We start from the raw sequence: 52,600 nt of genomic DNA on the forward strand, positions 1-52,600 counted from the left end.
CACATTATAACTTATAAGACCATAGTTATGCACTGTAGAATATTATACTTACATACTTCAATAATCATTTAATGTCGATACACTTCACTTGAACTCGAAAATTCACGTCAGTTTAATATATATTTATTATAACTAGGATATTAACTTAGGATACCGTAGTGTAGCAGTACCTGGTGGCTGGTTTGTAACCTACATTAGGTAAAGTTAAACTTTTTTTTATAGTGTAGTTAAGACGCCATGGCTGGTTAATAATTTCACCTTCCCCTCAACACTCCTGAATACATGAACATGGGATCATCATCGTTTATTTACAAAACCATTACAACTTGATTGAATCCGTGGACATGCCTCTCGCGCCAACTCTTGTATATAATGTTCTTTACAAAATATATGTGATAAATATTGTAATAATAATAATTATCATATAACGATAATATTAATATTATCTTCTATTACCTCTTTCTTTCTTATTTCTCTTGATTCTTTAGCTTTTTATTGCTTAATTTACATATTTTTAACCAATTTCCACTCCACCTTGTTGTTCAAAATATCCTAACCAAGTTCTCCGAGTATATACCAGTATCACGGAACACCTTATTCTTCTTTCCGATCAAGCATCACATTTACCTAGGGCTTCGTCATGAGAAATTTGTTCAAGAAAGCACAAATACCGGAATTGAAACACCGATGAGGATGGAAAACAACGAAGATTTTCTATAACACCCTCAAAATTCTCGAACCATATTCAATAACTAAAAAATATAATGCAGAGATTACTAAAAAAGAACATCTTAAATTTATAATTTCACTCCCGCACAATATACCATATGGGTATCACGGAGTTATAGATACTTTTTTTCAATTAATTAAGGTAGTAAGTAGAACTGCTTCTTATTAAATTAGTTTAAAATTAATATATTATTATACTATAAATGTATCGATTTTATATAAATATAAACTATTATGTTTAAGGAGTAACTTCATAGATATCACAGAACTAAAATAAGTTTTGTAAGTTCAATGAATTTATTAAATCGATTTTAATTTTCAAAATTTTATAATAATCGGTCGTCTTATGCTTTTAATGGAAAAATTTAATTTCTATTCAATTTTATTAATGGGTAGTTAATAATTTGTAAAATATTTTAATTTTAATAAGAATTGATCAATAATTAATATACTCTTAGTGATCATAATTTAAATGACTACAGTCTTTCGAGAATATTTTTAATGTTAAGTTTATAATACTATATTCATTGGCCAATATCATAACCTCAAACTTCAGAGGAATTAGAAAACCGGTGGAATCAATTGCAATAATAGATAAGCCGGTGCAAGTACAATATGATGAATTTGACTATCGATTAAATGTAATTCATGTAACCAAGTCAAATCATATTATCGAATATTTATAAATACAAAGTGTTTTAAATTTTAAATATTATTCTTTAATTAAATGTGTTGAATATCAAACGTCTGCACCTAAAAACCGAATGAATCATTTTAAATAATCCTGTGTAATAATATTTTAATTAGGTACCTATAAAAATATGATGAATCATTATATGTATGAATATGTTATAGCAATAACCTACTCATTATTAATAATTAATGTCTTTATTCTACCTATATATATACTAGTATAGATTTACAATATATTTTAGTATTTATACTCCAATAAAAAGCCTAATATAGTAGTATGGCTAGTATCTACGAGTATAATGTAATTTGTACATAAATGCTGTATTTAAATTAAAACCATCGAGTTGACTAGCCATCGAAGCTCGTAGAATTATAGAAATACATAAAATATGTCAAGGATATACATATAAGTATTTAATAAAACATGTAATACATAAGACAGCTACATAGGTAGATATTATAGGTACATCAATAGTCGTAATTTATGCTAACGGGTATATGTCGGTATTAATTGTGACTTCAAGACTTTCTTTTTGATATGCCATGGCCCATGGCCTTTGGAATATAATATACTATAATTTAATGATGATAAATTATTTGCAACAGATTTAAGTTATATTATAAAATATAAGTTTATATTTTCATAATAAAGAAATAATTATTAATAGATAATAACAATATTATATAACTAATGGTCCTAGATATTTAAATTATAGTAATTCATAATAAGAATTGCATATTAAAATTATATATAATTTAATAAGATTTAAATTTCATAGAACTTAAATATTCTTAGTTGGTAGAATGGTAGATATATTTAATAAAAAAAATCTTTAAAAATATAAATTGTGTTTATAGAGAGTATTTATATTTTATATTATATATTATCGATCTAATTATGTATAATTCTGTAAATATAGTTTGTTTTTTTTTTAAATTAAGTATTTAAATAATTGATAACAATTTTCAATCATTGTGTTAAGAAGTACTCAATGCAGCTATAAACTAATATAAGTAATTATAATATTAATCATTTACATTTTTAACATTCATGGATTTTGTTTACACTTTTAAAAACGAAACCTATTTCATGTTTTTCCGCGTATGTATAATGTATATACGAATTATATATACTATACAGATAAATTTCATCTTTATCAAACTGTTAATAAATTCCATTAGCGATTAATGTACATTAGCATAAACGATTAATTTATACTATCATTATTTTATATAACGACACAATTTATTTCTAGTTTTCTAGGAAATATTATGGGGTGATCACATCTCCATTAGTTGTAGACATTTTTTTTATTTTTATGATCAGACAGTGAGTGTAGTTGAGTTTATTTATCTACCCTCGATTGTCATAATTTCTATATTTCAAGTCTGGTTCTTCTGTCATCCAGCACGGACCACTACACGTTATTATATAACTATGACTAATGATGTACTATAGAATCTAAGGTTTGGCGCCACTGAATAAAAAAACTAAGCCACGGAATTTAATAAAGAAAAAACAATTTATGATCAGAAATAAATATATATACAAGCGAAAATACTTGTAACTAAATTTATTTTAGTTTTATTCCCAATAAAAACGATACTTGCCCTCCAAGTAAAACCGGATAAGGACAACTCTGGACTACCTATAATATGCACCTAGCACCTTTACATTATTATTACAAATGTATTATAGTAGGTATAAACACATCACAACTCAATCTTATATATAGTATGTATATTAGAAGACGAACAATTCGAATTTATACTGCATCTTTATCAATTATACGTATAGACTGTATAGTATACCTAGTCATCAAAATTCAAAACAAAATGTGGCTACAAGCTTCATAATTTTTTTTTTTTAAATGTATTCTTTCTATAATACTTTGTTTTCTGGTAAACAACAATAAGTTATACTTTTACGTTTTACCTAATTAGTCAAACGATTTAATCGACTATGGTCTACAAATAATATTAAGTATACTTAAAATGTATAATTTAGGATATAGGCAAATAATTTATTATGTTTATTTAAATTATTATTTATTTATTTTCGAAAGAATTTTCAAATTTTGATAAGAATAAAGCATAAAATATATTAAATTGTTTTAAAAAAAGTTGAAACAAGGAACATACGCAAAAACACTCCGTATAGGAATAAAGTTTTTTCCGTGGCTTTTTTATCCTATTACATAGGAGGTTATAGCCGCGCGTTAAAGTGATTATACACGAAAACATCTTACTGTATTTCTTGTTGATGTCACTTAAATATTTGACGAGAGCTCCATATTTTAAAATGCTTATTCCGTAAAATTAATTTTTGACTTTCTCAAAAATGCAATGGTGATCATTAATTATTATCAGCAAATAACGAATTAATATAAAAAGCATATTTTTAAATAATTTCTTGATCATTGAGAAAAAAAACAGTTAAAAAAAAAGTAAAAAGCTGTTTTGAAATGTATGCAATTCCTACTACAAGGAAATATAGTGACTAAAACAGAATATAAACAAATTAGAATAATAGAATGTATAGCCGTATACATGTAATGTATTTTTTGAGTTCTTCAACAGTTATCACTTATTAGCCTAATTAAAAATATAAACATATTATTCTGGTATAATTATTAATTTGTTACGGACGATCTTATTAACATTTTTACAATTTAATTTAAGGCAAAATATTATAATATTACAGTATATTCATATAGATATAAGCATATTATATAGTGTATAAATTATATAAACGTTTTGTGGAAAATTAGTAATTTGGTTATTCTTTTTTTTTTGAAATCGAACGTCCCTATGTTAATAATTTATAACATTATTACTATATCTAAAATAAATTTATCAAAATTCACAAAACGAAACAATAATAATATCTTATTGTTTTTTTTATCCAATTAAACACCAATTGAGCATATACTCGTATTTTGAATGTACAATATACTTAATACCTATACCTACATTATATAAAACAATATTAAAAATTTGCCGTGGTCGGCAGAAAACGGCTATTTCGCCTACGACGGGGTGGTTTTATGTACACACATACCTATATATATATAATAGTATAAACATAAAATACAAAGATTTTCTGGGTATACGGTGAATTTGGTGTTTAACGCCTACATTCCCAAAAAACAGGGTGCTTTCACAAATAAAATAATAAATGCATGGTTAAATAATAAAATTGGGGTAAGCATGTTTGGTAAAACACCCTGTACATGTGGATATTATACGCGTGTAGAAAATGAAAAAACTGTCTATCGGCATGAGCACAGGGCTCCGTACGACTCGTATTATTAATATTATATATTATATTATGTATACCTTTTTCATACCGTTCTGACCCGCCACCGACCCGTTCCAAACGAGTGGTGAGTATTATATATATTATTTTATTATTATTATTATTATTATTATTATTGTTATATATGTGTACGGTCCGCGTTGTGTGTGTGAGTGTGTGTGTAGTGTGATGCGTATGTATGTGTGTGTATTGTGCGCGAGGTGGGTGTGTGTATATGCGCGCAGTTCGGCTCTTCTAGCTACGCACACCGTACGTGTCGTAAGAGTATAGTCCGACAGTCCGCCGAGTAAACCACGACGCCGACACGAGGACGTATTTTCAATAAAAACTACGTTATTTAATATTATATTTTATGTTTACTGTATGATCGTAGTATAACCACACCAATATCCGTGTAGTGATCGGCTCAGATATAATATTATCGTTGTCGTTTTTGATCTATTTAAATAATTATTATTGAATTTTATTTTTTTCATTATTTACTGTGTATTTATTGTTTATTTTTTTTTAACACTTGATGCTTTTCGCTTAAAGTTTTTCTCGAATAGAGCGTTTTGGAATTTTTTTTTATACATTCGTTCTTTTTTTCTCCCGCGTGCGTTATGCCTCGTTCGCAACGATGATAATATTATGTCATTGTGATACGAATGATACAACATTGTAGGTGCATCAAGACTATCGAAGATTACATGAAGGTACATTATAAATTATAATAGCTATTAAATGAGATTTACAACTTTTTTTCACGTTTATGAAATTCGAACAAAACCCATCTACACGATTTCAGTTTATATCTATCAAATAATAATAAAGAATATCAGTAATTTTCATTTGCAAACACTTGGCTAAAATTTAAACAATATTAAAAAAAAACGGTTATCAGCAGTTTTTAGTATTATTAAACTCACATTATACTAACTACTAGGTACATGTGCTTATAATATTGCCAATGTGATTTTAATTTAAACAAAACGAATTATTAGAATATTAATGAATATAATATATTTATATTATATAGGCTTAGATTGAATTTGTTTCAAAAATAATTTAAACTAAACGATATATCGATGATGTATCAAGTACCACGCGTGTGACGTAAACGATATATGTTACCTATAATCACGTATTCACGAATGTACTGTGATGTCGCTTAGCGACTTCATCGAAGGTTTTACTTATAACTTTCAAACATGAGTAACGTTAAGATTCAACGACTTTATGTTTATGGGTTATTTATAGGCCAAGATAGAAACGAAGATGGTGTTGGTTTTGTTCGATATATTTGGATTGATCGTATCGCAAAGAGGTGAAAGTTTCGATGCTATTATTTCTTAATTACGACGACAATAATAGTTATTAATTAATAATAGGTATAGAAAAAACTAGGATATATCCTCCGGATATTATGATAAAGTAGGTTTAAGTCTACAAGGTGCAGTATATACATAAATATGTATAATAGTAATCTGGATTTTTTTTGTTATGTCTATTGACTATTGAAAACATACCGCGACGATACCATTTTAAACGAGACTACAAATTTGATTCTTTTTTGCAATTATAATATAATAATTAAATGCATTACCTATATAATAATATTATTACACATTTTTTTCTGGTTACAGGCATGCGCTCGAGGCGATTGATGCACACGTGCTACGGCTGCCTGCAGTAATCGGTAGTTAGAACACCCTGGAGAAGAATGACACGTCAATTACCGTCATGAACTTTCATTCAGTCGCTGATCTATTGCCATGGATGTTGTTGCTATTTTCCTCGACCGGCTTCACGTCTCCCGTTCCAAACAAGGTGAGCTACTCGATTTTGTCCTTTCTATGGTACTTTATAATTCAATACTTATTATATTAAAACAAATCCGTTTAATGTTAAACCAAAAACAATGCAGTAAATGGCAAGTCTTTAGAAATCGTTAAGTAAAATATTCTTTGCTATCAAACTATTAGATTCATAATTAAATTATTCAATGTATTAGTACAATGATAACTATTATCATGATTAAAGACCACGATAAAAAAAACTTACCCGAATTTCCATTTCGGATGAAGTTAATTATAATTCCCAGTTGAGTAAATATATAATATCTTACTTCGAAGATTTCATTCCGGTTTTATACAATGAAACAACATCCCCAGTTAAATGGTGGTATATACATAGTTTATAACTAGGTTAATTATTATCCACGTTTCGTCTTTATATTTATACTCTACTGTATAGTACTATGTATTGAATGATTTTTCGAGAGAAAAAAAGATATACCCTCAAGGATCTCGGTTCACAGGCGGCACATTGTCTGGCACGTCTCGGAATAGTTTTTATGAGGTCGATTATTAGCTGGGCGTGTCTCAAACACCTTTTCATTTATAAGCCCCCGGGTGAAAAAAAACCATATACATGCTATATCGGGTATGAGAAAAAAACATTGGTGCCGGCGAGTCTAGGGTTGACTTCACAATACTATCGGCACACCTGGCTCAGAGCGAGTTGTTTATGGAAAACCATTATTTATTTGTATCGAGTGTTATATACCTATAGAGCCTACGTACAACTTATCGACAATCTTTCAAAATAATTTATATCAATTAAATTTGCGTTTTCTAATAAGTATTATAATCTCTTACTAATGGAATTAGATAAATAAAAATAATACCTACATAAGTGCATTTAAAATTAATAATATTTTATGAAAATATTAAAATAAAATACAGTTTACAAACTACTATAGTTTATTAACTATGGAATTTAAAGCTATATAAATCTCTGATGGCTGTGAACTATTTCTAAAAATATAATACCTAGGTATGTTATACTTTAAAAATTACAATATAATGAATTACAATAAATTTTATGTTTCTCTATGAGGAATGCAAGTCAATAACTGCTATAATGCAGTAATAATAGGCACTATAATTAAGAACTCTCAATATTTATATTGTATTTATTATTAATAATTTAAACAATCACATTTTTACACATAATATGCAGTAGTTATAAATCGATATCAATATTATAATAATCGTAATAGTAGGTATAAACACTCTCGAGATCATTATCAAAACCATACGAGTATGAGTTCGAAATAGTTCTCCATTTTATCGTATTCTAATATTTATTTATTTTTTCAACACAACGAATACTAATTTTAATTTAAAAAATAAAAAGATTAAGTGATGTATTATAGTTTATAATATATAGGCTAAAAATACTGGCTGTATAATTATATTTTGTAACATGCAATGTATTTAATTATCCGTGTAAGCAGGTATATAATATATTATCTACTATAATATATAAATATGATGTAAATATTTGCTCGAAGTACATGATGTTTATATTAATATGGTACAAGGGCAATGACATATACGAGGGATCGATTATGGGGGTTAAATGTTAATCCCCTTTTCCCGGGTAGTTTATGTGCAGGTACCTAATATACCTATCAATATTTATTAAAATAATTAAAATATTTTTTTTCGTGTTTATTTTTTATATTATTGATAAATTAAATCATGAATCAAAAACTTCAATAGCCCTCAGAACACGTATTTCATTCAACTGACGATTGATTACTACAATTTTATTATACATGCACAACCAACTATATGTTGAACTCACCGTTCAAAATAAAAAAATATTTGCTTTCATAATATTTTGTCTTCGATAAAAATATTTTATATTTCTAAACAATGTATAGATAATATACTCGAAAACCAGTTTTCGTCCAAATTCCTATACAATCGAATCCGATGCAGGACGTTATCGTTTTAAATGTTCAACGATTTTGCGGTGCCACATAAGTATTTGGTATTTCGATCCCTCCCGTCCTGCAATATAACGCACATATTATTATCATTATATTGTGATGAGTGTTTGAATATACTTATATTATATACGTTTATTGGACGTCGCCGCCGTTCTTCCGTTAACCTTTTTGGTTTAACTGGTAGGTACATATATTATAATATCATCTCCACTTTATGGACGTTGGCCACCGCATTATATTATATATGTGTGTAAAACGAAGACGAAATGCGGTGGCGAGTAAAATTACAATGGAAACCTTTGAAAACCTGTGTGTTGTCGTATGTATCACAAACCATAACCTTGAAAAAAAAATTACAACCATACGCGCGTGCGCGCACACACACATTTATATATATTATATACGTTTATAATATTATTGCGCTCGAAGAGATTATCCAAATCGGACGAAGATGAAAAAAGAACACGTAATAAATCTCTAATATATATAGGTATACGGTGTATCCAATTCGAATAGTGCATTTATATTGTATAAGTGGACCCAAATAAATCACCACCACGGGAGAAATAAACATCCGTTACGACAGTGAAGTTGTGTTGTATTATAGGTATCTAGTATTCTTGCGACTTGGTAAAAAAAAAAAAGAATCGTTTGTTGTATTTTTACTTACATTGTTAAAGTTAAAAAAATCAAATTATTGACTCTTTAAATCGACTTGAATAAATACAGTAGGTATTAAGATACTAATTTAAATATTATAATATAATATAGTTATATTTTATTCTTTTAATAAATATATTTTGAATTTTTAAAGTAATTTATTAGCCCCGGATATCATATATACTCAAAATGCTATTTATTGACTAGTTATAAAAATATTTTATTATGATAATGAATACTAATAAAAACAAATGTTGCTGACACTACTATTACATGTACTTGATTTAAATAAATATAACAACTTTTCGTTAAAAATATGTTTCTTATAGTTTTATAATAAACTATTAAATATATACATTTTGTTATATACAGTTGTACTTGTAAAATAATTACGATAAATATTACTCACTAAAACTAAAACTAGGGTGTCAGACCGTACATATAGGTACCTACTTTGTCCCAACCTGACACATTTAGAATGTATATACGCATATATATAAATAGCCTACAGTAAGCTTGTAGGTATATTGCAAACTTTGTAATTTTATAAGTAAAATCGTGTATGCAATTGCAGATATACCAAGTCAGACAAGTCTTACACTTTTCAGCTCTGATAGAAACACACAATAATACGCGCGCTCATGTCCGTATGTCTATATATTTTTGCATTATATGTGTAAAGTTGTAATACATATTTATTACTACACGTACCTTATATAAATATATAATATATAACATCTGTATATTATAAACTTACTGCTTCAGACAAGTATAGTCGTGGCGGCTATCCAATTAATATCATTTAGAGGAGACCGGTTGTCGTAAAATTATCATCTTATATAGAGTTATTAATAAAACACCTATACATTATTTATGAAAGAAAAAAAATACTGTGTTAAAACTGGTTTATTTTTCACAGTTCGCTGATCAGAGACGCACTGCAGCGTATAATATGTCGTGTAAGTAGCCGCTATAATATATTGTAATACTGCAGCATTATACGCAGATACTGCAATAATTTAAGTATTCGTTTTATTCTTGTGATAAATCGAAATTTGTTGACTTGACATCTGAAACAAAAGCTTTAGATTATTTTCGGAACAAATTAAAATCAGGAAAATTAAAATAAAATTTCTTAAAGGTCTTCATTGAGTATTATTATTTCATATGAAAAAAAAAATATTTGTAAATTAAATTAATAGTATAGGAATTCTTTAAACTTAATCATATCATTTTAACTTAAACTATCAACTTTCAAAATACAGGTGCAAAATATAATATAGTATCAATGTTGTATTATTTAAAAAAGATTTTATTGCGTGTAAGGAGTAATAATTAATATTAATACTAAATAATATTTTCGGTAAATTATTATATTATTATTATATTTTTCAATTTTTTACGGCCAATATTAATAGGTATGAAATAATCATAATATTATTTAAAAAACAAAATAATAGATTACAAGTATGAAAATAAATATTCTAAAATTATGAAATTGTAGTTGCAACAACCAACAACCAGAGAAATTTATAATGATGTTGTGTCAATACTCAATACTCAATGTCTTAGGCTCTACATTATGGGAGAAGAAAGACTAGGTGATTTTGATGATTCTAAGAAATATCCTTCGAATAATTGTATATATTTATATACGTCATGTATCTCATCAGTTTTTTTATAAAAGAGATGATTAAAGCAATCCTTAGTTCCCTTATCTTTCTGTCATTTACACCTATTACTTTGTTTAATGGTAATTATTACCTCTTAAATACCTAATATTAATACACCAATATAATAGATATAACGCATATTATTATAGATTATAGTTTACTATAGTTATTTTTTTTGTATATTAAATAATATAAATTCTATTTCAAAAAGAGTGAATTACACAATAAGTATAAGCATATATATGTTTATGTGATAAGGCTGATAAGTGAATAAAAAGTATGAATAGATTATAGTTTAAGGACGAAAAATTACATGCGAACAACATAATACTGCACACATACACGTGCCTATATACATTTTAATACTGGTTAGTGAATAGTGGTATTATCAATCAATAGATATATACTTATGTTCTTTTATGATATTCTTATGAGAAATAAGTATTTTTATATTACGGATATTGTCCGCGTAGCTGGTGGATTTGTGTATACAAAAAACAATTACCTCGGAAAATTAGTGAAAAAACTAGTTAAATGTTTTCCCCGAAAACACAATTTGCTAACAAAAAAGGTCTTTTGCATTAACAGCGAAACCAGTTTTTTCTTACATATACATAACTATAACGAGTAAATATGTCCCACCTATAGTTTATGCGTTTCACCACGTTCTTTTTTCCGATTCCCGCTACAACGTCTGTGGCGATCCTATTGATGGCGCCAACTAACTATATTAAAAAGCCGAAATGCATTTCAGATAATTTTTTTTTTTTACCCCGTCGTCGTATTGTCGTCCCCACCCGTTGATAAAACTAGTTTCTTAAATCGTTTCTGAGTATATTCGTCGTTATATTCGTAGTCACAAATCGCCGTCGTAAAATAACATTTTTTTTCCATTCATCCATCGTCTATAGTATAGTAAAAATATAAGCACGCAAATAATATTATAATATATTTATTGTTAATTATTAATACATTATAATATATATTATAAAATTGAATAAAGTGCGTACTGTCTATTACTTCATTGCTGTGGAAAACGTACAACAAGCTGAGGAAATAAATAATGTCGATTTTATGTATACATATAGATATAATATAATATTATGTATTAAGTAGGAAGTTAAAATAAAAAAGATTATTTCACGCAACTGTATTATTTTGAAAAAATCATATCAAACAAATTATATATATATATTACAATTTACAAATACTCCCGAGACACCTAGTATCATATATAACATATTATATTCATATGCACGATTATGTCTACAGGAATTCGATTGCAAAGGTCGAGTGGAACGGTGCGAGAGGAAGAAGGCGGCCACCAGGAGACCAGTGTGCGGCACTGACAATATTAGCTATCCGAGTAGATGCGCCTTGCTGCGAGTCCGATGCTTTAATGATTCGTTGTTGCGTGTCAAACACCGGGGACGATGCAAAGGTAATTTATATAAACATAATGTAATAATAATATACTGTATTGTGTGATGTAACAGATCTGCATTTTTTGCTATTTAGTATTTACCCATCATGGAAATGTACTTCGTTGAAATATTATATAATACAATAATAATCGTGTGACGGTTTCTCTTGTGAAATCAAAAAAGGTTAATTTGTTTACCACATCCATTTTGTGTTATTTCTCTTGGTATCTTGAGGAGAAGTAAAAATAACAAAAACGCAATAAATATTTATAAATTACAAGCATTATAATCACTTTGCTCACCCTTTACAAACATTTTATAATCCTCTGAGGTGTATCCATGTATCCATATATGTTTATCATAATATTATATAACTATATAAGCATTTATTTTGTTATACATACATCTAAATCATATAGATATGATACACTTTTAAACACATCATGATGACATGATTATCTAACTGTTTACTAAATGTATTTAATATGCATATGATAAAATAGCTAGATACGTGTACAATGCTGCAGGTGTGTATGTTCCTTTCAAACAATCATAAAACATGGTTTTTATTTTGCAACTGGGCAAAAAAACAAGGGTCTTACCTGACTGTAGATTTGTTTCACTCGTGAAGGGTATAAAATAATTATACATGAAAAATATTGGGTTTAAAATGTAAAACTTATGGGAACTTAAAAATAAATACTAGCAATTATACTACTATTCGTGTGTAATTATACTATCTAAATATTAAAATTGCCATATTTAATGAATTATCATATGAATTTGACAGTATATTTTTACTCCTTTAAAGAGTATATGATTCGTGTCTTTAGTCCAAAACATATTTGTTTTTATAAAAAAAAAAAGTACAAAATTGTTATTTATTATCCTTAATAAATAATCGATTCATTTACAGTGATCCAATATTAATAGTATACTCACAAATATTCAATGCTAATAAATCTCAATGACCATTGTGTAATATTAAATTGATTAAACCCGTAATTTTAAAATTAGTACAATATATCTTATTAATATTTCCATATAAAATATTTTCTTACATTGATCATCTAATCTTAATTTTACAAACGCGTCAAAAAATATGCTATACATATACATAGCAGACGTATATACGCGAATATAAATACGCTTGCCAAGAAAATGTAATAAATTAAGCAATTTTTTTTTTTTATTCTTGTTTTAAGTTAAAACTTGTATTTTTAATTAAAAATTGATGTTTATTTTCTTTTTTTGATTTGAAATACCTTATTTCCTTATAAGTTACAATTTAATTTAATGATTTTGCTTTTCACGTCACTGTTACTCATCGCTCTCTTATTAGTGTGTTATTTATTTATTGATTTCTTAACAAATATATTATTATTATTATTATTATTATTATATTTTTATAATGTACTTATCCGTATCCGTTATACCTACTTATTTGTTCTCTTAGGTAAAAATTGTATAATTATTTAAAAAATGAAAAATTATATTATGATACGTAATATAGGTATACTACACATAACGGCCATAATAACTGATATCATTACTCATTTATAATACATCTGAAGAAAATATCTCCAGCTATATTATGTAAATCTTGAACGTGATATTGAAATGACACGTATACCTACCAATGCTTACAAACTATATTAAAAAAGATTTACAAAAATACTATTATAATATTACACCAGTTATCAGTCTACTTGATTTTTCATAGTTTACTAAATTTTAATCAACATTTTCAATTCATAGATAAAAATAATTTTATACTTAACATTGAAAATAAGTAATAACTAATAATTGTATAAAAACTTAAAACTTTCACTAAATATTTTGATAATTGTTTTGCTAATTATAGATTCACAAACATTTAACATTTTTATTTTGTTAAAATTTTGATTTATGTGTAAGATAATTTGAAAATGTAATACAAGATTCTTTATACGTTTATTTTTACAATAATTAAAAATTATCGATAATACGAGGTGCCTACACTTTATGACAACTACACTTTTTTTACATGAATAAACTATTTTAAAGTAAAGTAAAACGTTATCAATTCTTATAATTAAATATTAATAACTTTACGTAGCTCTTAAGTTTGCATTAAGTATTGCATTGTATACTATACTATTCTACTATTAAGTTTAGATGTACAATACACAAATATAGTGTTTATTAAATGGAGCAGTAAATCTTCAATAAACAATATTATTACCTATTTTCCTCGCTTGATTATATCACAATTAAAATATTTGTAGTTAATTTTAAAGTTAAATGAAGTATGAAGTTTTAAAACTATTGATTTTATATAGAAAAACAGCCCTGTTGGGTAGATCATACTACGAAATCAGTTGATCCAACTCGAACGCCGGACTCATATATGCCCAGATGCAAAGCAGACGGCACATACTTCCGGATTCAATGCCATAAAAAGGAAGGATATTGTTGGTGTGTAACACCTGCGGGAAAAGTAGTGTCCAACACCATTGTTCGAGGACAAAAGCCCAAATGTGATAATAACAGAGGTTCGTTTGAAATTATACTTCAGTAATACCTCCATGTTTACCTACTCTGGTTTTGTCAAACTCTATTATGTAGTATTGTTTTTTAATAGGCAAATGGCGTAGAGGTTCTTTGCAGAAAGGAGGTAATCCTAGAAGAGGTAAACAAATTTACAATACATAATTAGCGTAGGTATAATTCTAAAGACTAAAGAGTAAAATATATAAATTATTTTATTTATTAGATAATATAATGTCACATATTTTATAAAATAATATACAGAAAAAGATATAATAGGTTCGAATGTACGATTGAACCTAACATTATGCCAATAATCAATAGGTATAAAACTAATTAAAATTAATCATTTTTATATTATTAACATAAATCATAGTATTGTATTATATATACAACTATAATAAATAGAAGTTAGAATTTAAACTAAATGCTTTAAATAAAAATCTCAGAATCATAATTTTAATGTTAAAATGAAAATAAATATATTTTAAAAATTTAAACTGAATACTCAATATAGTATGATCATTTAAATTTTAAATTTCATATGTTTTAACATTCTACATTTTCGCATATTTATTAAAGTAGAACGTACACAATTAATAATTGTATATAATTATATATAGCCATATAGATACTAACAAATATGGTATTGTTTAATATAGTACCTACTAGTCTACTACAAATACTATTTATTAAAAATGTATAGTGTGCTATTATTGATATTTTTCTGAATTGTATCCAATCCAAAAACATATATAGATTAAAAATTTAAATAACCTAGGTATGAATAAAAATTTCATTTTTTTGATCCTTAAACTCCTTAAAAAGTGTTAAGATTCAAACGATTTCATGCATTGTATAATATTATTAATAATGAAATTAGGGTTATCAATAAAATAAATTCAGTTAGTTTAAAAAAAAAGTAATTGTTCAAACGTATTTAATACTGACATACCTACTCGTGCATTTTATACATTTTCTATAAAAATTGTAATTTAGATATTATTTATAATTGTATAATTTCAATATTATATAATAAAGTAATGTACATACCTTTCTTCCCTTAAAAAAAATTCGTTTTGGAACCTTTACTTCTACATGAAAATATTTTAATGTAATTTGCGACAATATTATATAATTTATATGTATTTATGTAATACATGGATAGACAATGAATGTTAATTTAGCGTTCAATAACCTCCGAAAGTATCTAATCTATAAGAACTCTAGACATTATATTTAGTATAAATGGGTTTTAAGTATACATATAAAATTAACGAATAACAATTAATATAAACAAATTGTTAACGTGTTTTTAGAATGCAGTAAAAACGATAAAGTAATATTTGTCAATAATTTAATCAGAATATTCAAAACGGAGTACAATCGAGAACAATATGCAGCATTAATAAATGGTAAAGTAATTAAAGTTATACATATTATAATATATATTTATCTGTAGATGTATGCAAAATATGTTGGTTTTGTTAGAGATCTTATTATCAAAATTTAGCGATATTGAAGATAACAATACATATCATTTTTTAACTACTAATCTAACTGAACGAAAAGTATATAAATATATGTAATCCGGTATTTGTTAACAATTAGAGAGAGAACACAATAAATAACTACTGTACTCATTGACCATCGTGTCTATAAAAGTTTTTATTTACTAAAAAGTTAACTTGTTAATATTCATTAATGTATTAAAATATTAAAATTAAATAGATATCCATATTTTGTTTATTATTAAAAACTATAATAAAATGTCCTAAAATATTTGTATTAATAAGACGGAAAAATAATTTTAAAAATGTAACATTCGTAGTAAATTATGCATTTTGGAGAGAGGCTATATATATATATATATATATATATATATATATACTCTATAAGTATAGGTATAATTCCTATAGATATATACTTTTATTATTATTGTTTCAATGTTTATAACATAAAGTTTTATAAATAGTAAGTATTGATTATTTTATTTAAAAAAATACTTTTAAACCTACTGCAAATGTCTGATAATAATTAATAAGGGATTTTAATTTTTAAATATTGAATACTTATTTATATTTATGTACATAATAGGTGACCGTTCGCTGTTGGACCCAATTACGTTGGATAAACGAGTCACTGAATGGAAATTCAATAATTTGGACACAGATAAAAACGAAAGCCTTACTAGAATAGAATACAGAGACTTAAAGAGACTAGTCCGTAAAGTGGTAAGGCCCAAGAGATGTTCCAGGACGTTTATCCGCAACTGCGATACGGACCATAACAGTGTAGTGTCGAAAGTCGAATGGACAAATTGTTTATCGATTGACGGTAAGTAACCATTGACAGAGAATACGTTAATATGTAATAATATAAATAATATATATTATATATTACATGTTTGTTCCAATCGTTAACTTTATTCTAATTTATATTTTTAACTATGATTTTGGATAAGTAATCTTCTTTATTAAAATGACAAAATTTTAGCATGTTATCTATATGTACTTAGATAGGTTAATTTTAAATAATTATTTTTAAATATTTATTTTCGTGCTGATTAAAAACTTAATATTCTCAAGTATTCGAATAGTCTTAAGTCTTACAAATTTGGCAGGTGAGTGACAGATTATAATCTTCACATTTTATTAAGTACAATTTAGTTTCTTTAATATGACATTACTTAAAGAACATTACTACAATTGTACCTACTTACATTTGAATACATATGTAATATTATATTTTTTTAAAGGTTGAGAGATTAAATAGTCTTATAGGTTTTTAATTTGAAAGTGTTTATTCCAAATGTGAGCTGCATTTACAAAGTACAAACAGTACAAAAATATTTAGTTATAATGTATTATAAAATCGTTGCATTGAAAACTTCACAATCATCATGCATGACTTAAATAATAATTAAAAACTTATCTAATTAACTTGTTTTTAACTGAGCGTTAAGTTAATATTTAATCTTCATACCTATTAACTTTACATTTTCAAGTTAAGTATATTGTTTATTTTAACGATATCCTTATAATTCAACGTTTTTAACTTTGACCTAAGTTAACTAATTCAAGTTTTTCATTAACTTACCTATCTTTGCCCTAATTATGTTAATCCAGCTAAATATACATCTATAGTATTAATAGTATTATCTATTGGAATGTTGGATTGTATAAATATAATAATATATTGTATACTAATATTATTTATTTGTATAATAATTATCAGAAACATTGGGCAAAAAGTCATCAACAACCTCGACTACGACGACGACGACCACCACCACCACCACCACTACAACTACCACTACAACGACCGAAATTCCCTCGTCGGAAGACTACGAAGACAAAGAGGACGGTGGAATCGGACTTGAGGAAGCCGATCCCGAAGACAGTAAGTACAAACCTAACTATTGCCCATACATGTTAGGTATACATATTATACATCATGTTTGATCTTTTCGTCGATAACGCAACACGATAATAATGAAATACTTTTTGTATTCGCAGTACTACAAGAAAGCGTAGCTACGCTTAGTGGTACTCTTCCGGGTTTAATGGCCGAAGGTGACCAAGAGGAAGAGGCTGAAGGTATTTTTGTTCATTGATATAAAATTACTAAAACAATACAATGTATAATAGTACCTATATATTATACAAAGTATGTTCTTACCTTCTATTTAGATACGTCTTACATACTGCAATAAGATACTTAGTTAAATATCAATTAACAACAGTTGAACACAATTTAACACGACACATAATATATTAACTGCTCTAACTAGTAGGTACATAGGTTCTTACACTTAATGATCACTAGGAGGGACCACTGATGCGCTAAACTGAATACAAATATACAATTGCTGACAATAATGAATGATAATACTGAAATTGTAAAACAATGCGTTTCTAGACACTCCCATAAAATGTTTTTACGACTTTCCAAAATATTGGGAAACTTGATTGTTCCAATAAATTAAGCATAAAAACATCGAAGGTACGTTTAAAAAAATGACATGGCGCGGTAAACTTGATTGTTGTACGTACGTGTATAAAAAAAAGTAAAATATCATCGAACTTCAAAATGCTATAACTTTGAATCCATAAGTTCCACCGACAAATTCAAATTGTACGATCATTTTTAGCTCATTGATTTATTTTGGTTTCAAAAAAAGAAAAAAAATCACTTGGATTCTAAATTGAAATTGCTCCCTTAAATTTATTTAATAAACTATATCTACTCAAAAGTCCAATAACACTAAAGAAAATACGAAGACGACAAGTAATGAATATCACATGATGACAGTCCGGTGTCCACCACACGCTGGAAGCATACTATTCACGGCAGGGCCCCCAAACCCCACAAGGGGGGAGGGGGCAGCTGATGGACTTTGAGTACAGGGGCCCGTGGATCCGTTGAAATTCATTTGTAATTTTTGAAATGGGCCCGCACAAACATGTTACCGCGGTTTCGCCTACAAGTTTAACTATAATATTCAATTCTACAGTTCACGCGACATGAATCAATGGTTACCCGGTTTAAATATTCGTTTACCGTAAACCACGTTAGGTGCACGCGAGACGGTTAATTTTTACATAGTCTCTGCGCAGGTTATGTAGCGACCACATCTAAATGATCGACTTTTGGTGTCGGGATTGTATTCATTTACCTAAGCGCTCAAATTTTCCGCTTTATCTATAATATATGCGTATATAATATAGATGCATATAGTGCCGTTTCTTCTTAAACCTCTATATCATTATCGGTAATAACTTGCAATACAATACCGCTGATGCATATGTTTCACTACATTAAAAATATAAATATCATAAACATATAATATACGAAAATAATCGGCATATTAAACATCATATTTGTTTGTTATACTTTCTTAAAATAGTTAGATTAAGACTTAAGAGATTCACTACAGTTTCTCACGCCGTGAGACATCATAAGCGCGAAATCCACAACTATTGAATCCTGAGTTTTGGTAACTTGCTTCAAAAATATTAGCTCAAAAATAATTGTGAGATCCGGTAAGAATATAATTACGAATCTTAACAAACATTCACTAGAAAATTGACAGATTTCTATATAGTAGTGTAATGTCGAAGTCTGTGATATAGCCACAGTGTATTTACTCCATAATAATAATGTAATATATGTATGAAAATATAGATACATACATATATTACATAGTATATAATCTCCATAGTAAATATGCTTGACTACGACAATTATTTAAAATGTACATACTTATTGCATATTATTAATTAATAATTATACTACTATTAGCCGCGTTAGGTACCTATCTACTTAACTTCTAAGAAATTTTTACATTATTCTATGAAACATAATATTCTAGATATACTAAATACTTAAAAAAATATGTAAATAATATAATTTTTAGAACAAATTTTCCTACATTTCTTACGAACGCGAATACTATAGTCTAGTCCTTGCTCAGTTTCTCCCCTAAATACGGTCTTGTAAGAGAAAGGGGTAAAGTACCGAGCGTTTTTATCAAAATGGTGTAGACATGAATTATGTATGATGTGGAAGAAGGGTCATATAATTGTCACTAATCTTTTTTAATAAAAGCTTAAAAAAAATCATGGTAGATGTTTGTATATTTTATACATTTAAAAAATATATTGTTTAAATTTAACAAATTCTCATTCACAAAACTAAACAGATTAAAAATACGATTAATACAACGTGTAACTTAATTAGGTGGATTTCTTTCTACTTTCATTAAAATGTATTTTGCTTTAAACATATTATACACAATATATACATATTTGTGCAACTAGGGGTATTGAAGGGAGCACCCCTAGCTGGCTCGTTAAAAAAATACTCGTATTAAAAACGAAAAACAATTTCTCTTTTTATCTATTTATTATTATTATCACGATTTTATCGATTAGAATAAAATAATATATATATTTATATAAAAATAAAATAAAGTAAATAATTTATTATACATTTATAAATTATAAATAAAAATATCAATTTTGTAAGAGTAAAAAATTTCAAAATGTTATTATTATTAACTCTATCAATATTTTCTTAGAGTAAATACAAATTTAAAATGTAGGTTGCCGTTTATGCATCAAATTCGATACTAGCCGATACTTTTTCAAAAATGATTAATAAAAATGTAGGTTTTTTCAGGTTGCAAAATTAAGTTTTAAAAATTTAAAAGAGGGTACAAAGATCACGGTTTTACCTATACTATACAAAGTAATTGAATACTAAATGACACAAATTTCATAATCATAATCTGTGAGATTTAACATTAACAATTAACATGATAAAAAACTGCATACATGTAATAAACATATTTTATAGGTAGTACCTATATATAATATTATATACGATTTACACATACATACAAATAAATTATAGTTTATTTATGACGTGCTAACGTTTAATTTTGTTTTTCAGTTAACGATTGTTTAATAGACAGGCAAGAAGCATTAGATGATCCATCGTCTTCGTCGCATAAATACATACCAGAATGTACAACAGATGGAAGATATAAACGCGTTCAGTGTTACAAATCAGTCGGTAAGTACATTAAGTTTGATAAGATTATTAAAATTTAAAATATAGTATTTTATTTTCGAGTGGAATTGTTTTTAATTTAGGTTATTGTTGGTGCGCACAAGAAGACACCGGAAAACCAATACCAGGAACCTCGGTAAAAGATTCTAATCCTAAGTGTGATGGTATTCCTTTACTTTCCCGTCCAATAAAAGGCTGCCCCGAGCATAAAAAACATATTTTTTTAAAAGATCTCATGGATTACCTAAAACAAAAACACAGGTTTGTAATACACAAATAACATTTCATTTTTTATAGAGACATAATTTTTCTAATATTTTGCTTGTTTTGAATTTATAATTTTTACAGTAAAAACAATAACACGTCATTTTCTAGTGACTATGAATCGATAATCTCAGACATTTTTCATTCTTTGGATACAAATCACAATAAAGTAAGTGAATTTGTTTGTTAGCAATACGAATTCTGTCGATACATAATATTTTAGTAATATTAACACTGTCATACATTGCGTTTTAAATAAAAGGTGTTGGAGCGAAAAGAATGGAAGAGTTTTCGTGAAGAAATGGCAGCCAACAACAAACTAAAAAGATGCGGAAAAAAAATGCCTCGACATTGTGATGTTAATCGTGATAATAAAATTGGCTTCACAGAATGGTTAAATTGTTTAAATGTTAACCATGTTCAGACTCAAACACAACCCAATGGTATATTTTTAGATAAATTATAATGTCGTCAAACACGTGTTTGAAAAATTCTTATATTTTTTCAGACTCTAACACAACAATAATTGCTAAAAGAAGAGGTCCTAATCCACTTGAATCATATCTAAAGGGTGATGACTAAACCAGATGGCAGACGGTCATGTTCTGAAATAAATAAAAATAAATAAAATACAGCAAAATTAATTTTTATTAAGACTGTAAACTATGATTTAACAGCTTGATCATACTATTACTATTATATTACATATATGAAATATGTATTGTATATTATATAAACTTTATTTTTCTGAAAATACTATATTGCTTTTTAATATTATAATATATATATTTATATATTTTTTGATTTTTATTTAACTAATTTATAATAAAATAAAAGTTTTATTATTAATAGAATTCAAAAAATATTTGGATTTATTTTCGTACTTAATAAAAATAATAAAACTAACATAATAATAATTAGAATATAATATTATAAATGTTAAAATAATAAAATAATATAATATGAATGTCAAAAAAATAAGATAAGTAGTGTTAAAAAAATTGAAAAATTTTCATAATATTTATATTAAAAATTAAAATATAAGGCCCAATTGAGTCATAAATCTAAACATTATATCACAGATTATACAAAATCAAAATTTTATGAATTGTATTAAATAAATTGTTAGCTTTGGCTTAGGATTTTAAAACTTAAGTAACTTTATGTACTGCATAAAAGCTTTGACTCGTTGATTAAAATAAAACTATCACACTTTAGCTTACTTACAATACAAACAAAAGAAGAAAACAAGTATAAAAATAAATATAATATAATTATTTGTTCCATAAATAAACTTAAATAATAAGTGAGCTATAAGTTCCTGTTAGTAGGGATTCTGTCGTTGTTTCAACCAGAAATGTACAAGTATTATTAATAAATAGCTTAGCAATTATATCTAATGAGCTGTTGACAGTTTGCTCCAATCGTTGTCTGCAAAAAAGAAAAATCAATTAAATTAATAAAATATTAAGCAGTAGTTAAAATGTTTAATACAATTTTAAAATAACAAAACAAATATATATATATTTTAAATATCTTAAATATTTTAGACCATACAACAATAATTAGCCTACAAAAAAATGTATCAATAATTATTTATATACAATATGATTATTATGATTCCTAATAGTTCTGAAAGTGTAAAATTGCAGAATGAATCAATAATGTGATAAACATAAAATTAAAATATCTAATTGTATACTCTGTATAGTTGTTATGCAATTTACCCTATTACTTACAGCAATACTTCCGATAAATAGCCCAGACAATACTTTCTATGTTTCATAAATATATATAACATATACAGAACAAATTTTTTATCGAATATTCATTATTTTAAAAAGTATTAATATTTATTAAGCTTTTTACTTTTTTGAATAACAACATACATTTTTAATTTCATATTCTGAAGTAGAATATTTTTTGGAGCATATTGATATATATACGAATTGATATTTTGAAGAGTAGTTTTTGAGTTATAAGTATTGAGAATTTAGATGAGTGCAGAGTGGAGAGGAACAGAGATACTTTTAAAAATATAGATTTAAAACCTTACCTAAATTTTAATGCATATCTCATAAACTACTCCAGTTATGAGTTTTTATGTACCGAAACTCCAAAACAATATTCTGCTTCAGAATATGAAATTAAAAATTAATACTGTTATTTAAACAAGTAAAAACGTAAGTATTATAATAATTATTAAAATACCCAAAATGTTGTTTTATTTCAATTGGAAATAATGCAATTTTTTTTTTTCAATATTGTAAATAGATTTTGAATAATGAGTATTAATTATTTAAAGAATGTATACTCAATATGTGAAATAAATATAATTTTTAACATAATCTATATAATGGCAATTGCTTTTCAACTAGCACCAAAAATCATTACACGTAACATATTGATCATGTTTATAATGGAAAAGTATGTCGAAATTATAAATATATAAAAAAAAAAAATATCAATAAATAAAACATATTATCAGATATAATGTAAGACAATATTATTTGCAAAAATGTTATTTGTTAAAAACCAACTTAAAGAATTTAATTTATGAAGGTTGAATTAAGATATTAAAAACTACTTAAATTTTATATAGTAATTTTATAAATAGAAATAATACATTTTATTTAATACTTTTAAAATATGTAAAATACAAATTACCATTTGTATATTTAAAACAGTCCCATATTTTAAATATTAACAAAAAAAAAAAAAATAAATAAACAGCTTTATATAAAAGTTAAAAAAAATAAAATTGAATAAATAAATATAATAATAATCTTTTTATATTTTTAGTGTGTGTTTTAACCAAATCAAATTTTAAAATACTGATTTTAGTAATAATTTCAAAATATGTTTTTAAAATTATCATAAGATTTATAAATTTAATTATAGCTTATAGGTATTGCTATTCAATCAATGATATGTTATTTATATAATATAACATATTACGTATGTTATATTACATAATATAATGATATCACAAATCATATACTGAAATTCTGATGTTAACATAAAAATTAAGTTAGCTTACCATATCAAATGTTTGATGTATATAGCGTTGTATATTTAAGTCGGTTGGTTTGATGGTTATCACGGATGTTTTGAGGATCAGAACAAAATTTAATAATTTTAAAAATGAATAATTACACTACTTTATAAAACATACGTCATGCTACCAAACCATACCATACCATCAGATGAGGTATACCTGTTTGAATGTTATGTGATCAAATAAAATTGCATAATATACTACATATATATTTTTCAATTAACTTAATATTATATTGAACTTATTTGCTGACAGTTTAGTTATAAGAAATTTTTTTTTTTGTTTTTATTTAAAATGTATTTTACAATCTGTAATAAATGTTATTTGAATTATTTAAAGAGATAATCTAAAAACTTTCTGGCAGAGAAACTTGAATTTTCGTACATACTATTTAAAATCCATTCTTATGTCTTTTATTCTAAAATAGTATCCTATAATGCTGGTCATCATCCGAATATACACCTCAGATTTTAATGAATTACTGAAAAAATATTGCAACTAAAATATAGCGAAACCAATATATCACAAAAACAAAATATTACCTGATCAAAATATCACAATTCTAATATTATTTTATAATTATTTTTATTTTTATTTTGAATAGACAAAATATAAATAGACAATTTCATACATTTCAAAGCATATAATATATCCATGGCAAAAGTCTGTTTTGTAAAAATGTTTTCATAACAATATTATATAATATAAAAAAATTAATGTAAGCAATACAAATAAATTAATACAAATAGATATTTAAGTCGATACATATAAATATATAATAATATATTAATATGTACTGTCACAGTGACAGTATAAAGTATTACAATTTACGAATTATTAAATGAAAAACCAGAATACTGGAATGCATTGCTATGTAATGTAAGGTGGATACGATTAGATAAGATAAGGTACAGACGCAGATATGCAATAATAATGTACAAAAATATTTTGTTGCAATACATTGGTTTTGCAATATTAACGCAACATTTTGGTCACACAATATTTTACCGGCGATTTTTTTTTTTTTAGATCACTGCTTTAAGCTAATATTTTTAACCTAAAACATACTATTAAAGAAAATATCTAATAATTATAATACTCTACAACTTTGTGTCTTTGTATTGAATCATTACTTTATGTACGTAATGAGTACTGTTATAGGTTTTGATCAACTATTTACTCTAAACAAAATTTTTATCTCATCTAATATATTGGTTATAGTTGAAGTAATGATAATAATAATATTATGGAAAATTATTTTTAAATCACTGTAGATTTATTGTTAAAAAATAGTTAATTGGTTAATAGATTGAACAGTTTAAATTAATGTTTTATAAACATATTTTGTTAAAAAGTAAAGCATAATATTTATTAATAATATTGTAGCCTATAAATACTAAGCCATTCAAAATATAAAACAAAATTAATAGTACTCAACAAGCATACTAATTTTTTATTATCTAATCAAATTTTACATATGTACATTAATAATGTCAAGTATAATTATCATGTCTAGAACTCCAATAAATTGATTTTAATACAGCATATTTTAAATGTGCATGTAGTATGTACAATACAATAGAAGATTTAACACATCGCATACATGATTTGATTCATTAATTTAAATATTATACTATTACTGTTAATAATAGTGGTCAAGATGAGCTAAAATAAAATTCAAATTTAAAAACATTTATTCTAATTTGGATAAAATAAATATTAAATATTCTTGAAGTGAATATTATATTAGTTAAAGTATTTAAATAGTTATACCTTTAATAGCATTAGTATTACCTTTATAGAAAACCCAAATTTTGAATTTAGTTATTATATTATATAGTTAGGTAACTTAAATATTAAGTGATTTAGGAAGTAAATAAATTGAAGTAATAGAATACTATTAAGACATATATGGGGAATAATTTTGTAAGAACATGGTTTGTGCGGTGAATGCTGGCCAAACAATTGGAATCAGAGCCAAACTCTGTAATTTTATAAAATGATGCTTGATCAAAATCTTTTTAAAAACATCATTCTATAATAATAAAATATTAAAAAGTATTTAAAACATGCAATTTTAAATTGTAATTACCATTTGGACTGATTGTCTCACACCTTGCAAGATTATCTTCTATTTCTAATTCTTGTGCTTGTAATCCTAATTCACGTTCTTCTCTTCTCAATCGATTCACTTCACTCATTAGTTCACAATAAGTGTGCAAAAGAGATGGTTCATCTTCATTTTTTTCACCTCCTAAATTAAAGATTACAACCAATATAATATACAACTATAGAATTTAGCGAGTTACAGAAGCAGCTGGTGTTGTTAAATTTAAAGAAAAAAATAAGATAAACCATTGCATTTAAAAAATCTAAACGATGATTAGTTTGCCAAAACGATTTAACTTAAGTGGTTGCTCAAATTTCTAAAAAATTAAATGAACTAATACATGTAATAACATTACATTAAATTTATAATATAGAGAGTTACTACATGAATTTTTTACTTTCTTTAAATGTTTTTATACTAAATAGAAAATGCATTAACATATCTTTTTTAATTTATTATTAAACAATAGTTTAATATTTTTGTTTAAAATCTAAAAACACTATAAAATATTAATCTTACTAATGTTTTTAATCACATACATATTATATATTATAACTATTTCTTTACCTTCTCCTCTAAGTTTCTTCTCTACTTCAACTCCTTCAGCTTCTAAAGTTTTCAGCTTAACATCCAATTCTTCCAATTTCCTTTGAACTTCTTGTGCAATACGCAATCTTTAATTGTTAAAACAATATTTCGGTTAATAAAATAAATTTATAATTTATATGTACAATACCTTTTCCGTTGGGATTGTCTAGCAATTTTAATCTCAGACTTTGACATTCTACCATCAACGTTTTGAATACTATAATCATCATCAACTTTGTTTTTTTTGGATTCATCCATAGTGACATCAGTTTCTATAAGAAGAATATGTTTAATTTGTATACTTATTATATAGCATACATTTTTACATTTTAAATATGTACCTAATAATTTTAGATTATCAATATTATAGCAGGATGGTAGTGGTGGTATAGGAGGAGCCAATGAATCTATTAAGCGACGTCTGATTTCAGATTCACTATTTGATTTATATTGCACAGGTTTATCTCCAGCAGCTGGAATTAATTTTTTATCCTAAAAAGTAAATAAATTTCATTATTGTAGTAAACAAGAATTTAAAATAACTGAAACTAAAATGTCTCATTATTATACATAAAATATTAAAATAATGTTTGTAAAATTCAATGCATAAGTTAATTTAAAGCAATACAAACAAACATTTTAGTATTATTATGTACATTATTGAAATTTATCCTAAGGAACATTGAACTTTTTATTATACTTTAAATGGCTATTTCATTATTTAAAATTTATAAAATAATTATAAAATATTCCATAGTTAGTGTTTTAAATTTTTAATTACAAATGCAACAAATTATTATTAATATTTATCTATAATATATAATAGGATGATACTGCTGAAATTGTAATCGTATATAATGTAATAATCAATGATAATACCTAATAATATTCTAATATTTTATGATTGGATATTTAAAAAAATATTAAACATTTCAATGCCATTTTTTTAATAGCAAATTTTAATGATTATTATTAATTTCTAATCAACAAATAATATGTTGTACAACATTAATAGTTCATTTTTATGTTCTAAAAGTTCACTAAAAAATAATAAAATAGTTAGAAAACACTAGGTAACCTATACATTTTGAATGACTTAAATAATAATTTCATTGTAATATTATTTTTTATACACGCAGTATAAAAACAGTATGGTATAAGAATAGTGATTTTATTATAATATTAATTTTAGAAAATTAAGATGTTTGAGATATGTGACCAAGCCACTAAGATGTTTAAGATATTCATAAATATATTGATTGATTATGTACAATGTACATACTGCATTATAATCAAGAAAATAAAGCAATAGAATCTAATATGTGTAAGCTACCAAATAATCTACAATCTATGCATTATTTAATTATTAAACTTATAATAAACAATTCTAAGATTCTAAATATTATTTTTAAGTAATAAAATATAACAATACAAGAAAACTGCTCTAAAAGGACATACATAATCTCCAATGAACGTAGAAACATTATCTGCCGACTGAAATTTAAAAGATAAAATTAATCATCAGATAAATATAAATATATACAAAAAAAAAAACAAAACTCAAATTGTAAAGGTGATATGCATTTTTATTTAAAATTTATAAATGATTTCAGTTTTTTTTTTTTAATATTTTTACAACTACTTTAAAACTATATAATTATCTGGAATAATTTTTAATTTTTTTCTTTCCTATCATAATCCTATTAATAATAAATTTATCTTAATGTATGCAGTGGCGACGCATGTATTAGTCAAGGTAGACAAATGTCTCATTATCTCCCCAAAATGATCTAATAATCAAAATTTTAAAATAAATTAGTAATTATATAGTGAATATTACAATAGTATTTCATCTTCATAACTTTATAAATAAAATGTTATATCAACTGATTCTATAAGATGATATAATATCTATGTATAATATTTTATTTATACATTAATCGCCATTCCAATTACACTATCGAATCGACTGAGACATATTTAAGTGTATCTCATTATTAATGACAGGTGTAAGGTAGTATAAACGGGAGGATAACGTAGTATATTACCAAAATAAATACACAAAAGAAACATGTTTCAGTGTGATATTAAATTAATAGCATTCTAACCACAGTTCACGGTTAATGTAAAAAATGTTTAATATTTTTGTAAAACAATTAATGTATGATTGATGAGTACTTTAAAATATATCAAATATAATATAAATATAATTTTAATGACAAATGATAGGCTTTTACTTTACTTAAGTTATTGAAAAAAAAAGTGCGGTGAATTATCTAAATATTCAACATTTATTTAGAGTAAGATGTATTTGCAACAAAACAAAATAAGCAAATTAAATTAAATTGTATTCAAATATAGATGTTTTACTTTCTTTGTTTATTTCTTATAATGAAAAGATATATTTTTTTAATATTCTTTCCTTAATTGTCTACCCTATTACATTTTTCACACGTCGCCAAAAAATATTTGTATAACTTAATACTTATGTTAAACTATATGTTAAAATATTTAAAAAATTACCTGAGATTTTTCTTTTATTTTGCCACTTATTAAAAACTTAAATCTAGATGGAGATGTTTGTTGACTAGGTGGAGAACGGATTTTATTTGGCGATGGTGTCTTCTTTTGAAAAATTGCAGCCATAACGGTTTGAGTAATACTACGTTTTCTTTCAGGTCGATCATTCATTATATTTTGTTCGTTTCTTTTTGGTGTATCACACTATAATTTGATGATTAAAAAAATATAAATAATTAGTAGTAATATAGTTATCTGATTTTAGTATTTTAAAAGCTTACTAATGCAGTATCAAGATCAAATTCATCAATTGATTGACAACTTTTACTTTTTGTTAGTAATGAAAGTCCACTACAATTATTTTTAACTGCTCTTCTACGTTCCAACTTTTCTCTGAGTTGTCTAATTTTATCTTCAGGACTTATACCCAATTCAGAATCACTCTTTAATCTAGCTCTGGCCCTAGCGTTTTCACGTATTTCTTCGGTGGACTTTAATATTTCAGCAATACTAGATGTTGGGGTATTTTCATCAAATAGTGCCCTTCTTATATCAGGCAATGAAAATGCTTCTGAACATGATATCTGTTGAGTTGGACAAATTTTTCGATCGCTCAAGGGACTTTTTGTAGGAATTAAAAGAGAAGTAGGTCGAAGTTGTACATCTGCATTACATTGGTGAATAGGAAATGGTTTTGCGAATTCAAAATTTTCTGTATGAGATTCTGGAGAAAAAAGCGAACTTCTGTTACGACGTGGTTTTCTTTCATGAGGTGATTTACTTGTTATTTTACTCATAACCATATCGTGAATTAAATTTTTTTCTTTCATTCTCTCCTTTGTTATTTGTTGAAGTTTATAAGTAGTAGAATTTTGTTCTTGTTCATTTTGTTCTTTTAAATTGTTTTCATCTAATTTTTCTCCCTTGCTATTTTTTTTCATTTTACGTACATCAATGGAATCTCTTATACTATTAAATGGTGTAATTTTTTCCTGCAAACGTTTCACATAATTCTGATAGGTTTTATTAGAGTCTTCATTAGCAATTGGAGTTAAAGCATCATCGTCAATATTATTTTTATCATTGAAATCCATCACAGTCACTAGATCACTGGTTGTTGTAGTATCATTATCATCTTTATCAACTGACATGTTATAAAAAGCATTCAACGTCTCTACAACAGGTGTTTTAAGCTCATCGTCCATTTGAGGGTTGGTTACAAATTCCACATAACCAGTATTGTGTAGCAATGTTTGATTTAATGCAGCAACGTGTTCATTACTATCATTGTCACTAATGGTATCCATGAACTCAATGTTATCACTATCAATTTTTCCACAAACATGTCCATATTCATCTAAATCTTCATTGGGTCGTTTCTTTGGAGAATTTCTAGGTTTACGTTTTGATTTAGGCCTCTGATGTTTTCTATATGTTAATGATTTTATTGGTACATGTACAAAATCATCCCAAGCTTCAGATACTCCAACATCATCATCTCTTGCCCAATCAGAAAGCTCTGTTTCAGTTTGTCCCTCAATAGTATGATCATCATCATCATTATTATAATCAGATACATGATCATAAGATTCAGGATGAATTATTTCAACACAATTAGGTTTTAAAACATCGTTCATAAATAAATCAGCAGTAGTTGAAACATGTTTTAATATTTCCCCATTTCTAACATTTTTATCTTTTATTGGACTTGGAACTGTAATTATTTTATTAAATCCATTATCTGAATATTTTGGTATGCATTCAGATTCATTTATTTGTTCTTTTTGTTCTATATCATTCATGAGTTCACCTCGAGAGTTATGGATTTCTAATTTTGGTAAACTATGGTTTTCTATTGGAATATCTTTATCATCAGATGAAATATCAGGAATTTCTAAATCATTTTCAGTATCCGTCGAAGCATCTGTTGATAAAGAATCCGATTCAATTTTATTTTCTATTTGGGAACGATTAAATTCTGGTACAATTATAGAAGTTTCATGAGCTGGACTACGAGGACGTAATTCGTTATCATGTTCTTGATACTGAGTATTAATTATTTCTATTACTTCATTATTAGTTTCGTTGTTCTCATTACAGTCATTATTTTTTTCAGAATGTTTTAAACAGATATGTTTAAATTCATTAATCTCTGATAATTCTTTTGATTTTTTCTCATTTTTATTAACAACAGGACTTACGTTTTGTAAGAATGCTTGCATAGTAGGACTGGGTACTGGTGCAGGGTTTAATTTTTTTTGACACTCAGATATTTGATCAACAAAGCTTTTAAATTTTGTATCTAAAGTTACAGCTGAGCCAGATTTTTTAACTGTTATTCCATTACCATTACCAGCTAACAAGTACAACTTTTTCAATTCCAATGAACGTTTAGTAGCAATACCTTCTGTAGACTGTGTTCGATTAAGTTCATATCCAGGATTAGTAAATGGAATAAAATTTGGTCGATTTTGAGCTCGATTTACTATTTCTGCAATTTTAGGATTTTCCGGTACTAAAGGATCAACTTTTGTTTCTTCTACCTTGAGTTTTGATTGAATACTTTCGCTTACAATTATATTTGGAATACTGTGTCTTGTTGGGGTTTTATCATCTCGCTCAAATTCAGAATCTGTAGATATTTCTGTGGCGGAATTACTACTACCAGAACTTGATGTATAAAAATCAGTAGCAACCTAAAAAAAAAAGTTAAGTTTTGAGAAAAATATAATAATTTTTATAATACCAGAATGCATATATTAATATATATATACATATTTATAACATACAAATATTTTTAAGACGTTATTAAAATATAAAATATCTATATAAATATGATATCTTTTGTTATAAATAAAATGTTTTATAATATTTATTTTTTGTTATAACTAGGTAGATATTGAAATTAATTAGCTATTATTTTAATCTTTTGATTATATATATACATTATAAATGCATCTGGATATAAATCATTCCATAATTTATTATACAACACACATTTATGATTATTTGTTATAAGTTAATAAACATTAAATCAAACTTTGATTAGATAATACAATAAAACGATCATACAATAAATATAATATTAATTACATAAAATGTAATTTAGTAAAATAAATAAAAGACATACAAAACAAGCCTTTCCTCTCAATAGTGAAAATTCAAGTTTCAAAAGCCAATTAAATGAATAAATGCGTTAAAATAATTATATGTATATTTTAAACTATTTTCAGTTAAAATCAATTATTAATTAAAGGATATTATACCCATATGTGTTTGCTCCATCTTACTAAACCATAATAAAATATTAACCAAAGTATACGATTAGCAGTTACTATTTTTTGTAGTTAGCTCAAATATTAGAATGAATTGACCTATTGTCAAAATTAAGTGTATGAACATCACCTGTGTTCTCTCATTGGTTTTTTAACAATATTTTATTTTTAAGCAAATTATGAAAAATTTCAAATACGTACTAATATATAACATACTCATCACTCATTTAAAAATAAAAATGTTATAAAAATCTAGTGAGAGAACACAAATAATGTTCTTACCTTTAATTTCGATAATATGTCAATTCATTCTAACATTTGAGTAAACAATTCAAAATTAGAATTGCCGAATGTAAATTATTATAATATGTTATGCTTCAGTAAAATTAAAACAATACATTGGAGTACAATATCTTAAGTTTAGTTTATCAACAAATAGTTTGTTAGTTTATCTCCTTAATCAATTTTAAATATACAAGAATATTACAACATAAATATAGATAAGTGTACATATAGGAATATATGTACCTATTGTAAATTAGTTAAATTCACAATATTTTTAAAATTCAGAAGACACTTATACTCAAAAAATGAAATTATTGAAACACAACGAAATCACAAGTAACACAAAATTATAATTATTTTTACCTGAGTTGTTTATTCCGTGATACTTGAGAGAAAGGCTTATTATGTATATCTGTGAAGATTGTGTACTATGATTTCTAGCTTAAATTTTAATATTTTTTCATACATGTATATATATAATACAGACTGTATAGACTGTATATGGGTAAATATTTAAGTATTAATTATTTATTTTACTATATTGAAATTTACATAACAATACATTCTTTTTTTGGTTGTTTATTTTCATACTTTTTAATAGCCTTTTCAACTGTAGGCGTATATTTTGGATAAGGTTCAGTAGTTACCATATTAAATTTATTCGGCTTATTATAATTTTTATTTTCAATTATTTTTTTGGATAAATTGGTGTCATTAGTAAAACTATTTAACTGAATATTATCATTAACTTCAATCAAATCATCATTAACTTTTAAGCTAGAACTAATATTATTAATTTTAGATTGATTTTTTGTATCATTTTTTATACAACCTATTGGAAATTCAGAAGTTTCTATTTTGTTTAAACAATCATTATCATTTAAAAGCATGTCATTTTTATCCAATTTTGATTGAGGATTTGAAACATTTTCCATTTCCTGCACACATTCATTTTTAGACTTATTTTTAAGACAGGAATTTAATGATGATGAAGATGCATTTTTCACAATATTATTATCATTTGTAATAATATTATTAAATGTGACATCACATTTTTGAACATTAGTATTTGTACTTTCAAGATTATTATTGAGACTACAACTATCTGTATATTCAAGATTATTAATAAAATTAGTATTTAATGAATTAAGAGATTCTTCAGCATTAAATGTATTTGTATTAATATTTGTTTTGATTGATTTTAAGGATTCATCATTTATGATAAATTCACTATTTTTATTTGAAGAATTTTCTATTGATTTGGGAGGCGTAAAAAATATCACCTCTGTATCAGATCCAGTATCTGTAGTAGCAGATGATATATTAGGGATACGTAAACAAACTTCTTGTTTTCTTATTTCCCGTGCCTTAATTTCTTCTTCACCTTCAGTTGCTGTGTCACTTTCATCATCTAAAATTTATATAATGTATGCAAGTTTATTATAAGACAATTAATCATAAAAAATATTTAACTAGTTTTAAATTCAGAAAAAATATGTTCAAAATATAAATATGTATAGTATTACCACCACTATCAAATTCTTTGTAGCTGAAACGATCCTGTGACTCATCAGACTCATTTTGTGAACTTAAACCATCATCTTCAACATTTATGCTACATATATTCTCATTATTAATATTTATTGGCAGTAATTTTTTCTCTTGATTATCGTCATTTAATTCTATGTTTTGATTCTCGTCACTTTCACTATCACTAAAACAAAATGTTGTCAATACTCAAGAAATAGGTTAATATTAGTTAAAAGAGTATGTACTAACCTAAATTCAGATAATTCATCGGAAGAAAGCATTTCATTAGCTGAAGCACCAAAATTACGATCAGTCCATTCGTCTTCATCCATTTCACTAAGAACCAAATCTTCTTCTAAATCTAAATTTTCAAACTCTACTCGTTCAGGTGTTTCACCTCGATCTAATGATTCCATTGATGCCTTAGTCTGAGATACAATTAATATAAATCAATTATAAATAATAAACTTTATAACATATGAATAACATACTTTATCGGGAGTTTTGGCTAAAACAATTGGTTTAATTCCTAAATCTGGTTCAGTCTTTTGTTCAAGTTTACGCCTAGATCTCATCTGTTGTGTTCCAGACATTCCGAAGTGTTGAGAACAGTAGAAACGATTGTCGTATTTACCTTCACGGTCATACATGTAATTACTTAATCTCAGAGTTGTATGACAATATTCACAACGGAAACAACCACGGTGAAAAAATCTGCCTTCTGCACTTAACCGTTCCATTAAATAAACACGATTTTTACAAAAATGACATGTTTCACTTCCACCTTGTGGAATTATTACAGTATTTTTAGTACCCTAAAAATATTAAATGAAAATAAATTTTAATTTCAACTTGTTTGTAAAAAATCTAATGAAAAAATTAAACCAATATATTATTAGATATAAATGTATAAAAATGAAAAGTCAAGAAAAAAATTAAGAAATATTTATTTTCATTTTCACTTCAATTTCTAGACACAATTTTTCATTAAATACAACAAAGAGGTAAAAAACACTAATTTTAATAAAATATACTTAAGTAGTAATTAAAATATTTTATTTTAAAGGGTGCTTATATAAATGTACAGAATTTTGCAATAATATTTTCTAAATGAATGTTATGTTTTAAATTTTTTAAATATCCTTAAAGTATAAAATATTAGATTAAGAAAAATTTACTCACAGATCTTTGAAGTAAAGGCTGTTCAGGCTGTTTATTTATGGTAGCTAAATGTGCAGCCATTGCTGAAACTTTATTAGCACCGCGTAAGCCTTGATCTAAAATATTTCCATCTTTAATTTTTCTATTTAGTTTGTTTAAATTATCATCAATTTCAAAGAATTTTTTGTCATTGTTGATATTATCTTGATATCCTTTTACATGAAGTTTTTTCTTGATTGCGCTAACCTAATATATTTAATTTTTTATTAAAAAAAATCATATTTAATTATTGATTTAAATTTTTAAGTAAAAAAAAATCATTATATTATTAATCGTAATACCTTATCGTCAAATTGAGGGCGACTCCATTTAGGTACTTTTTCAGTACCATTTTTAATGTGCTTAGCATTTACTTTACTTTCTTCAATCTTCCGTTCTATTTCTTTTACATTCCAATCACTTTTATCAATTTTTCCTACAAACAAATAATATCATACATAGATAATAGTAAAATCTTTTACATATGTAATAATTACATAGTTGTATGTAAAATAATTAATAAACTATAAAATTAATCTTATAACTATACCAATAGCTCTCATGAGATCTTTAGGTTTTTTATCAGGTGCTGGGCCACCTTTAAGTTTTGCTTCAATTTCTTTGGCTCTTACTGAAATATCTTCCTCCATTTTATATCGTGGTGAAGAACAATCTTCTGGTACACGACTATCTCGTGGCTTAAATAATAAAATTAAAAATTAAAAAGAAAACACAATTATGAATATAGTACACTATTACAATTATATATTGGTATTATACAAACACACCTTTCTCCACCATAGGTGCTATATTGTTATTTGCAAATACAACAATATCACAGTATTAAATTAAGTCAGTCACAAATACTTAAAAGATAAATATGAAAATATACAATTTAAGATTAAGCATTTCACAATTCACAAATATAAGAGGATTTTAAAGTAATTTTTTTGGTTTTAGTTTTAATTCAATTCCTACATTTTAATTCCTGAACCTGTTTAAAGTGGTTTAGTAATAGTTTGACACACATAATCAATAATGCACAAAACATATCACTTATTAATTCATTTAATGTATAACTAATTAACTTAATTGTTTTAAAACTGTATCAAAAACATACACAAATTAGTTCAAAATAATTTAATACAATAGCAATTGTCTATAGTACCTTAAAAAGGAGGACAATTGCTGTTGTAACTAGTATTTCATTAAGTAAAATAACAAGATAGATGAATGAGAGGATGAATAAAACTGATAAATAATATTATAAAATGTATAAATACGTATCATATAACTAAATTATTAGTATTTAATATTAGAATAGACATTTTAATAATTTAAAATAACTATACTATTTAGTTAAAAAATAATTTATTATTTGGATAAGTTAATAAAAATATTCACACACTAACACAATAATCACAGTTTTTAACACATTCTCCTTACACTTGGAAACAATTTTTTCTCCAACTCTCTAGCTCGTTCTTTAAACTTTTCATGATTATTTTCTAAAAACTCATCTTCTTCAGGTTCTCTTATATAAATTTGTTGCATCCGTAAATGTAGTTTTTTTTTTATTTGTGCCTTATTATTAGCAAAAATATTAATATTTTTTTGTATTAAATTCAGTCATTACTTAAATACATTTTATATGATATAAATATTTAAAAAAATTATTTTATCAAATACAGTAAATTGTAATTAACTTACCAATGACCCATTATTTATGTTGGTACGCCGCTTTCTATTTCGTCTTTGCATAGAAGAAGTACTTTTATCAATAGTAGATATATTATTAACACCAGAACGTTTTCGTGACTGCGAAATAGGTTTTACCAATGTAGAAGGTTTTGAATACGGAGCAAGCATATTATTTCTAGCAACATGAATTCTAAAACGACTTTCTGCTGGCGTAGGTCCATGATCACTGTCTTCCTAAAATTTTTTTAAAAATAATATTGAACTATTTAAATTGTTTTATATGAAATAAATTAAATACCAATTTTGGATGATTTATATGTGGAATTTCTCGTCTGAATGTATCATACACTTGTGACAAATAAGATAGCATGGCTAAAATATCAGGTATATCACACTGTTCCATTTCAGTACCAGACATTATCTAAAAAAGAAATATGTAAATATAATATTCAATATTAAAAATAATAAAAAATAAACTTACTGGTGGAATTCCAAATTCATGTTCTAAAATATCAAAAGCTAATTGATTATTTTTTGCCACATCAGAAGATGAAAGAGTATAGAAATCTACCAAATCTGGACGGTACCTATGTATAATTGCACATAATGCTAACCCGTTTTTAAATGATTTTGCAAAATCTTCAACAGATATTGAATCGTAAGGTTCAACTTGAATTTTTAACCAATGATGTAATGTTTCTTGATTTACTTGACTTTCTAAAAAAATACACTATATAAATTAATAACTACTCATATATATTTAAATACTATTGTTTATTATTTATATGTAAATAAAAATAACAAAAAACACACGGTTAGAGAACACAGTACTACACACGAATAAGTTTTGTGTATTTTATATTATTCACCCTTTATTGCAGGATCAAGTGCAGCCAAACGGACTGTTTTCAAATATTTAAATAAAAATATTTTTAATGAGAAAAATAATTATAAACATAAAATAAAAAACAAATTATTACAATAGTTTACCTTTCCGTCGACGTTTTTTTGGAACATCTTGCACTGGAGTAATTGTTTGGCGAGGAGCTTTAAGAAGTTTTTCCACAACAGTCTTGTCATCACAATCAAATAAATGTACAACTTGCATAGGTAAAACAGCATGTGTATTTAGATTTGGATATCTTGTATGAGGATCAACAGTGTAGCCGACTATATTTTTATGTAGATTTTCAGGTGTTGTTTGACCAAGAATATGATAAATTGACTCTCGTTCAGCTAATACATCTAATGGATTAGAGTCTGGAGAACCCCAATGTCTAATAGCCCAACAGGTATCCATTGAACTCAAAAAACCACGAGCACAACCAGAGCCAGTTGGCCAAAATGGCTGAAAATATAGTATAATAAAAATAAAATAAATATTTTTTCAATAAAAAAAATATCATAATACTTTATACCTCTAGTAAGCTATCTCCAACTAATGCAGTCAAAAGTTTATGACCATTTCTTTGGATCACATGACTAGCATTTTCAGCAGCATACATTGAAGTAAAATCAAACATAGCTACATCTGGTTGACCATAATGATTAACAGCAAATTCAAGTTGAGGCAATGAGTAATTTGTTGAAAAATTTGCAGCTTCTTTAGCATATTCTGTTAATGCTTCCTTATTAATATTTTCTAGGGCTAATAATTTAGCAACATCAGCATAATCCTATAGGTAAAATGTACATAGATGAGAAGAAAATTAAAACATAACTATTTAAATTATTAGAGGTCAGAATTTTATGATTTTTGTATTTTTTAAGAGTATACAAGAGTATGAGAGCAAGACTTCATTAATCATATTATACTCTTACACCAAGTATGTTTCTTAAGAAAAACAGACTACATATTCAATCGAAAGGTAAGTATTTTTGGCACAAAAAAAAAATTGCATAATTTAAGACCAAAAATATTTAGTTAGCTACAGATATTTTGAATATAACACATTTAATTTACATAGGAAATATAAAATACAAAATACCAAAATATCGATCAATAACAAATATTTAATTCATATTAGAAGAAAATATTGCCTTTTATAATAACATAAAAACATCATATTATATTTTAAGAGAATATTAACCTGACCTCTAGTTATTAGGGATTTTCAATTATATAAAGATGTATACATACATTTAATATAACACCTTTATCAATCAAACTATGTTTTTTGGCAGTCATAACAAAATAATGAGTTTCATCTTTATAATAAACAATATTTTCCAAATCAATTCCTGTTTCCCGATAAAGATCTTTAAAAAACTTTTGATTAAATATGAAAGCAACTCCAGATATTTCTTCCACCCTTGCTTCAGCTTCTGTGTGTTTGTTTATAAAGTTAGCAGTGATAGCAATTGCTAACCTACCACGAAATTCTTTTCTTTTAAAACCTAAATAATCATAAAATTATATATATTATATAAAATAAAAAAAAAAAATCATAAAATTTAATAAAAACATATTAATATGATAAAATGTTGATTATAAAATTGCAGTATCTTTTTAAAAGTACATACCTTCCAATGTATTTCGTTTTCCATCAGCACCAATAAGAACATCAAATTCATACTGAGAAACGGGATGATCTAATGGACTAAAGATAGCTCTCCATCCAATTTCTATTGTTTAGCAATTAAAAATAATACAGACATCAAACATTTTTCAAAAAAAAAATAGACTGTTTTATTAGGTTATAAATTAATAAATTGTAAGTATGAATTTAATAAAATAAGAAGTGAGATATATGTAACTTCTGATTACAAAAAATATTATTTAAAATGAAATTCAACACTTGTCTGAACATTGATATTGTTATAAACATATAGTATGTATGGTGTATTATGTGTGTATACTATGTATAACATAATATTGAAATTAAAACACTATTAATTAAATTAAAACATACTTTCATCATTATCGGGTGGTGGAGAAAGGGAATCAAAACTGACACCTTCATGAATTTCAACGCCTAGGATTAATGAAACTTTTAGCAAAATACATTGAAGCTGTCTTATACCTATAATAATAGTTGTGATTAATAGAAAGCTAATTTAATAATATGAACCAATATTTATATCTTACTTATATGATCAATAGCACCAGCACAAAATTTACCAAAAAATTTTTTTGCACCAAGTAATTTTAAGTCTTGAATAACAAAGGGCCACAAATGAAGTACATTATTTCTTGAGAGACGATCTCTCTTTTCTACTACAACTACTTTAGCACCTAAGAGCTGAGCTTCAATAGCAGCACGTAATCCGCAAGGTCCCGAACCAATAATTAAAACCTAAATAATTTATTTAACTTAGTTTAAAAAAGAATAAATAATAATACAATTTAAATTTACCCTAGTATTCATACAAGTTTTTCCACGATTATAACACTTGTGACTTGCTTTTTTATCAAATTTATTCCATAAAGCTTTTGCTTTCCATGAACATAGCATAGTCTAGAAAATAATTAGTTACAATTTTAATAAAAGCTATATATATTAAGAATGTAATTGTAATTAATAATAATTAATTATTGTTATAAAGTTTAAATAAAAATAAATTTAATATACCTACACATTTAAATAAACAATAATAACTTAAATAAATTCTTAAATTATGCAATTAAAAACTTACCTTAAGTTTTGGATAAAATTGAGGAAAATTAGTAGGCTTGATGCATAATATTTCACATAGATGTCGAAAATGACCAAGAATAGTCTTCATTGTAGAAGCAGTGCAAAAACGATCAAAAACTTCTGATGCCAGTGCAGCATCTGCTGATGGAAGAGTTTTACGATAATGTGACGCCATTATTTAAGTCCTAAATAAAATAGGACAATTAAATAGCAACTCAAATAAACTAGTCTGTTTTTATAAAGAACAAAAATTAATTTTAAGTATATTATATCATAAGTTTATTATATACAATTAAATTGTTTTATCATGCAATAATAATTATCAATTTAAGTTCACCGAACAAATATACCAATTTAAAGACATTATACTAAAGAAAATTCACGTCTATATGTAAAATAATTTTATTACATTGTTAACAAAAAAAAATATTGACAGAAAAGAATCGGCAATAGTGGCATAATATTAAGAATCAAATTAAAAATATTATAAAATCAGAATTTAAAAATTATTTACGAACTGTAATAGCAATAAATCGGAATAACGCAGTGCATTATAAATTAGAAAATAGATTTACAATTTTAAATTTGAGTAAAAGTATAGTCAAATATTTTCAAAATCTAATACTTTTAGTTTTGATTTAACGAAACAAATGACAATTTTATATTAAAAAAATTTTACATTACATTGGCAAATTTGACCTTCAAGGATTAAATAACAGACTACAAAGAATTTACATTTTGAGCCCACGGATTTTAATAGCGTAGAAACATGTTAAAAATAAAAATCCATTGCAATTCCAGTTTATAAAAAACATATTCCTACCAATTCATCTTCAAACCAAAACAAACTCTCTAAATCACCAAATATTTAAATCATTACCAATAAAGATTTATTTATATTTACAAAATTTCAAAATAAACCGATATTCTGAATCTTTATATTACTATACATAGCTTAAATAAAACTTTGTCATGACTAATTTCGACTTACGATTTTTTTCCCATAATTTTAATAGTCTAATTATACTCATATATTTGTAATACTATTGCTTCCTGTCATAAGTCAGTACCAAATAAAAAGATATATAGAAAATAAGTCGAAAAAATTCTATTTCCTAAAAAAAGTTAAGGTAGGTAATTTAATATAGGTAATTATTTAAACAATGGAAAATAATATACTATAATATAACTTATATAGTATGACTACTATAATATTATAAATAGAATGTAAATTATGCATGTTTAACTTCATTTCAATAAATCAAAAATAACATAATATACAACTCGCAGGCCACTCGGGGCCTCATTTACAGTTTTACACATACAGTTTTTACTACCTAAAAACTTTCTGGTTTCATAATTTTAGAATCACCTATACTGGCTATACTTTACCACTAGTAACAACCTAACATTTCTAGGAATTACGTATTTTATTTTTATGTAATACGTAAATTAAATGTTTAAATTATCGCGGTAATTAAATCAATCGTTCGCATGTAAGTAATCCAAAAACAGAACTAGAAGTACGAGGGCGTCCTTATAAATCCCACACAAATACACGATTCAAGTAGAAAAATTCAGTTGACTATTTATTATTTTCTTTATCAACAACATATTTATATATTTTCGCGAAACACACGTCAAATAAAACTGGATGAGTAGGTATAGCTAAAATAATGACGCCAAGAACCAAATTAGAATATTACAAGCCACGAATAACGACCTAAATTTCATTAATACAATATATAACTAAACCAAATAATCTATATTAACTATTATACTGATACACCTACCTTTTTTAAATTATCTACAACGAAGACTACCCTTTTAACTCAATTATGTTTACAAAAGGGAAACACAAATTATCATTAAAATATAAAAAATAAAAATATTCTCAAATTTCCAGCGTTTTGAGAGTAATGAGACGAAAATAGTGTCCGGAAAAATGTCATCTGGCCTTGTGCCACACGCATAGCAATCAATGGATGCCAAACTATCTAGGACATTACTGATTGTAATAAGACTACAAGAGATGTTTGAAGCCTTAAATTCGATGAATTATTCTCTTCTAGTTATTTTGTACTAACAAAATGTTTAAAGAAATTAATAATGGAAACATTTATTTATTATTTTGAACAAGTTATTTTAATTTAAAAATTTACTAATGTTTATATTAAATTAAATTTAAATGATTAATCATTGTATACAAAAAAAAATTGTAAGGGAAGACGGTCTGTCAGCTAATAATATTACTCGTACCAAGTATATTTTATATCATGATATATTTTTTTATATTAATATTAAAGTAATTTATTTGTTATTAGTACTATGATATGTTGATTTAATTTTTATAGAAACTATATCAATTTATTTTATTATTAGGTATAACAGTATAAATTTATATAATTTTGTGTTTTTATTAATTTTTGTGTCAATGTAGAACAGAGTAAATATCATGGTATACTAGTATAAATAAGCAAACGATGAAGCTGAGAAAAAAGAGGAGAGTAAAATGACATCGTTTCCAACCTCCCTCCCCATCCAAGATTTAAAAACAAAGGGCAATAGTTTTAAATTAATCTAAATGTTTTTAAAATGACAATGTGCTTATAAAATATAATAATATACAGAAAGTTTTAAATCCTCACGAATAATATTTTTGAAAAACAACCAAGTAATTAAAATTGTTGACTACAAACTACAAATGAAAAAAAAAATGTGGTTATATATTTTTTTGTTTCATAATAAGCTACTTATGAGGAAACTAGTATTAAATTTTAAAGTTAATTGTAACATGTACATAAAATGGTCATATAAATATTTTGTGAACACTTAAAGTAAATACGGTTATTCATTTTTGAGTAAGGTATAAAAAATCAATATTTTACGAACAATATCCTATTTAGTCAAAAATAAAACTTCAAATGGTCATAAAAAATCTATAGAATTACGAACAATTTTTTTTAATCGCGAGAATTAAAACGTACGTGGAATCTTGTATTAAATATTATAGCTTTTTGAACTAGTAAATTTTTTTTTATCTGCAATTATTGAATCAAAAACCAATAATGTATAAATAATAAATAGCTCAAAAAGAGTTAATATATTTTTAAAATTATACCGCGTATACGTTTATTTCAAAGCAAAATTTAAATGTATAGGTTTTTAATTATTGTATTATATTTAAATGTAAACTATAAGTATAAACATTTAAATTTAAATGTACCTATTCACAATATTATAATATTGTAATAACATATTGTTATTAACTTATAATTTATAAATCAATACCAAGTCGGTCGTGTCGTAGAATAGTGAACAGGTTCGTGATATACCTTAAATTTTAAATTTAAATAGCTTAAAATAATTAGTCTAAATATTTCGAAAATTGAATAGTAATAGAAAGCAATAATATGTATTACTTTTATATCTAAACTATTTTCTATTATATATAATACATTAATTATTACTAATAAATAATAATACATATCACGACAACATTCTAACTTAAATTCAAATAAATAACAATAACCCAACAAATTTAAATCATAAGACAACGTCACACCCGCATGTATTCTTCGTTTCGCATACACACAACATGGCGAACTTCGTTCAGCAAAATCCATTTTATGTTGTTGTTTTAATATTGGAGTAAATTTACCTATTATCAAACTAAAAGTTAGAATATTATCTAGGCCATTTCATAGTCTTGTATTTATATTACCATATAAAGTGAATTATATCTATGTAAAATATTACAACTTTAAAGTGCTCAGTATAATATACTATAATATACAATTTATACTGTAAATTGTATACATATTTACGAGCATATTATTTATATGTTAAATATTAAAGATAAAATAATAGTAAAGTATTTTTATAATGGTTCCTCGAGGGCCAAAACTCAAAAACTAAACGAACTATAAATTATAATCCATGAATATATAAGTTAATTATATTTTTAATTATAAAAGTTTTATCCTTTTGGTGTGAGACAAGTGTAGGATATATCTTGATTAGAAATAAAACAATATATTTTAAAATTTTAAAATGACAATTATATATTAACTAACTATATATCCAATTCAAATCTACATTCCATGTAGAGTAATTTTTTTCATTATATTTTTCTAATCCAAATAAATTACAATCTCATTCATTTAAATGGAAATGTTGTCAATTTGTTATCTTCCACGGGTAATTCAACTTGCATTAAATTGAATATAATATAAAATAATATGAATAAATGACATATTTGACTTACCATTTTTAAGAACATGTTATTTTATTGATTTATCAAAATTTTAAAATATTTATAATAAATTTAATTCAGGGTTTAATTCAAAGAGTAAACAATACAAGTTAAATTCAAGTTATACTAAATCAATAAATAATATTATACCGAGTGATCCTTTTGACGTAAGACACTTATTGTTTCAAAAACTATTCAAATTTTTGAATATATATTTTTACATAATTTTAAGTTGTTAAAATGCAATATATTTTATTCTAAAAAAAAATTTTTTATATTAATGACAACAAGCATTTGAATTCTTTGTTTTTAAGTAGAATATTTTTTGGAATACTTCCACTTTTATAAAAATTAAATTTTGGTCGAGTAGTTTATGAATTTTAACTTATATTATTAGTATTTCACTTTGGTTAAGCGATGTGGTACAAGGATACCATCACGCAAAATAATGGACATAGTGGTCTACTTCATCGACTTTAAATACTTACAAGTTATAACAAACACGTATTTCAATGCAAAATGCATTATTTTAAGTGCCGAAAATGCTTTCAAGTATAAAATCCGTTTCATGCATCGCAAATTTAGAATTTTATTTTATAATTTTTCTGTAAATTTTTTAATTTTTAATCTCATTTTTAATACAAATTTCTAATAAAATTAATTCATAGATAAAATTTAATTGGTAATTCAAAATACTAACTTAAGAAATTTGTTCTGACCATTTATCGTTTATGGATCGTTATATTTACATATGATTTCGATATTTCGATATTTATCAAAACTTCTTTATCTATTTACACGGCAGTTATTTATTATCTGTACTGCCTGAACTGCATCCGGTACGAATAAACGTAACACACGTCATAACAAATTTTAGTATGTTTGGAATGAGTAATTCAGTCCCGGCCGATACTTAAAATCATCACCAATGCATACATTACAATTTTTCAGATTTTCGCAATAAAATAAAAAATATAAAAATTGGATCATTTTTTAAGTACATTATTGCAGTTAAAATATTGTTTTTTGCTTTTTCATACTTTTTAGGGCATTAATAAAAAAATCAATTATAAAAAATAAACTACTTGACCAAACTTTGACTTTTATACATCAAATACTTTGAATAATATTCTGCTTAGGAAGATGAAATTAAAATTGTACAAAGTTATTTTAAAAAGAACAAAACATAAAAAAATGGTAAAACGATAAATAGAGAATTATTTCCTGTAAAAATGTGTTGTGATCACTTAAAATAAAATAAATATTTTTAACGTTTTTTTTAAATAGTAAGTGTCATATTATGTTCAATGGATCACTCAGTAAGTAGTTTAATAATAAATTTATTTTTATAGCTTTACCTTTTAAATAAAATGTTAATTTAATTAATTTAAACAAGTTAAAATAAATATATTACAAATAGAAGAAAAAGCATTACCATAATTAATCAGACCATATAGTTCATTTTTACTATAACATAATAGTTACGAACTGTTCCTAACAATCATATATTGGTACCGTAATTTTCCGTAATTAGTTCCATTACATTTTTTTTTATTATTATTATTATCATTATTATAAGATTTTTTTTCAGATAACTGTTAAGCTTGAGGAACATCTTGAAACATACAACAAGAAATTGAGAATGAATTTTAATTATTATTTTGTGTGTAGATACACTACTATACTATAGATACAAAACCAGAATAAAGAGAGATCAGCTTCAGTAATGATAATTACTCGCTTTCTATTAATCCAGATAAGATAGATAATATATCATGTGAATATTATGAATTTTAAGTTAATTAATCTTGTTAAACAAACTGCAAAGCAAATATTTATAAAATATGACCTTGAAAACACATCAATACAATTTCATTATTGAAATAGACTTATCGAATCAATATTTTTGTTTGACAGGTGTTCATCATAATGCCTTGTTTATTATGGGCGGGTCAGAATAGAACTTCTTTATTTAAATTTGTTTACGAACGTCTTGTGAATTGTGATTTAAATCCATAGTTTTAAATTATTACATCCCGTCTAAAAAATATAAATATTGCTTTTTTGTATTATTCTTAACTGATATTCAATTGTTTGGAAATAAGTGGATACCTATCTAGATTTATTAAAAATACTAATATAATTGGCTATTTTTAATTACTTCATTTCCAAATTAATAATTCACCCTTAAGGTTTTAAATTATTTTTGTAGGTTGACAATTGAATTGTTACACGATTTTATGATAACTACCAGGGGTAAAAAAATATATATCCACGATCACTACATTTTTATTTTTAGTGTTTTAACCATAAAAAGTAGAACGTTTTGTGACTTGTGTCTTCTGCTATAAATACTGCAATAATAATAGAGAATACTACTAGTCATTCCATGAAACAATGAAAAAATCGTTTACACTACCTTTATTCAGATAAAAATAGCGAGTTTTCGTCCTATTTTATTTTGTTCTACTTTTGAACATAATACATTGAAGAAACGTAAAATAAACATTTCAAGGCCAATGTATCAATAATACAATTATAAGAATCAATTATTAAAATAACACATGTAAACATTATTATTTAACACTTTCATCAGTTACAATTTATCAAATTATCTATAGAATTAACATTGTTTATAATTGTATTAGTTTTAATATACAACCGAATTTTATGAAAATAATAATTATACTGCATAATTAATTTGACATGTGCACTTCTATTATGGTATCTCAAGGTCTATAAGAAAAAACACGCAAAACCAATATTTTTCTTTGTCCATATCTTAGTCAGAATAGTTCTTAGGATTTATCAGGATTGTAACAATGAAGTGCAAATAGTTGGCACAGAATCAAATACGTTCAAATGTTCAAATCGTGTATTTTAGTCATTATAATATCAAAAATAACTGATCTGTTGACTATTAAACAAACATTTAAAATCTACATTTGACGATTTCCTGTTATACATCACCTATAACCAATACACGCTGGATAATACGAGTATAATAAATAAACCTAATTCTATTGTGATCCGAAAATCGAAATTGATCAGACTGGAACAACATTGTACAGGAAGGTCTAGGGCAGAACATAAGTACATTATAAAATGGGGCAATTAATTCTCAATGAATGACGGTAGTGATGTTGATGACCCCCATATGGCTGATGATGTCATACAAACCCTCCTACATAGCAAAACGTTATTAAAGGACAAAAGGTTACCAACCTATAAAATTAAAATAACACATAATAAATAAATATATTTTTTAAGTGTACATAGAAATTTTAATAAATAAATATATTTCTATTTTAATTAAAAAGAACATAAACTGTTTCATAAAAGTATTATAATATACAATTTAATATTAAAATTTGTTATTTATTCCACCTTAAAATCTATATTATTGTACCTAGTCATGTTATGAAATGTTTAATAATAAACAAAAGTATCAATAGTCAAATTAATATAGATATGTCAAGGCAATTTAGAAAATTCATGTTAATGACCCTGTATAGTAGGATACTACTGGTATTAGGTACAACAAAAATAAAAAACTAATGAAGCGTTATTCTAAAATAGCAGAATATTAAATACATCTACATAGATATTTTTTGATGATCAGTATTTACAAAAATCTACTAACCTTGAGTTACATTATTAATTTATTTTTAATCCTTGATTAATATAAGTTAATACTAATTAGGACCTAGGTATACACTATTTATTATATATGTGTAGTGTATCTCAAAGAAAAATAAACCAAAAAGTAAAATGCTAATAAAATTATTACTATTAACCTATCCCATCTACTGTTTTACAAAATTATAGCTTGGAATTAAATTAGGGATCATAAGATTACTATGAAAATTATCATGTAAAAAAAGTAACAATCAACTAATTTAGTAATATACACTAAACAAAAATATTTTAAACAATTAAATACATTATTTACATAAAAAAAATAATATGAAATAATAATAATAATTTAACTATGTATAAGCATTTAATTTATAAATATTATCAGATTTCTTCCTGTTATATAATAATCAGAGATTGTTAAATTTATATACAGATTTTGATGGTTTTTAATCAAATGTTTGATATCATATTTGTTTGTCGGTAGCATCTTCTTATATCATACTTCAAATAATTAATTTATGAAAGCATATTTCACAATTTATTTATATACAAATATCAAAATTAATACAATTTATTGTTTATGTGAGTGAGTAAATATTATAGTTATAATGAAAAATGAAATGTGTATATTCATACCAATCAAATTTATTTTCAAAGTTATTTATTTTTTACAAATTTGAATTAAAATTGTCACCACAAACCACAAGCAACAAATATTTCCTAAATTTAAATGTAGCTATTAAAAACAAACATAGTTTAACATTTACACTAATGTCACCTCACACCTGTCTAATACGCTACTTGAATACCAACCTATTTTCTATATATTATACGACATTTTTGGAAAAATGTACTATAACTAAGTATATTAGGTAATTTCTCAACATATCTCACGTATACCTAATGAAAATGAATTATGTACTATTTTTTAAAAACTTTTTCTTTTTAGTTCACAAATTTTCAATTTTTAATCCTATTAACATGAAAATGCTAAAAAAAACACGGTTCAGTAATTTAATTGATTTATACAGTTAAACAATATCTTATGTAAAACTGTCAAACGTATCTACTAATACATCTACTTAAATGCTTTCTCAAGTATCTGTATTTGTACTCAATTACATTTATTGCTAAGTATTCAAATACATACCTTTAAATACTTTTCAAATTAAGAATCAGTATCTGAACTTGCATATTTTTAAAGAAATACCTATTTTTTACAAGACTGTCAAAAACCATTGTGATTGTTTCTATAGTAAAATATTCTGTCATTGATATCCACAAATTAATTGAATTAATAACAAATGTATCAAATAAATTTTTAAAAATGCACACATTACCAAGAAGGAATATAATATATTTAGTTGCTTTATTCTTTACGATATAAACATTATATAGCTAGTCTTACAAATAAACTTATTATAGCTTAATTGTAATAAGTAAGTAGTATTAATTAGTATTTTTAATTCCTATACATTTGTTCAATGATGTCAAAACTTTAATTACATGTCTATCATTTGAAATCTATCATGAATGTATATTTTTAATTTTAACATTATATCAGTTCTACAATGTTAAGACATATTGGTACTGTTAAATTGTCTTCAATAAATTAAAATACTTTTAAATAAAATAAGAAATATGTACATGCAGTTACCTAATTAAATAAGCAGCTACCTGATTATTGCTTATTAGATAGGTAAATTCTAAATACCTATTACTTAGTAAGCCTAGCAACAACTATAATAGGGTTTAATAAATACAAAGATTCATTATTAGTTTGAAATTTAAACAGACAAACTACATTGGCCAACCATCTCTTTTATCAACGATAATTTATCAGCAGTTCTTATTTAAAATTGTATACTATGAACTAGGATAATTTTAATCCATGATGCTAACCGAGATACTAACCTGTTAATATTTTCGTTTATTCAGCAAGATATTTAGAATTATTCTGAATTTATATACATATTCTGAATATAACTGGTAATACATTTGGCAAATGAGAAAAATTTCATTTGCTTTAAACATCAAATTGAAATATTTGAAGGCGAGAAAACTGATATTTAAATTTAAACATTGAATTGTAACAAATATTGTTAAAAAAAAATAAAATTTGATTAAGAAAATATTAAAGCAAAAATAATAGTATAATTAAGAAGCACTATAAAAGCAGGAACATATAAATTGTTCTCTTAAGACTACGATATAATATACATTTTGATCGCAAAATATAGTATTAAAAAAATTATTAATTAATAAATAATTAAATTATAGCCCGAGCACAACGATCACTATGTACTACCTATGTTATGATAAAAAAATACTGTAGCAAAAAGAGAAAACAACACGCTGGGGCGGCACGAGGAGGACTGCACTGCAGCTGTAGCTGTAATGACTGAAATGCAGTCAAACAAGTTTGTCGTGTTCACCATTATTTATTGTTATCACAGTCCCAGGCCACACTGTACATAAATCCAACATAATAATATTATTGTATATTGTGATATAAGATAATAATAACAATAATTATTATTGTTTATTGTTATTGCGAATTTCAAATTGCGATAACAAATTAACAATTAACATGTAATAGTATTAACAGTGTAAACGAAGGTGGATATTGTTCTGCGAATCTGTGATGTTATATTATATTTATTATATATTTATGTATATCCACCTTGAAATAAGCACAGACTAAATGGAAAATTTTCATTTGTCGGTAGTATACGCCTATAAACCAGGAACTTCAATGAACCGAATGAACTATAATAACTAATAAGTAATAACCACGGATTAATATATATATGTATATTACTATATTAGTATATTAATCGGTGGTAATAACTATATATCTAATATCTATGTATCTACTACAATTGATTATAAAATATAAACACTATTTATACTACCTACTGGACTTGAACGTAATGTCCGTACTAACACAATAAATATTAGTTTCAAATTTTCAATAATAATTGTGATAACCTATATAATATTAAATGAGTAAATCTGTAACTGTAATGTAGCCTGTCGCTTGTAGGTATATTAAACACCGCTATGGAATACTAATACCTGTATAGATATTAATTATTATTAATTTATGACTATTTTATATAACCATTTGCTGTGATATTAAATATTTACTAT

At 25.2% G+C, this 52,600-nt stretch overlaps 2 protein-coding genes across 5 annotated transcripts; one reads left to right on the forward strand and one right to left on the reverse strand.

Annotated features, from left to right (window-relative positions):
* Positions 1-4,988: 4,988 nt before the first annotated feature.
* Positions 4,989-22,381, forward strand: LOC113547963 (SPARC-related modular calcium-binding protein 2). The gene is made up of 14 exons (XM_026948561.2): positions 4,989-5,436; positions 6,367-6,550; positions 12,128-12,296; positions 14,601-14,813; positions 14,903-14,950; positions 16,128-16,223; positions 16,906-17,145; positions 18,046-18,210; positions 18,327-18,407; positions 21,265-21,387; positions 21,468-21,645; positions 21,733-21,817; positions 21,911-22,091; positions 22,157-22,381. Exons 2-14 carry the CDS (start codon positions 6,464-6,466, stop codon positions 22,228-22,230), a joined length of 1,740 nt encoding a protein of 579 aa, XP_026804362.1. The 5' UTR covers positions 4,989-5,436; positions 6,367-6,463; the 3' UTR covers positions 22,231-22,381.
* A 243-nt stretch (positions 22,382-22,624) lies between these two features.
* LOC113550115 (F-actin-monooxygenase Mical) lies at positions 22,625-51,803 on the reverse strand. Of its 4 annotated transcripts, XM_026951772.1 has the most exons (29): positions 51,362-51,803; positions 41,552-41,738; positions 41,272-41,373; positions 41,004-41,211; positions 40,828-40,938; positions 40,439-40,540; positions 40,056-40,312; positions 39,334-39,591; positions 38,906-39,263; positions 38,785-38,817; positions 38,397-38,632; positions 38,214-38,336; positions 37,925-38,149; positions 37,661-37,798; positions 36,765-36,912; positions 36,517-36,650; positions 36,197-36,421; positions 35,506-35,829; positions 35,264-35,442; positions 35,011-35,198; positions 34,768-34,895; positions 30,206-32,620; positions 29,928-30,128; positions 28,863-28,898; positions 27,746-27,896; positions 27,553-27,676; positions 27,384-27,490; positions 26,799-26,960; positions 22,625-23,079 (listed from the first exon to the last, which is right to left on the reverse strand). In XM_026951772.1, exons 2-29 carry the CDS (start codon positions 41,726-41,728, stop codon positions 23,045-23,047), a joined length of 6,885 nt encoding a protein of 2,294 aa, XP_026807573.1. In that variant the 5' UTR covers positions 41,729-41,738; positions 51,362-51,803; the 3' UTR covers positions 22,625-23,044. The 4 variants fall into 4 exon arrangements, with proteins under 4 accessions (XP_026807573.1, XP_026807574.1, XP_026807576.1 ...); XM_026951773.1 differs by lacking the exon at positions 38,785-38,817; XM_026951775.1 differs by lacking the exon at positions 37,661-37,798.
* Positions 51,804-52,600: the final 797 nt, after the last annotated feature.

The sequence above is a fragment of the Rhopalosiphum maidis genome, chromosome 4 (genome assembly GCF_003676215.2).
Source record: "Rhopalosiphum maidis isolate BTI-1 chromosome 4, ASM367621v3, whole genome shotgun sequence".
In the NCBI taxonomy this organism is placed as follows: Eukaryota; Metazoa; Arthropoda; class Insecta; order Hemiptera; family Aphididae; genus Rhopalosiphum; species Rhopalosiphum maidis.

What these genes read in the sequence shown, in the direction of transcription:
- LOC113547963 (XM_026948561.2), top strand. Translation starts at nt 6,464, where the DNA reads ATGAACTTTCATTCAGTCGCTGATCTATTGCCATGGATGTTGTTGCTA. An exon ending in CAAATGTGATAATAACAGAG is followed by an intron (nt 14,814 to 14,902) that starts GTTCGTTTGAAA and finishes GTTTTTTAATAG; the next exon opens with GCAAATGGCGTAGAGGTTCT. An exon ending in GGAAGCCGATCCCGAAGACA is followed by an intron (nt 18,211 to 18,326) that starts GTAAGTACAAAC and finishes TTGTATTCGCAG; the next exon opens with TACTACAAGAAAGCGTAGCT.
- LOC113550115 (XM_026951772.1), bottom strand. Translation starts at nt 41,728, where the DNA reads ATGGCGTCACATTATCGTAAAACTCTTCCATCAGCAGATGCTGCACTG. An exon ending in ATGAATTTGGAATTCCACCA is followed by an intron (nt 38,337 to 38,396) that starts GTAAGTTTATTT and finishes TTTCTTTTTTAG; the next exon opens with ATAATGTCTGGTACTGAAAT. An exon ending in TTGATCTTGATACTGCATTA is followed by an intron (nt 30,129 to 30,205) that starts GTAAGCTTTTAA and finishes ATCAAATTATAG; the next exon opens with TGTGATACACCAAAAAGAAA.